General features: G+C 39.5%; 4 protein-coding genes across 4 annotated transcripts in view; 2 read left to right on the top strand and 2 right to left on the bottom strand.

Annotated features, from left to right (window-relative positions):
* slc1a6 (solute carrier family 1 member 6) overlaps positions 1 to 11689 on the top strand; it is a gene marked incomplete at both ends in the record, with an annotated part of 24271 nt that extends 12582 nt beyond the window's left edge. The window contains 4 exons of the mRNA XM_079844083.1: positions 990 to 1223; positions 2935 to 3129; positions 4849 to 4983; positions 11491 to 11689. Coding sequence (XP_079700209.1) covers positions 990 to 1223; positions 2935 to 3129; positions 4849 to 4983; positions 11491 to 11689 — 763 coding nt within the window. The remainder of the gene's footprint in view (positions 1 to 989; positions 1224 to 2934; positions 3130 to 4848; positions 4984 to 11490) is intronic.
* Positions 11690 to 21708: 10019 nt separating this feature from the next.
* ccl44 (chemokine (C-C motif) ligand 44) lies at positions 21709 to 25686 on the bottom strand (the record flags this gene model as incomplete). The annotated part of the gene is made up of 5 exons (XM_079845382.1): positions 21709 to 21720; positions 23648 to 23680; positions 23753 to 23897; positions 25266 to 25395; positions 25626 to 25686. The coding sequence occupies 5 exons, from the start codon at positions 25684 to 25686 to the stop codon at positions 21709 to 21711; spliced, it is 381 nt and encodes a 126-aa protein (XP_079701508.1).
* Positions 25687 to 29808: 4122 nt separating this feature from the next.
* On the bottom strand, positions 29809 to 41887 carry pole4 (polymerase (DNA-directed), epsilon 4, accessory subunit). Its single transcript, XM_079844102.1, has 4 exons — positions 41592 to 41887; positions 37972 to 38056; positions 36678 to 36719; positions 29809 to 29990 (listed from the first exon to the last, which is right to left on the bottom strand). The coding sequence occupies exons 1-4, from the start codon at positions 41832 to 41834 to the stop codon at positions 29977 to 29979; spliced, it is 384 nt and encodes a 127-aa protein (XP_079700228.1). The 5' UTR covers positions 41835 to 41887; the 3' UTR covers positions 29809 to 29976.
* Positions 41888 to 45259: 3372 nt separating this feature from the next.
* LOC307142764 (serine/threonine-protein kinase NIM1) lies at positions 45260 to 60932 on the top strand (the record flags this gene model as incomplete). Its single annotated transcript, XM_079843842.1, has 4 exons — positions 45260 to 45293; positions 49490 to 49780; positions 57399 to 57667; positions 60189 to 60932. Exons 1-4 carry the CDS (start codon positions 45272 to 45274, stop codon positions 60930 to 60932), a joined length of 1326 nt encoding a protein of 441 aa, XP_079699968.1. The 5' UTR covers positions 45260 to 45271.
* Positions 60933 to 72089: the final 11157 nt, after the last annotated feature.

Below are 72089 nucleotides of genomic sequence, written 5' to 3'. Positions count from 1 at the left end.
ACTAGTTATAAATACAGTAATCATTACTTTATATAGGCAGAATAAGTTTGTTGTGATTTCCAAGGCGCATTAATGTTAGCGGTCTCCCACTGATAGCCATGGCATTAGCTAGCTTTGTGGTTAGCGTCTATGATAAGTCATAATTTAGAAATATGTATACTTTTTCAAAATAACGGGCAGGGGAGAGATGATACGTCTCATGCTGTCAAACTGTCAGACTATGAAAGAAACATATCTTATTCAGTCACATTGTCCGAGTTAAACTTAGTCAGTCAACTGTAACAACCTCACGTAATTACCAGCTCTCTTGGCTTACATGAAACCGCAAAACTGGACTTGGCAGTTACAAATTTTGACATGTTATTTGAGTTAAGAGAACTGATGGGGATGTTCTTTTAATTGTTATTTAAGCAATGTATGTCTCGTTGCCAACTTACATGCACTTCACGGATGATCTGTGTTGTGAATGCAGCTCAGCTGGATCAGCTGGTGTGTTGCCAACGTTGTAGAGCGCCCTCTGGTGGACAAACTATGAAACGCCAACACTCAGTGAGTTTTTAAATATTCATTTATCGGCCATCATAAATGCCGATACCGATAGTTTGGAAAAAGCCCAATATCGGCTGATAATATCGGCCCGCCGATATATCGGTCGGGCTCTAAAATGTAACAATGCAATTCTATCACATACAGTACGTCATAATGACCAACAACGTCCAATAGGAACATTCAACTGCAGTAGCCACCGTTCAACCTTAAGAGGGCAGCACTCTGGTTTTTACACCATATATTGTAGAATTAAAACACTTTTTTACCTAAATGTCAAAACATTTACTCAAATCAATGAACAGCACTAATAAAGCCCCAGTCTTGCAGATCATTAACAAAAAAAAGTTGTTTTAGGGTTTATTTACCCTTTAAAGGCTCTATTTATGGATGCATGTATGCAGAAGCTACTATTATTGCTGTAAAATGTCTCTGTTGAACAGGTACGCTCCGGTGGGTATCCTCTTCCTGATTGCTGGAAAGATTGTGGAGATGAAAGACCTTGCTCAGGTGGGCGGACAATTGGGGATGTACACGGTATCGGTCATTGTCGGGCTCCTCATCCACGGCCTGTTGGTTCTGCCTCTGCTCTTCTTTGTGGTGACCAAGAAGAACCCGTTCACCTTTATTGCTGGGCTGCTACAGGCTCTGATCACAGCTCTAGGCACCTCGTCCAGGTAAACCACCTGTGCAAATACATATTTGCTATATCTATATCTATTGGTAGTATTTAGGATTTTGAATGGGAACTAAATTTACAATGTTGACTGTGGAAACTAGGGTTGGGTACCGAAACCCACTTATATAACCGGTATGTACCGGACCGAATCAGAACGCAGATTTCGGTTCCTCATTTCGGTGCCAAAATTCAAACGTGCTTTCGCGCTTTGGCTGAGCCAGAGACAGACGCTCAGCGCTCGTCACATCACAACTCATGACAACTATTCAGTGTTTTCAACCACATCTCATGACAACTATTTAGTGTTTTCAACCACATCTCATGACAACTATTCAGTGTTTTCAACCACATCTCATGACAACTATTTAGTGTTTTCAACCACATCTCATGACAACTATTCAGTGTTTTCAACCACATCTCATGACAACTATTCAGTGTTTTCAACCACATCTCATGACAACTATTCAGTGTTTTCAACCACATCTCATGACAACTATTCAGTGTTTTCAACCACATCTCATGACAACTATTCAGTGTTTTCAACCACATCTCATGACAACTATTCAGTGTTTTCAACCACAACTCATGACAGCTATTCAGTGTTTTCAACCACAACTCATGACAACTATTCAGTGTTTTCAACCACATCATGTTTATTTCAAGTTTCAGACATTTAAATGCTCATAAGTAGGCTAACTAGCAAAAAACACACACTGATGTCTATGGAAGCGGCAATGACAATCCTTTCAGACGGTTATAATTTGACTAATGTTACGTGTTTTATTCACATCAGATACATGCACATTATATAGTTTACTCTATAGTTTACTCTATTCTTCCTCCAGTTCACTGGTCACTTACTTTCATGTATTTCGTGAGACGAGAGTGAACTCAAGTGTTGTAAATCCGACTGATCCGATTCTGAGGCGCAAACTAACATGGCGTCGCCCATTGCGCTTTATAGATCAACTAACACACATTCACTCACACAGTTGAACATCAGATAGTTCGTGACACAGTTAAGAAGTTTGTGAATATTTTGAATAAAAAGAAAAAACGAAATAAACCCGATACAGCTGAGCTGTCAGCGCTATTGCGGCTGCTGTGTGTCATGTGAGAAACATGACGCGTCGTCATGGAAACATTAATGCGATGCGTTCTAAAATATTTAGCCAGAGAATATGATCATATTTCAAAATAAAGCTGAAGCTCGAAGCTGGTTTGTAGCAGAGCAAGAATACAGACTCTGCTGTTATTACTGTAACTGTTATTACTGTAACTGTTATTTAGAGTTATATTAGGCCTGTTGTAGTTGGGTTGCTTAGGTTTTACTGTGAATTTGTAAAAAAGTCAATAATAATTTGTAAATAAGTAAATTGTGTTTTGTATTTATTTATATTCATACATTTAAGTATACATTAAACTTTTAATAAATGGTTCAATTTAAATAAAAAATAAATAAAAAGCCATTTAATGTCATCCACCTCGTTTTGTGGCCTTTTTTTTTTTTTTAAAGTATCGGTTTAGGAACCGTTTAGGCACCGGTACCGTTTTAAAAGTATCGGTTTGGCACCGGAATCGAAAAAAAACCAAACGATACCCAACCCTAGTGGAAACGTGTCATAACAGTCTGTGAAAAGGTTACATGGCCACCTTTTGTTTTAACAGCACATGAAACTACAGTTGTGTTATCTTCTTGTCTTCCTCAGCTCTGCCACCCTGCCCATCACTTTCCGTTGTCTTGAAGAAAACAACCATGTGGACAAACGAGTGACACGTTTTGTGCTACCAGTTGGAGCCACCATCAACATGGATGGCACAGCTCTGTATGAGGCAGTGGCGGCCATTTTTATTGCGCAGGTCAATGACATGGACCTGAACTTTGGCCAGATCCTCACCATCAGGTTAGTTTTGGCAAGTACAGAAAGAGTGTTTATCCTTAACCCTCTCGAGTCAGCCGGCGCGATTGGCTCTCTTTTTTTCTTATCAGTGCCAAAGAGACTCAAATAACTCTGTCGTTTTTTTATCATTCAGGCAAGTGTTATACATCATTATAATCTGTTAAGTTTCAATTTTTTTGTGTTCAGTCACAATAAAAACAAAATGTTTTGCTTTTTGCAAAATAAAGGAAACACACATGATGCGCGATCTGCAGCCTCTCTCTCAAAGACGTTCATTCAGATAGTCTTCAGAAAATGACCTCTAGCTTAGTGAATACTTGTCTCACAAACATGTGACATATGTCTAAAGAAACGCTGAAATGTCAGGTTATAAACACTGTAAACCAAATCGAAAACAAATATTCTGTGTTTATGTAATCTGTTCGAAAAGCCTAGTGTCACATTAATAAAGCTTTTATTCACAAATGTCTGCTCAGATGCTATAAATATAGTACCAGTCAAACATATTTTTCTTCATATTGATATTTAAATATTATAGCCTATTATCTTTTAAATTTAATATCAAAGTTTGTTTTATCAAGTTAATATCGAGTTTTGTTTTGTAGAAAGTGAATTGCTTTCTTTAAAGTGAATTTCATTTTGTATAAATTGTATCTTAATTTTAATTATTTATTATAAAAAAATTTAGCATGAGACTACTTTCAAAAACTTGTTAAAAAATGTATTAAAAATGCTCTTGTTTCTAGTCTAAATATTTAAACATTCTTAAATCAAGATGCATTTACTAGATAAGTACTATTTCAACTAAATAAGAAGAGCATTTTTTTAAGTGTAATCAAATCTTTTGATCATTTAAAATACAATAGGCCTTTGTGGACTACATTCTAAATAAATGATTCTGGAGTTTTGTTTTGTAGAAAGTGAATTGCTTTCTTTACAGCAATTTCGTTTTGTGTAAATTGTATCTTCATTTTAAGTATTTATTATTTAATTTTTTATCATGAGACTACTTTCAAAAACAAAAAATTTAGAAAAAATGCTCTCTTGTTTCTAGTCTAAATATTTAAACATTCTTAAATCAAGATGCATTTACTAGAAACGTAAAATATATAATGTCCTTTTGCTCTCAGTCACACACCTGAATTAAGCTCATTCATTATGCAGGACATTATGCAGCTCATTATGCTGGCTATAATGTTCTTTTGTCCTCTCAGATGATATCCATCATTATTCATTATATATAACACCTCCTCGCGTATGGGCTTTGTGAAGAAAAACTGTCTAAATCAGTGTATTGTTTAATGTGAATGAGTAGGCTCAATGATTCTCACATCACTTTGAGGCGAAACTCTAGGTAAATACACCCATTAGTCAAAAGTCTTGTGGATACAAATCTATTGTGTGTTGAGGCCTTAATTTTAAAAAAAAATTTGTTTTCTCAAAAACCATGCATAAACATACATGTTGCTCACATAGTATGGTAGCCCAGTTTGTGCTGAATACAGTGTAATTACACTTTTGTCATTAATATGTTTATAAGCAACTGAAAAAAGCACAAATGTCAGAGCATGTCAAAACTTCTAAAGGGCCCCAAAACAGCTCAGACTCCTAGGGGTTAAGCAAAACATTTGTACTTTTTCTCCCTGCCAACAACATCTCCTGTGGGCTATTTTCATTAAAACTCAGCTTTTTCTAATTAAAAAGCTCTCATGTTTCTTTCAGCATTACAGCGACTGCCGCTAGCATCGGAGCAGCAGGCATCCCTCAGGCTGGGCTGGTTACCATGGTGATAGTATTGACATCGGTGGGACTGCCCACAGAGGACATTACACTGATCATCGCAGTGGACTGGTTCCTGTGAGTCTCTCTCAAATGTCACGTTGAAGCATGCGGCTCCAGTAGAGAGCACTCTCTCAAAGGTTATTGATACATAATGCAGAATGCTAATCTAAAGGAGTGTTAGCAGTGTTGACGCATTCTGCTTTCATATTGTGCCTCCATGAGTGTTTCTCTTCAGGGACGGATTCAAGTATCAAACTTCGTCATATAACTAGTGCATCAGACATGATGTTTGCTATTACTTTTTTTTAAACATTAGATGATTTACAGTTGCCGTTAAAAAAAAATCTATGTACTTACATTGACGAAGGGACCAAAGAGATTCATTTGATTTGAAGCACTCATCTTAATCATCCACCATTACCAACCAGGTAATGTCTTGGCAACACCCTAGCAACTGTATAACTTCATGCTAATAACCACACAGAAAACCATAGCACCTGCATAACAACACCCTAGCATCATGCCAAAAAACACTCCGAAATCGCCCCCTAAACCCTCATTCACTATCCCCTATGTTATCCACTAATACAGTTCACTTGAAGGAGTGAATGAAAACGAGTGTGCGGCTGTACACTCGTTATTGCAGTGCATTGTGGGATTGAATGAGTGCACTCAATAACGTCCACTATGGTTTCGGACACCACTACAAATGGCTGTGCCCTCAAATAGCGCCCTATTTTATTATAGGGGGCGATTTCGGATTCAGAATCAGAACATCTTAGCATCTACACAGCAACTCCCTAGCAACATGCAAAAAAAAAAAACACTCAGAATCCCTTAGCATTTGCATAGCAACACCCTAGCAACTAACCCCAACACCTTATAATCTGCACTGCAACCATCCACAACACCCTAGAAACAACCTAAGCCATTCAGAACACCTTAGCACCCACATAGCAACATCCTGACAACCATCGACAACTCCCTAGCAACATGCCAAAAAAACACTCAGAATCCCTTAGCATTTGCATAGCAACACCCTAGCAACTAACCCCAACACCTTATAATCTGCATTGCAAACATCTACAACACCCTAGAAACAACCCAAGCCATTCAGAACACCTTAGCACCCACATAGCAACATCCTGACAACCATCGACAACTCCCAAGAAACATGCAAAAAAACCACTCAGAATCCCTTAGCATTTGCATAGCAACACCCTAGCAACTGACCCAAACACCTTATAATCTGCTTTGCAGCCATCCACAACACCCTAGAAACGACCTAAGCCATTCAGAACACCTTAGCACCCACATAGCAACATCCTGACAACCATCCCTACATCCTAGCAACATGCTAAAAGCCATTCAGAACACCTTAGCATTTGCATAGCAACACCCTTGCAACTGACCCCAACACCTTATAATCTGCATTGCAACCATCCACAACACACTAGAAACGACCCAAGACATCCAGAACACCTTAGCACCCACATAGCAACATCCTGACAACCATGCACAACTCCCTAGCAACATGCCAAAAAACACTCAGAATCCCTTAGCATTTGCATAGCAACACCCTAGCAACTGACCCAAACACCTTATAATCTGCATTGCAGCCATCCACAACACCCTAGAAACGACCTAAGCCATTCAGAACACCTTAGCACCCACATAGCAACATCCTGACAACCATCCCTACACCCTAGCAACATGCTAAAAGCCATTCAGAACACCTTAGCATTTGCATAGCAACACCCTTGCACCTAACCCCAACACCTGATAATCTGCATTGCAACCATCCACAACACCCTAGAAACGACCCAAGACATTCAGAACACTTTAGCACCCACATAGCAACATCCTGACAACCATGCACAACTCCCTAGCAACATGCCAAAAAACATTCAGAATCACTTAGTATTTGCATAGCAACACCCTAGCAACTGACCCCAACACCTTATAATCTGCATTGCAACCATCCACAGCACCCTAGAAACGACCTAAGACATTCAGAACACCTTAGCACCCACATAGCAACATCCTGACAACCATCCAAAACTCCCTAGCAACATGCCAAAAAAACACTCAGAATCCCTTAGCATTTGCATAGCAACACCCTAGCAACTAACCCCAACACCTTATAATCTGCATTGCAACCATCCACAACACCCTAGAAACGACCTAAGCCATTCAGAACACCTTAGCACCCACATAGCAACATCCTGACAACCATCCACAACTCCCTAGCAACATGCCAAAAAACACTCATAATCCCTTAGCATTTGCTTAGCAACACCCTAGCAACTGACCCAAACACCTTATAATCTGCATTGCAGCCATCCACAACACCCTAGAAACGACCTAAGCCATTCAGAACACCTTAGCACCCACATAGCAACATCCTGACAACCATCCCTACACCCTAGCAACATGCTAAAAGCCATTCAGAACACCTTAGCATTTGCATAGCAACACCCTTGCACCTAACCCCAACACCTGATAATCTGCATTGCAACCATCCACAACACCCTAGAAACGACCCAAGACATTCAGAACACTTTAGCACCCACATAGCAACATCCTGACAACCATGCACAACTCCCTAGCAACATGCCAAAAAACATTCAGAATCACTTAGTATTTGCATAGCAACACCCTAGCAACTGACCCCAACACCTTATAATCTGCATTGCAACCATCCACAGCACCCTAGAAACGACCTAAGACATTCAGAACACCTTAGCACCCACATAGCAACATCCTGACAACCATCCAAAACTCCCTAGCAACATGCCAAAAAAACACTCAGAATCCCTTAGCATTTGCTTAGCAACACCCTAGCAACTAACCCCAACACCTTATAATCTGTATTGCAACCATCCACAACACCCTAGAAACGACCTAAGCCATTCAGAACACCTTAGCACCCACATAGCAACATCCTGACAACCATCCACAACTCCATAGCAACATGCCAAAAAAACACTCAGAATCCCTTAGTATTTGCATAGCAACACCCTAGCAACTAACCCCAACACCTTACAATCTGCATTGCAACCATCCACAGCACCCTAGAAACGACCTAAGACATTCAGAACACCTTAGCACCCACATAGCAACATCCTGACAACCATCCACAACTCCCTAGCAACATGCCAAAAAAACACTCAGAATCCCTTAGTATTTGCATAGCAACACCCTAGCAACTAACCCCAACACCTTATAATCTGCATTGCAACCATCCACAGCACCCTAGAAACGACCTAAGCCGTTCAGAACACCTTAGCGCCCACATAGCAACATCCTGACAACCATCCACAACTCCCTAGCAACATGCCAAAAAAACACTCAGAATCCCTTAGTATTTGGCATAGCAACACCCTAGCAACTAACCCCAACACCTTATAATCTGCATTGCAACCATCCACAGCACCCTAGAAACGACCTAAGCCGTTCAGAACACCTTAGCGCCCACATAGCAACATCCTGACAACCATCCACAACTCCCTAGCAACATGCCAAAAAAACACTCAGAATCCCTTAGTATTTGCATAGCAACACCCTAGCAACTAACCCCAACACCTTATAATCTGCATTGCAACCATCCACAGCACCCTAGAAACGACCTAAGCCATTCAGAACACCTTAGCACCCACATAGCAACATCCTGACAACCATCCCTACACCCTAGCAACATGCTAAAAAAACACTCAGAATCCCTTAGTATTTGCATAGCAACACCCTAGCAACTAACCCCAACACCTTATAATCTGCATTGCAACCATCCACAGCACCCTAGAAACGACCTAAGCCATTCAGAACACCTTAGCACCCACATAGCAACATCCTGACAACCATCCCTACACCCTAGCAACATGCTAAAAGACATTCAGAACACCTTAGCATTTGCATAGCAACACCCTTGCAACTAACCCCAACACCTTATAATCTGCATTGCAACCATCCACAACACCCTAGAAACGACCTAAGCCATTCAGAACACCTTAGCACCCACATAGCAACATCCTGACAACCATCCACAACTCCCTAGCAACATGCCAAAAAAACACTCAGAATCCCTTAGTATTTGCATAGCAACACCCTAGCAACTAACCCCAACACCTTATAATCTGCATTGCAAACATCTACAACACCCTAGAAACAACCTAAGCCATTCAGAACACCTTAGCACCCACATAGCAACATCCTGACAACCATCCCTACACCCTAGCAACATGCTAAAAGCCATTCAGAACACCTTAGCATAACACCGTGTCCTAACTACACGCAACGCGATAAGATTCCAGCAACAAGGAAGATGTCTGTCCACACCAGACGCGACTACGAGATGCGACAAATCCATCAAAAACCACAGCCAATCAGAACAGAGTGTGGGCGGGGCTTTAGGCACCAGAGATGAATCCTGACGGCATAATCAAATTCATGAATATTACATGACTAACATACAGACTGAGTCACTAAAACAATCACTGTCAGAGAATACACTTGTTTGTTCACCGTTTGAACGATCTTGTTTCTATTTGTTTCAAGATCTGAGGTGAATTATCCATTGTTGCTTTTAGTGCGACTGCGTTATAAAGCTAAGCACTAAATTATATTCAGAGTCACATGACACGCTTTAACGTTAAATAAATCTCATAAACACTGCCTGAGATTATCAGTGCCATGTTTTGTGTTGTTGTTCCAGCCGCAACGTCGCAGAAATAGAAACCATTTCTAAAATAGAATCATCGCGTGTTCGGAATAAAAACTCTCATTAACATGGAAGAGACGCCTTTATCGTGTGTCGCGCCGGCGCATCGCATGTATAAATTCCACCTTTAATAGTAGAAAATATTTACAGTAAAAAAACTTATCAGGAACTTACTCAAAAACTTTATGAGGGCAAAAAATGGAAAGCAAAAAAAAAGCAAAATAATCGTTCATTAATCGTAATCGAGGTAAAATGTTCAAAATTAATACATTTTATTTGTGGTCAAATCGTTACAGCCCTAGCATAGCAACACCTGAGCAACACCTTGGCAACCACCCACAATACCTTAGCAGTAACAGTAAGGACAGCAAGTAACCACCTAGCAATGCCTTGGCAATCACCCACTACACCTTAGTAACTGCATAAGAACATTAGGAAAATCCCTCAGAACACCACCCTAGCAACACTGTGACAGCCACCCTAGCAACACTCCAGCATTGTGTTGGCGAGTTTCGCACAGCAAGCACCACTCACAATGTAAAAAAGGGTTTAAAGGTAGCCTAGAAATCTAGACGCACACTAGCGTCCACATGTAATTTGCGGTCAGGGTCGTCTAGCAACTCGCCGTCAGCTTGCGAGCTGGAAAAAACAAACTCTAGTCAGGCCAATCACGTCGTGTGTAGAGTCAGTGGGCGGGCTTAACATAATGACGGCAGAGTTGTGTTCTCTCTATGACACTTGTTCACACTGCAGTGAGAGGAAAGCGCTTCTGCAGAATGAAACCGCAAACTAACGCGGATATGATGTCATCGACAGGCCACGCCCTCACACCTAAAATAGCATCTCACCATTTACAAATAGCTGGAAACATTTGGGATATTGTAAGTGCTCTGAACAAAATATATAACACTGGCCTAGAGGTGGACAGTAACGAAGTACATTTACTAGAGTACTGTACTTAAGTACACTTTTTGAGTATCTCTACTTTACTGAAGTATTATTTTGTAGGGAAACTTTTACTTTAACTTCACTACATTTGAAAGACAAATATCGTACTTTTTACTCCACTACATTTCTATCAAGGTCCTCAAAAGTCAAAAGTCATTTCTGTAGCAGCTTTGCAAGTCAGTGGATGATTTTTTTTTCTTCTTTAAAAGTGTTTTTTTTTTTTTTTGGCAAAATGTAAATGTCTGGGAGAAAGAGAAGCGCAGACATATGGATGAATCTGAGAAAGCCTGATGAAAGAGCTCAGTTCAGTCTGGTTTTTGTGCCTCTGAGATGAGCACGAGTACTGAATAGAGCTTTCTTTTGGGGTTTTTCCACACTTAAACAGACCAATACACACAAAATGTCAATTTTCATTTTGGAAAGTATTCACGTAAACAAAGTTGATTATGTCTTAAGTGAACGTAAACAGTTGGGGGAATATCGGATGTGTATCAGTGTGTAGGATTTGTGCATTCTGCCTTAAAGTGACAGCAGCTTTGTAAAAAGCTTTGTAACTTTTAAGTATTTAAATTAATAAAATACTTAAACCACTTTAACCACCATGGCATAGCGTGCATTTATACAACAATGCAACAATAATAAAATAGTTAATTGACATAAAAAAGGAAATTTACTTTGATACTTAAGTACTTTTAAAAGCAAGTACTTCTGTACTTTTACTTAAGTAAAAATAGTTTCTAACAACTTTCACTTGTAACAGAGTAATATTTGACCAGTAGCACTTTTACTTTCACTCGAGTAATGAAGTTGTGTACTTTGTCCACCTCTGAACACTGGCCTAAAGGTGTTTGGATATTTGACTGAAAAAATCTTACATAGGGCAGCTTTAAGTGTAAATATTTTGTGTGGTTCTTCAGGGATCGACTCAGGACCACCACCAACGTGCTGGGAGATTCATTTGGTGCTGGGATTGTTGAGCATCTGTCACGACACGAACTTCAGAACCAAGATGTAGAAATCATCAACTCTGTGATTGAGGAGAACGAAAAGCCATATCAGCTGATCTGTCAAGAGAACGACTCTCTCCAGCACCGCAACAGTGAAACCACCATGTAATAATTCCCATATGGTTATAGTTCACACCTAAGCACTGTTATAGACAAGCCAGTCGAGTCCAGTCAGTATTTACATTTACTTTTAAATAGATTCCATCCGAGGCAAAGTAGCACCCAATTAAAAGAACATACTATGCTAGTTTTATAATACTGATTTGAGACTGTTAAAAACATCAAGGTCTTTGTCATTTGTATTGTTTTAGAGTCGGTTGATGTCATTAAACCAGCATTATGTCTTTTAGACGAGCTATATTACCTCACACACACTGCCAAACTCATAGATGTAGAGACAAAGGGAAGCCTTTTGAGTTACTGTGATGTTCTTACTGTGCTTTTGTTATCTAACTTATCGATGATGCCATTTTTCTAGATGTTGAAATGATATTGCAATCAATTATTTATATAATGTAATGTTTCTTTGATGGATTTTAGCTTTTGCTTTACTCACTGTTATGTGATAGACTGTGAAGTATATAATCCCACCCCCTTAAAGGAACATCTCCCCTAGAGTTTGACTGTTGTTGAATCCATTCAGCCGATCTCCGGGTCTGCACTGTTAGCATAGCTTAGCATAGATCATTGAATCTGATTAGACCGTTAGCATCTCTCTCAAAAATGGCCAAAGAGCAATGATATTACACAGGCTAACTTCCGTCAACATAACCAACGGGACAACCGGCTAAAATATGGAAACTCTTTGGTCATTTGAGCGAGATGCTAACGGTCTAATCAGATTCAATGATCTATGCTAAGCTATGCTAAAAGTGCTACCGCCAGACCCGAAGATCGGCTCAAAACGGTCAAACTCAACTGTTTAACTCTAGGGGAGTCGGAGAATGAGCCTAAAAATAGTGGCGTGTTCCTTTAAGAATATTTTAAGTAACATTATTTCTGTGTATAGCTCATATCATCAGGTGAATCAGAGCTATATGAATGATGGTTTATGAGTTTGTGAATATGGTTATTATGTGTTCTGATCTCCAGTTTGTGTTGTTCTGCGGTGGTTGTTTTATTTATATTTGAAGTCTATTTGCCCGCTTTATAAATATGCCCAGATTGTGTCTGTGTGAAATACTTGAATCTTTACCACAGGTTTCAGATCAGTTTACTCTCAGAGCTCAGTATTACGGATTCACTTCACAATCCTCACTGGTTTTTGATATACAGTATATACTTTCAGTAGAAATTATCTTTAAATGCAAACTACAGTATGTGAAAATGGTGTTTAATATTTCTTAAGTATTTATGGTACACTCTAAAAAATGCTGGGTTAAAAATAACCCAAGTTGGGTTGAAAATGGACTAACCCAGCAATCGGGTTGTTTTAACCCAGCGGTTGGGTTAAATGTTTGCTTAAAACAACCCAATCGCTGGGTTAGTCAATTTTCAACCCAACTTGGGTTATTTTTAACCCAGCATTTTTTAGAGAGTACAATTTTGTTTGTTGTATTTACTTGTTTTGAGGTAATTGTATAGTGTGGGAATATTTTTGCTTGATTTTTTTTTAAATTCTGGAAGGTGTTAACATAAATAAATGTCTCAGGAATAAAAATTCTCATTTACAGTGTTTGTCTTCACAGATGCCAGTACACGACACTCACAAAACAGCATCCTCTAGTGGTCCTCTAGTAAAAACTACTGACACACACACACACACATATATATATATGGTGCTAATAGAAATGAATAGTCACTTTGAGAACAGGGGTCTTATAAAGTCTGAGAATGAGGACGTGTGACGTCCACCCCCTGACCTTCCATGATCTTTGTGACCATTTTCCCCCTCTCTTAAATGCACAATATGTAAGATTTTTGGATTAAAATATCCAAAAACCACTAGAACAATGTTATATATTTTGTTGACTTTTGACCTTACATTATCCCAAATGGGGGGTGTCAATCACACTCAGTTTCAGTCAGTCTTGAGTGCCTTAGAGTAGTACTGCATCCTTCATATCTCTGAAAAGTCTTTAGTTTTATTCTATTTATGATATATAATACAGATACGCTGTACCGAGTCTTTCCGATTCAAACCAAACGGCTGGAGGCGTGTCATGTGGGCGGAGCTAAAGAGACACGAATGTCTGAAATCTGTGGGAAACGTGGAAAAAAAATCCTAAATCAGGGGTCTCCGAACTGGGCCACTTCCCTGCACAGTTCAGCTCTTACTTACCTCAACACACTCCTGTCTGGAGGTTTCCAGCATGCCTAATTAGACCTTGATTAGCTGGTTCAGGTGTGTTTAATTAGATTTGGAGCTAAACTCTGCAGGACAGTGGCATAGATCTACATAATAAAGGCTAGATGTCTTACAGTGGAGTCTCTAACGTCTTCACCGGCGGCCATCTTGTCACAGGCAAGCTTTCTGGCGAGTGATCTGAACACAAATACTCTTATCTCGCTGACATCTGGACGGATTTACAAATGATTTGCCTTTTTACACACGTAATTAACATGGCTATAATTCTGGATGCTTGAACAAATTATTTATAAGTATGCAGTGTCATTACTACATCTCTGACGTTTATAACAAACCAAACATCGGTAGAAAATTGAGCAAGTTATGGTTATTTAAAAAGTACACGCACCATTAAAACACAATGTTAGGAGTGAGCGAGCTGACTGTGACAAGATGGCCGCCAGAAGCGGACGGCGACCTCCATTGGCCAGCAGCGGACGAGACATCTAGCCTTTATTATGGATATCTATGGACAGTGGCCCTCCAGGAGCAGAATGGACCTATCGGTAAGCCCCGCCCCTCGAACGCAGATGAGCCAATAGCAGTTGAGTATCAGTTGCGCTGGGACCGGAACTCGGACATCTTTAGCTTTCAGCGCCGTAGAGAAACATTGGAAAATCCGAAGCTCTCATCGGTTTGATGGTGTTTATGCTACACAAATGCTCAAATGTCGTGCCTGAGGAACTGTAACACTGACTCCAGCGATCCTGAGAGGATTTTCTGTTTGTCAAACTCTTACCATTAAAGTCCCTGCTAACATACAAACCGAAATAACCAACTGATCTCACGTCATGTGACGGTGTAGGTCAAAAACACTACATTTCAGTGCCTCTCCATATTAAACTGCTTATATGTAAATTAATTTAATTTAGATGTTTAAGGTCTACATTATCTCCTATTTTGATGTATATTATAGTCTACGGGTGGTGAAAGGAAGAGCTTGCACGCAGTTTATCGTTGTTTTGCAGATACAAAGTTTACCAGTTATTAACTGCACCCCTGAAAAAGGCTTACGGTCTATGTGAATGTTTGTTTACTGTTAGTTGTATGAGTGTTTTTTGTGTAATTTGCTGTGTGTGTTAATGTTAATGTATTGGAGAGAGAGAGAGTTTGTGAATAAGACGTTAATGCGCACTTCTTATGCTTTGTTTGTTCAGCTCTTACGATGATTTTTTGAGTGAAAAACGATGTAATAAACCATCAGTAAAGTTTGGCCATCATTCAAACGAGGAATGCAATTTCCAAAAACATCTCGGGATAAGGTTTTCACACTGACAGCTTCATTGTAAGATATAGCAACTCAGTTTGTTTGTCCGAGTTAGCAACAGTAACTAAGGGGGCGGGGCTTACTGATAGGTCAATTGGACACCCCTGTCCTAAATAAACAATGCTATCAATCAGATTCAGCCATACATATATGATCCAGAGGCTGGATCGAACAATCGGAGTCATCGCGCCGGAGACGGGTTTATTGAGGATGCCGTGTCGATGAGGCAATTTCAGGGAGAGGCTAATCATGGTTCAGAGTTCAGCTCCAACCTTGATCAAACTCACCTGCCTGTAGCTTTCTAGCAATCCTGTTTCAGGTGTGTTTGATTAGGGTTGGAGCTAAACTCTGCAGGACAGCAGCCCTCGAGGACCAGGGTTGAGAACTCCTGCCATAGACTGTACAAAAATATGGCCGTAGTGTCCATGACTCATAGGATCTGAAGAGCAGTTCTGAAGCGTAAAGTCGGGTCGAGCTGGCGGCCATCTTGTGTCACTCCCAGATAACAGAAAATGGGCAAAGAGGCGGGACGTGGGCGGAGCTGAGGTGACGACTAACAGACAGCAGACAAACGGCACCTGTCACTCAAAGTGGCCACGCCCTTCATTATGCAGAACTTTAAGGCTTTATATAATGTAAAGGAATGAGTTATAAAAACATTCCCCCCTCACAGTCGTCATGAAGGGCAACATTAGCCTTACTGACCAAAAGCACAGTTTGTCCCAGACTGTAAACATGTGTTCTTCTGCTGTAAAGTTGGCCATTTTAACATGAGCTCAATGAGATTCTGCTCCTCTAGTGGCCAGTCCATGAACTGCAGTTTAAGGCCCTTCAGTATCAGCTTCAGGAGAAACTGCGGGAGGAGCCGCTTGACCCATACGCGGAAAAAACTTTTTTGAAACTTGTGAGTAGACATGTGCCGGTAAACGGTAATACGATATACCGCAATAATGAACATGCACAATATTGTTATCGTGGGCACTTCAAAATACCGTGAATAATTATTTATTACAAATTATTCAGATTTTTAGAATTAATTTTAAGAATACTTTACCCATCAACCGTTTAAAATGAAAAACACGTCAAAGAGGAACGCACTGATGTAAATAGACCGTGCATGAGCCGAGCACATGGCGGAACGAGGAGACGCTGAAGTGCACATTCACTCTTCGACAGCAGAGGGCGCTGACGCAACAGCAGAAATGCAGCCGTTTCTCCAGTAATCACATAACCTAATACATAATACATAATACTTAAAGACTTAAGGCTATTCATTTTCAAACTTGCATTTTATATTTTAATCTGGACTAAATTATGCCCTTGAATATGTTCTGTCTGTTGTTCAATCACACACTTTACAAGGCTCCATTATTTAACATTAGTTCCTTCATTAACAAACTGACAATGAAAAATACTTCTAAAGAATGAATTAATCTTAGTTAAATGTACATTTCAGCATACCTATTGTTCTTTATAATTCTTTTGCACTTTAATCTGTTTTAAATATTTGTTTACTTTATACATTTTTGTGTATTGCTTTATTGTATTTAAATGTTTGGTTCTTTTGTTATAAGAAAGTGATTTAACCTGTTATAGTATGACAAACTTTTTTTGCAACTTATTTCAATATCGTGATAATACCGTATACCGTGATAAAAGCTTCAGCAATTAATCGCAACATGAAAATTTGATACCGGCACATGCCTACTTGTGAGACACCGTCAAACGTCCAACTTATTTTTTGAAACTTTGGCAATGTTTACCATGGGAATCCAAGTCTTTAACAGTGTAAAAAAAACTCAGAAGGCATAACAATAGCATTATCCCCCACTTTAAATCCAGAGAAATCGGCTACTTTAATAAGTGTAATGTCCCATGTCATCGCTAAATTAACATTGTTAAAATAGTCCATGTGACTTAAAGGTGCTGTATGTAAGTTTTTCACTTTACTAAAGCATAAAAATACCATATGTTTGCAGATATTTAGGAAACTTGTTTCTCAGAAAAACAATGCTACAGTTATTCTACTGTTCCATGTGGGAATGTCTATTTTGGTCTGTATGATAACGCCCAATAGTATTTCGACACCCCAGGTTGTGGAAATGCAGTTGGCGGAAAACACAGGAGGTGAAGATGACAACTCCCATGATGCCACGCTCATTAACGCCCTCATCAAGCTATGACTTTGCTATTGTTTGGAATAAGCGACCTCTAGTGGTGAAACTTACATACTGTGCCTTTAAAAGACAAATCATTTCGATTTCTTTTTAAATTTGTTGTAGTTTTTCCAAGCTTCTCGTCACAGGGATGCGGAAGCCTATCCCAGGGTCTAAGGCTATAAGGCAAAGGCATAAGGGTATAAGGCAAAATTAAATGTGAAAATGTATAAAAGTGTATTTTTCCACAAAAAACAAAGACATCCAGGAAGTCTAATTTTACATCTCAAAATTTTAGAGCTGCTTCTGTTACCAAAAGAATTTGACAATGAAGTAATGTAAGATAATCTTATAATAAACTGGGTTCATGTACTCAAACCAAAAATATCCATATACTGTAAACCGTCCACTGGGAGAGACGAGGACGTCTGTTACAATAAAAACAAAAGGATTTTCAATATTTTTCATTTATTTTTATATATAAAAATCAGTTGTGTTTAACATACACAAGAGATTCTGTAATTGCACTATAAATTGTTTGAGAACAGTCATACCAGCTTACCGGACTCTAGAAGAGCTTGTATAAGTTCTAGAGACTATACATAGCTGCAGAGATTATAAACACCCTTTAACAAGTCTCAGAGAAGAATACTTTGGCATATAGATTAACAGTCATTTGAGAGGACATCTAAATATCACAATATATCTGAATAACATACTGTTTGGTAGTGAAAGTTATGAGTCTACATATATTTCTTATACATATATAAGAAAACAGTGGCACACGAGAAGGCTGGGGTTTCATCAATCACGGCTTCCCTCGAATCTCACTTGGTCTGAAAGAAAACAAAACAACTCGGATTACTTTAATCTTCACAGGTCAAAGTGAAGACTGACACAAGAATAAATATTAATGTAAAGCACAAAACCCGAAGCACACGACTGGCATCTAATCATCTTAAACTTTGGCTCAAAGCAAAAAAGTGAAAATCTAAAAAAGGCCAGTGGTACAGATTTCATTTTTGGAATGAGGCTTGAATGATCACTTTATAAACTGCATAATTGAATCATAAACTATGATGGATGGAACGCTATATTGACTAGTCATATATAGTATGTGAAATATAAATAAATGTTGATTGAAAGTGTAGGCAGACTCAGTTAAACTATATTGCGACTTTTTAATCTCACAATTCTGACTTGTTTTTCAGAGTTGCGGGTTTATATCCCACAATTCCGACTTTATAACATGCAATTGCGAGTTTATATTTCACAATTCTGAGAAAATAATAGAGGCGCCGCTAGCAATTTTGAGCCCTGTGAAAGAATATGAGGTTGGACCCGCACCCACTCCACACCAAACATAGCTTTCCAAAATCTTTGTCTGCAATTTAATAATGCGAATATTATGCGAGCCCGCTCATTCATATCACCCAGAATGCCCTTTGTGACATGCTGGTTCGAAAATATGTGAGATAAGTAAGGCTGCCCCCAACTTAAGTTTTTTCTACATGACTTTCAACTACAATTAATTTAATTACATAAATATATACTGGAGAGAATTCTAAACCATAGCCTAATGAGCGTTTAAAGGATTAGTTCACTTTTAAATCAACTTTAGCTTACGAGCGTGGTCATAGATATATCGAGAGTAGATGCCTCATTAGCGCCTGCACGGATCAGTAGAATGAGGCATCTACAGTCGATACATCTATGACCATGCTCGTATTTTGACCTCACTTAGCGGAAGTTATGGCTGAGCTCAGAGACGATCACGTTCGTCTGATAAGAGGTAAAATAATAGCATAAATACTGCTGGGTTTCTCTCAGAAGCTGATGGTTTGGCTAGATCAGACCCTTATTCATCATCTGGTGTCGTTTAAAGCTGCACTGAAACTGTCATTTAAACCGTTTGGAGCCCATTGAAGTCCATTATATGGAGAAAAACCCTGGACTGTTTTCATCCAAAACCTTCATTTCTTTTCGACTGCAGAAAGAAAGACATGGACATCTTGGATGACATGGGGGTGAGGAAATTATCAGCAAAAGTTTATTTAAAAGTGAACTAATCCTTTAAAGCAGCACTAGGCAACTTTTCAACCTTTATAATATATTTTCAAACCTCTTGTGATGATACATCGACTTACAATAGGTTGAATGACACGTCTGCCATAGCCTGACGGGGTCTGTATCGTTTTTAATCGTACTTTTAAACTTCGGGTTTCGGGTAGTAACCCGAGAAAAAAAAGAACTACAAAATTCGACTGCTTTACGGCAAATACGTCACTTCCACCACCACCCCCACTTCCTTAAATTCGGACGTGCGAGCCCAACTATTATTTGTATTATTTGGATTGGGATTTGAGCGGATGAGCGGTTCATGAGTGGATTTTGCCGTCAATGCAGAAATAAGCCAACTCTCTGGTCTACATTTATACATTACTACTAGTGTAGTACTGTTACTACTAATAAAACCGATCTCTGGGGCCCCCGGAAGTGCGTGGGCCCTTAGAACCATCCTAACTTTCCACCCCTTAGCGACGCCCCTGGCCAATGCCACGGTTCAGTTCGGCTCTGTTTGCTGTGGGCACCAGCAATAATAACACTAGATTCACTTTTAACTTAATAATAACAACAGCAATAATTTAACTTATTAACTTTATCTTTATTAACCCTATTCATTGGCTTCACGTTTCCTTTAGAGCAGTTAGCAAACTCAAATTAAATAAACGATCTATAATCTACTAATTTGACCATTTACCATAATGTAAAAAAAACATTTATTTCATAATGTCCCACTTTAGCCTACTTAACAAACACATTAGTTGTATGAATATGACTATACTGATGAATAAATAGGCCAATAAGGTAAAGCTATTAAATAACAGTTTTTGATAATACTATAAAGTAGCCTCAACACTAATTTAAAATAAACAACATAACATAAAGAGAAAATAAAGTGGCATTTTGTGGTTATGGAAACAACAGTTACCATGGCGAATACACAATACTTTATGAACTGTTAATGAATCATATAAACCGCACCGTGGGTGGTGTATCTTATCTTATCTGTGCATTCTTATTCACAACTCTTCGGAGTGCACCAATTTCCATTTCCATGTAGTGTTGTCAAAAGTACCGACCGCGATACCAAGTCAGTACTGGAATTTTAAAAATGTGATGCTTTGAGCGCTTTTGAGCTGGAATCATAAACACCTCATGGCATGTGTCTGTGATTGGCTACACTGATCAACACACGGGAGCGTCTGAAAGCGTCTGTTTTGAAGAACACGTGTGTATCTGTGTAAACCAGGGGTGTCCAAACGCGGCCCGGGGATGAATTTTTTTAAATCTACAAAACCTGCAGTTTCACGATGTCAACACAAGGTATTCGATTTTAGGCCTGTGTTTACCTGCTGAGTGTCTCGATCACATGACCACTAAACAGCCAATGAGAAGCGTTAGAGTTCGGCGGTCTCCGGTACGAGCGGCACATCTCCGTGATTTAATTTAGTCTAAAGCCAGTGAAACAGCACCGACTTAATCAACAACACTAACATACAAATCAGGAGAAACACTGAGCCGAGTTAGAATACTTTTAACCAGCAGTTCATTAGCATTATCATGCGTTTACTGTGGTAACACCAACTGTAACCGAGGTCATTTATCAGAAATGTAGGTTAATATCTCATTTTATTTGATGTTTAATGTAGCCAAATTACAGACTATTTTTGTCATAAACTTGCTGTTTTGTGCAATTTAATCGATATGTTTATAGACTAAATACCATAAAGCCATAACTCTAGAAATAGAAATACATTTTTTTACTTTTTGCCATGTGTGCCCTTGCACATGCTCTTATTTAGTATTTGTATTGTTTCTAGTCTAAATATCTAAAAACTCTTAAATGTGAGGCCGGATAGTTCTTTCACAGACACCAAACTTAGCAATGTTTCCAGACCCTTTGAGAGATATGTTTCAAAGGTACTTATCGAGTCAGATGGCACTACGGTGAGACGACCATTGTACTTGCTTCCGATAACTACCTGAAAGAACCATCCGGCCGCCATTTTCTCCTCAATCGCTCTATTGATTCTATGCGTGAGCTCTCAACCAATGCGCTGTAGCTACACAAGCACCGCCCTACTCATTTCCATGTTGCACACAGAAAAGTAAAAATAAATGAATCAATAAATAAATAAATCTAAAAATAAATACTTGTGGGAATAAATAAATCTAAAAATAAATACTTGTGGGAATAAATAAATGAATGGATAAATAAATACATGAAAAAATAAATATAAAATGGTGAAACGCGTCATTGATGTATATTTACAAGCGCTGATTATTGTGGCCAATCACAGACACATCTGATGAGCACAATGGCCAATCACAGGAGTTTATGATTCCAGCGCTCAAAGCGTCACATTATTAAAATATCAGTACTGACCGCGAGGTCGGTACTTTTGACAACACTATGACAACACAGCGACGTCTCTGATTGGTGGATCTCTTTTTAAGATTTTAGTTAGTGTGTTTTACTGATGAAATGCAGTTTTGTTTCAGATAAATCCGTTGCCTTCTACAGTCTCTGTGCCAAGTGTGCGACCGCACAGACTTGATGATGTGAAGCCAATAGTTCAATGTTTTTGTCCTTCAAAACTATAATAGTTTAAAAAAAACATAGCTAAAGGTGTGTATCGTGATGCTTGTTAAAAATTTATTATGCAGTAACTTGCAACAGCTTATTTCTCTGTGCGTGTAACAGGGAATCATGCGCATAGGCTACATGTCCATAAGCGATTTATTCCCAGTCCATTCAAATTCCAGATTTTGGCCGCCTCTGAAATGGGTCAAACCATATTGCCTAAGAAGTTCAAGTAAATGCGCTAGAAATGCGCGCTCATTCAAGCATGTGCATTTATTGAATGGATGGAGAAAGCACGGACGCCTGCATTTCATCTGACTGTACGCACAAACGTTTTTTTATTTAACACTATTAAAGTTAAATAAGCGTAGCCTAACTATCACTCACCTGTCGGAGCTATGGCACCGCAGGACGAGTAAAGCTACTCTATCTCTAGACGTTTTAAATGTTTTTAAATCTGAAAACTGCAAAAAGCAACGAAATTGTCAGACATCCATTTAGTGCATGTTCACAGAGGAAATACTGAAGAACAGCGCTGGAGAAATCTCTTCTGATGATTCAGTGAGAGCCGTCCAAACTCATTCAAGTGCATTCAGGCCGTTTTGCAAACGCGTTTGACCCATTCATAATTTAGAGCATAATTTTTGCGTCAAAATGTGCGCACTGCAGTTCAGACACGGTTTAAAGGATTAGTTCACTTTTAAATAAACTTTTGCTGATAATTTACTCACCCTCATGTCATCCAAGATGTCCATGTCTTTCTTTCTGCAGTTGAAAAGAAATTAAGTTTTTTGATGAAAACAGTCCAGGGTTTTTCTCCATAAAATGGACTTCAATGGGCTCCAAACGGTTCAAGGTCCAAATGACAGTTTCAGTGCAGCTTTAAACGACACCAGATGATGAATAAGGGTCTGATCTAGCCAAACCATCAGTTTCTGAGAGAAACCCAGCAGTATTTATGCTATTATTTTACCTCTTATCAGACGAACGTGATCGTCTCTGAGCTCAGACATAACTTCCGCTAAGTGAGGTCAAAATACGAGCCTGGTCATAGATATATCGACTGTAGATGCCTCATTCTACTGATCCGTGCAGGCGCTAATGAGGCATCTACGTATACATCTATGACCAGGCTCGTATTTTGACCTCACTTAGCGGAAGTTATGTCTGAGCTCAGAGATGATCACGTTCGTCTGATAAGAGGTAAAATAATAGCATAAATACTGCTGGGTTTCTCTCAGAAACTGATGGTTTGTCTAGATCAGACCCTTATTCATCATCTGGTGTCGTTTAAAGCTGCACTGAAATTGTCATTTGGACCTTGACCCATTTGGAGCCCATTGAAGTCCATTATATGGAGAACTATCCTGGAAAGTTTATCAAAAAACGTAACTTCTTTTCGACTGCAGAAAGAAAGACATGGACATCTTGGATGACATGAGGGTGAGTAAACTATCAGCAAAAGTTTACCTAAAAGTGAACTAATCCTTTAACTTCTTGATAATGCTGTTAAACTGAATATCCATTTTTTTTCTCCAAAATATCCAGATAAACAACAAATTGTTCGTCACTATAGCAACAGTAGATGTTAATAGGCTATACTCGCACATCGGCCTGAACGCTTGATATCAGAATGGGATTTTCCTTACCTTGTTCATCTTCTGGGAGTTCACAACAGCGACCTGTCAAAGGAAAAAATGGCACTTTCACTCGATGGAAGTTTTATCAGGAGCTCTTTAATCCAGAGATCTTACCTCCGACATGACGGGCAGATTCATACGATGAGGCCACATGTTCCTGTGGGATTTGGCTGCCATCCTCTGGTTCAGTTTCCGTAGTAACCTCTTCACCTTCCTGTCCCTCGGATCGGCGCACTTCACTGCCTTTTTGGTGTACAATCTGTGGCGATTCAAACAATCGAGAACATGAGCGCCAGGGTTTTTCAAGAGCTCCCTCTCTCTTTACATACAGCAAATCTCTTAATCTGCTACGCTCCAGGTCAAACTGGCCCTGGTGAAGAAACACTGCTCAATGCCTGCGAGCTTTAACCCTCTGGGGTTCTTCATTTATGGGTCACACTCAAAAATGACCCAGAGGGCGGGATTAAGATAAAAAAAAGATTTGAGTAAAATCAATGAAATATATTTTTTTTCAATAATATTTTTTCTTTTCTTTTTTGGTGTTTTGAGATAATTTTATGATTTATAATTAATATTTATGCAATAATTATGACCCATTTTTTCCCATTGAATATAATAAAAAATCTATCTGTCTGTCCGTCCGTCCGTCCGTCCGATCTGATCTATCTATCTATCTATCTATCTATCTATCTATCTATCTATCTATCTATCTATCTATCTATCTATCTATCTATCTATCTATCTATCTATCTATCTATCTATCTATCTATCTATCTATCTATCTATCTATCTATCTATCTATCTATCTATCTATCTATCTATCTATCTATCTATCTATCTATCTATCTATCTATCTATCTATCTATCTATCTATCTATCTATCTATCTATCTATCTATCTATCTATCTATCTATATATGACTTTATTGGTACTTGGGATATGAACACCCCCAAAGAATTGGGGACAGGATTTGAAAAGTCTAAGTGGTCGTAAAAAATTGTCACATTCAGGACCTTCGGGTCAAAAATGACCCCCATAGGAAATTAATGGGAAATTGACAAAAATATGAAAATACAGAGTTTTTTTGTGCATACAATCTACAAATCAGCCAGGATGCAGAAAAAAGGCTCAACAGTGAAGATCTCTAAAACATCAAGAGTGCAAAACACACACTTATACACACAAAACACACACAAATTAACACGTGCCATTCCAAAAGCTAATTGTGTTTTTGTGTGTATAAGTGTGTGTGAGAGTGTATTTGTCTGTTTTGCACTCTTGATGTTTTAGAGATCTTCACTGTTGAGTCTTTTTTTCTGCATCATGTCTGATTTGTAGATTGTACGCACAAAAAAACTCTGTATTTTCATATCTTTGCCAATTTCCCATTAATTTCCAATTGGGGTCATTTTTGACCCGAAGGTCCTGAGTGTGACTATTTTTTTACGACCAAATCCTGTCCCCAATTTTTTTGGGTGTTCATATACCAAGTACCAATAAAGTCACCAAGTTTCGGACCATTCCGACGAAGCTACAATTTTTAAGAATTTGATTGGGGTCAGAAATGAGGGTTAATAGGGCATGTTTTCCATGTCTGTGATTGGTCCAGGATGCCTGGGATACTTGCATGATGGCTCTTATGCTGCAATCCGGGCCCTCCGTCTGTCTCTCATACCTCAGGACGTCTTTGGTCCGGACTTTGCCATGCGAGTACTGCATGCAGCATTGGACATCTCTCTGCATTTGCACACCTTTCCCTGGCATGGAGAGAAGCAGCTCAATTCAACAACGCCTGGAATTAAAGCATGTTCAACAGTTTGCAGGGGAAATCGAGTGTTATGATCAGCCTCCCCATCATGCTTTAACACAGACATGCATCCCAAGCTTCCCGAAACCAGTCTGGCTATGGTAGCATTACTGCCTCTTTCCCTCCCACTGAGATTCCCGCCCCATTTCGACATCCCAATCCCCTTTAGTTTCCCCTTACCTTCCAGGAAGCTGAAGAGGATGGCCGAGAGGAAGAGGATGAAGACGGTCTGCAGGAACATGGTGGAACCTCCTCCGTCTCTCTGCTGTCCTCTTGTGCTGTTTTTATTTCTCTCCTCTCTCCCTCCCTTCCCCTGTTTTTTCTCTCACACACCCACCATCTCCCTCGCTCCCCCCCTCGTGTGTGTGCTGTTTTCATCTCAGTGTTGAGAAACGCACAACTCTCTTCAATTAAAGGGTTAGTTCACCCAAAAATGAAAATTCTGTCATTAATTCCTCAGCCTCATGTGGTTGGACACCCGTCAGACCTCCGTTCATCTTCAGACACAAATGAAGATATTTTAGTGTAAAGCTGATGCTGAGAAAGGCTTCAGATAGGCCTCCATTGGCATTCAGTACATTTACACTCACAAGACCCAGAAAAGGCACTAAAAACGTCGTTACAAAGTCCATCTCACCACAGTGACTCTACAATAATTTTACGATGCAACGACAACAATAGTTTTTGTGCGCAAAAAAAATCAAAATAACGCCTTTATCCAGCTTGTTATTGTCTTCCGTGTGTGTCTCCACGACGCATGCGCGAGAATATGAGCAGATCCGGCGTTCAGGAATCCATGAAATGCCACTTTAGCCCCATTTTGAGAACTACGAGACCTAAAGCACGATCAGTGTAGAATTCAACAGCTGAGATACGCGCGTCTTAAAACTGCCCAACCTCTGGGTTAAAACAGCCCAACCTCTGGGTTAAAACAGCCCAACCTCTGGGTTAAAACAGCCCAACCTCTGGGTTAAAACAGCCCAACCTCTGGGTTAAAACAGCCCAACCTCTGGGTTAAAACAGCCCAACCGTTGGGTTAAAACAGCCCATCTGCCGGGTTAAAACAGCCCAACCTCTGGGTTAAAACTGCCCAACCTCTGGGTTAAAACTGCCCAACCTCTGGGTTAAAACTGCCCAACCGTTGGGTTAAAACAGTAGAATAGTTTTTGTGCGCAAAAAAAAATCAAAATAACACCTTTATCCAGCTTGTTCTTGTCTTCCGTGTGTGTCTCCACGACGCATGCGTGAGAATATGAGCAGATCCGGCGTTCAGGAATCCATGAAATGCTCACTTTAGCCCCATTTTGAGAACTACGAGACCTAAAGCACGATCAGTGTAGAATTCAACAGCTGAGATACGCGTGTCTTCCTCTGCTCGTAAACAAATCTCTTCTGGGTCATGTGTCCGAACGCCGGATCTGCTCATATTCTCACGCATGCGTCGTGGAGACACACACGGAAGACAAGAACAAGCTGGATAAAGGTGTTATTTTGATTTTCTTTGCGCACAAAACCTATTGTCGTCGCATCGTAAGATTATTGTAGAGTCACTGTGGTGAGATGGACTTTGTAGCGGCGTTTTTAGTGCCTTTTATGGGTCTTGTGAGTGTAAATGTACTGAATGCCAATGGAGGCCTATCTGAAGCCTTTCTCAGCATCAGCTTTACACTAAAATATCTTCATTTGTGTCTGAAGATGAACGGAGGTCTGACGGGTGTCCAACCACATGAGGCTCAGTCATTAATGACACAATTTACATTTTTGGGTGAACTAACCCTTTAACGCACAGATCAACCGAAAAGCTCCCGATAATAAATCAATAACAAATTCTGTTAAAAACAGCTGTATGCAATGAAATATGGGCCTGAGGTTGGATGCTGAAGGGAAGGAAACACCTTACAGTAAAATGCCCAACTTTTTTTTGTTCCCTGTAAACTTGTGATTTATTACATTCAGAAATGTTGGAGCTGGATAAAATACAGTCCTGGGGTCTGGAGGGAGGAGTGAGAGAAAACATCCCAACTAAACATCAGGAATCAATATGTGCAGACATTCTGAGCCTGAGCTCTTGTGGAGAAACTGTTTTGGGACTTTATGGTTTTGGCATACCTGGGATCATTTGATCGAAAATATGCCATCTGCGAAAACATACCCTGCCCATGGGCCAATCGTCTTTCCTCAACAGTGGCCAGTGCACAACACAAAGACATCAAGCTGTGATTATGGGCTGTTTCTCTGCACTCAATTGGACAGACCTACAGCCAATCAGAACTCAAGAAGAAGACGAGAGTAGACGATCTGTGCTGGTGTTGAAGAAGAGTTTAACCCTCTGGGGCTCTTCGGTCATTTCTGACCCGAATTAAAATAAAGTTAAAAATCGTAGCTTCATCGGAATGGTCTGACTTTATTGGTACTTGGTATATGAACACCCAACAAAATTGGGGACAGGATTTGAAAAGTCCAAGTGGCCGTAAAAAAAAAAGTCACACTCAGGACCTTCGGGTCAAAAATGACCCCCATAGGAAATGAATGGGAAATTGGCAAAAATTTGAAAATACAGAGTTTTTTTGTGCATACAATCTACAAATCAGCCAGAATGCAGAAAAAAGGCTCAACAGTGAAGATCTCTAAAACATCAAGAGTGTAAAACAGACAAAAACACACACACACAAAAACATAATTACTTTTTGGAATGGCACGCGTTAATTTGTGTGTGCGAGTGTTTTTGTGTGTATAAGTGTGAGGTTTTTTTGTCTGTTTTGCATCGTATAAAGCTGAAAATGCTGAGTAACTTTGGAAAAGCTCTAACCAGTGTCTGCGAAGCAAGAGTTAATCAAGCCCTGATTATAAGCCTCACTTTGAGATTACAGGCCTCATTTTTCCTGTTTTACCGTCCTCTCTCACAAACATATGTATATATATACACTCTAAAAAATTCTGGGTTAAAACAGCCCAACCGCAGGGTTAAAACAGCCCAACCGCCGAGTTAAAACAGCCCAACCGCAGGGTTAAAACAGCCCAACCGCTGGGTTAAAACAGCCCAACCGCCGGGTTAAAACAGCCCAACCGCAGGGTTAAAACAGCCCAACCGCAGGGTTAAAACAGCCCAACCGCAGGGTTAAAACAGCCCAACCGCAGGGTTAAAACAGCCCAACCGCAGGGTTAAAACAGCCCAACCGCCGGGTTAAAACAGCCCAACCGCAGGGTTAAAACAGCCCAACCGCAGGGTTAAAACAGCCCAACCGCCGGGTTAAAACAGCCCAACCGCAGGGTTAAAACAGCCCAACCGCCGGGTTAAAACAGCCCAACCGCCGGGTTAAAACAGCCCAACCACCGGGTTAAAACAGCCCAATTGCTGGGTTAAAACAACCCAACCGCAGGGTTAAAACAGCCCAACCGCAGGGTTAAAACAGCCCAACCGCAGGGTTAAAACAGCCCAACCGCCGGGTTAAAACAGCCCAACCGCAGGGTTAAAACAGCCCAACCGCAGGGTTAAAACAGCCCAACCGCAGGGTTAAAACAGCCCAACCGCCGGGGTAAAACAGCCCAACCGCAGGGTTAAAACAGCCCAACCGCAGGGTTAAAACAGCCCAACCGCAGGGTTAAAACAGCCCAACCGCCGGGTTAAAACAGCCCAACCGCAGGGTTAAAACAACCCAACCGCAGGGTTAAAACAGCCCGACCGCAGGGTTAAAACAGCCCAACCGCAGGGTTAAAACAACCCAACCGCAGGGTTAAAACAGCCCAACCGCAGGGTTAAAACAGCCCAACCGCAGGGTTAAAACAGCCCAACCGCCGGGTTAAAACAGCCCAACCGCAGGGTTAAAACAGCCCAACCGCAGGGTTAAAACAGCCCGACCGCAGGGTTAAAACAGCCCAATCGCCGGGTTTGTCCATTTTCAAACCAATTTGGGTTGTTTGTAACCCAGCATGTTTTAGAGTGTATATTCATTTTGTACTTGATGTGTTTGATAGGAAATGAGCAGCGACACGATCCTCATGTGATCACTCTTCTTATAGAAGGCTGTGGCAGACCCAAATCATCACGGCTTGTGTTTGTGAATGCAGTGATTTCTTCTTCTCTGCGCTGTGGGAGATGTTAGCGTGTCTCGAAGATCGGTCACACATGATCTAATGAGTGGTGTCATGTTAACTCACACTGACATACTTCTTCTCGCTCTTCACGTTTTGTCCATTTTCTCTGCTACAGAAACTCTTAAAAAAGTCCTCGTCTTAACACTTCTGGACCTTAAGATGCTTTCTGAATGACTTTCTTCACTAGGATTTCTCTTTCATTTTAAGAGGAAATTTCCTTGATAATCAAAGTCTAGCAATGCAAGAAACACAACCCTCAGAACAGATAAAAGAACTGCACTTTATTTTTAACACTAAACATATAACAGAGAAAAATACAATTGGCATTTTACAACAGTGACAACTGTACAATATGATCAAACTGCCCAAACATACCAACAGCACAATAATAATAATAATAATAATAATAAATCCCTGTCAGATCTGAGGATGTCAGTCAGTCCAGCGCACCTACACAAGAGAGAAAACACAGTTGAGAAAACACTTTAATATTAAATCACAATTTATCACGATATTCATTTACCATTAATGGGGAAAGAAATGCTTTAAAACTTGAGAATGAATGTACATTAGTTTGTTCACAATTAAACTCCACAGATGAATCCCCTTGAAATACATTTATATTTTCCCCCTAAATTCTGGTTTCAATTTGAATTTGATTTATTTTTGGGGGTTCTGTGTTGTAGGATTTAATACAAATATTAATACAACAATTTAAATCAAGCTTTTCAAATTCAATATAACAATTAATTTACAACAACAACAAAATCAAAACCAAAACTATAAATGTAAAACATGTCTTGCTTGTATGATATTCCTTAGAAATATGAACTGCTTTATTCTTTAATCACACTTTTATTTTGATGTTTTGTCGTGAAGATCTTTCAGTTTTAGTGTGTTTACCAAAATCGTATTTCATGATAGGAGTAATTTTATATAATTTTAAATATTATAGTATTTATGTAAATGTAAATTACAAACAATGACAAAAACAGAGCATAGTCTTCACTCTAGAAACTAACTCTACACTGATTCAAGTTATTATTCTATTTTGTTTTGTTGTTTGATTGACATTAATAGAGGTCGACTGATCGTGGATTTTACCGATAACTAGGTTGGACCGATTAATCGGCCGATACAATGGATACTGGATAAAAAACATAAGTAAACCAGTGCTGAACTTTATAACAAGAAATAAAAAAAACATTACTAATCTATGAAAATGTGCTAAATTAAAAACATGAATATTAAAATGAGAAGTTCTAACAGAACAAAGTCTTCAGACAATAATTTAAACCTTAAAATATTACAGGTCAAATTTGTTTCTTTAGCTATAATCTAGAAACATGCATGTACTTATCATAGATAACACGCAAGTCCATGTGCATCAAGGATGTGTTAGTTTACATGAACTATATGCATTATGCATACATTTTTACAGCATGTATTAATATGAGCAATATTGTACCTTGATCATTCATGTTAGTTCATAGTGCATTAACCAAGCTTACCAGATAAAAACTCAAACTCAATTTAATGTTGAAATGAACATACTAACAATGAACAATACTCACAGCATTGATTAACCTTAGTTACTCAGTCCCTCCAAGATTTCGGGATATTTTTTTGTGATTTTTGTGATCAAAATGGCTGATTTTGTGGTGGTAATTTCCAGAAATTTACGAACAATTTGCAATGTTTTTTTTTTTAAATAATTAGGATAATACATTTAGCATATTATGTATTATGTTAATGCACAATAGTCATAAATGACAATAGAACACACAAAATGCACAAATCTTGTTTATTTTGGGATCTTAAAAGGCTAGTCCAGTGCTGTACTGTCGAGCTTTAATAACATGATAACTTAGGGTGGGAATATGACCAATCTTCAAATAATTAATTTATCAAGTACATTTTCGGCCTCCGCCTTCCGTGTTCAATTTATGGAAGTGTGTAAAGTTCTCCTGCGGATGGAAAGACTAACGCTCAGCTCCGCTCGTCATGACGTCACACACACATCTTGAGTTTCACTTTCAACATTCAACACTTTTCCACAGAAGGCGGAGGCCGAAAGTTTACTTGATAAAGTTTTAAATATGGATATTTTTCTTACACAAACGCGTTGATTCGCTTCAGAAGGCCTTTATTAACACCCCAGAGCCGCTGGAGCAGTTATATGATGGATAGATGCACTTTTTATTCAAAAACAAAGCAACTATGAATCCAATTCTAAAGCTTGGATTAGCCTGGACTTTTGTAATATAACTCAGATTATATCTGAAAGAAGAATGTCACACACACCTCGGATGACTTGAGGGAGAGGAAATCATGGGCTAATGTTCATTTCTGGGTGAACTATCCCATTAAAATAATTTTTTGCGATTTATTTTGCGGTGAAATTATGAACTATACAGGATCGCAAAAAAATGCAACATTTTGTTGACTTGCGTGTGTTTTTATCACATTGTTTTAACTGCTTGAGGTAGCGCTAATGTTAGCGTCCGCTCAGCCTCGACGACAAACACACACACTGCTGTTCTTTACCTGTTCATGCAGCATCTAGTCAACAAATTAATTACTTTAGAATGATTTGCCAACAAGTACTGTAGTGTTCTTTATTCATACCGTTTCGCTGGCGTGTTTTAAACTAGGGGTGGGAGAAAAGGTCGATACATCGCGATTCGTTATCTAACGATTCAGAATTGATTCTGTGTTCAATTCACCAGTGTGTGTGTGTGTGCGTGTGTGTTTGTGTGTGCGTGTTTGTGTGTGTGTGTGTGTGTGCGTGCATGTGTGCGTGTGTTTGAGTGTGTGTGTTTGTGTGCGTGCGTGTGTGCGCGTGCGTGTGTGTTTGTGTGTGCCGGTTTGTGTGTGTGTGCGTGTGTTTGAGTGTGTGTGTGTTTGTGTGCGTGTGTTTGTGTGCGTGCGTGTGTGCGCGTGCGTGTGTTTGTGTGTGTGCGTGTGTTTGTGTGCGTGTGTTTGAGTGCGTGTGCGTGTGTTTGTGTGCGTGTGTTTGTGTGCGTGCGTGTGTTTGAGTGCGTGTGTGTTTGTGTGCGTGTGTTTGTGTGCGTGCGTGTGTGCGCGTGCGTGTGTGTGTGTTTGTGTGCGCGTGTGTGTGTGTGTGTGCGGGTGTGTTTGTGTGCGTGCGTGTGTGTTTGTGTGCGTGCGTGTGTGCGTTTGTGTGCGTGTGTGTGTGTGTGTGTGCGCGTGCGTGTGTGCGCGTGCGTGTTTGTGTGCGTGTGTGCGTGCGTGTTTGTGTGTGTGTGTGCGCGTGCGTGTTTGTGTGCGTGTGTGCGTGCGTGTGTGTTCGTTCACCGGCCAAACAGAACAACCAGTTGATAGACGAACATTAATATGCTTGTGATTTGACCGTTCGCAAAGCCCCGCCCCTTTAGTTACTGTTGCTATGTCTGACCTTTTTTACGGTCTATGTGTCCCACATGCCATGGCACTCTCACGCCACACACACACACACACACACACACACACACACGTAAAGAAAATACATCGCGGAGCAAAGAGGACACTGACAACCAGTGTTGGGGAAAGTTATTTTGAAAAGTAATGCATTACAATATTGCGTTACTCCCTTAAAAAGTAACTAATTGAGTAACTTAGTTACTTTTTAAGAAAAGTAATGCATTATGTTACTTTTTCTCACCTGGGCTGGGCTTGTTTTTGTTTTTATAACAAAAAGTTATTTTTGTCAAGACCTCTTCATACCAAAATGTAAATAATAAGCTAATGCAGATTCTCTCATGAACACTAGAGGGCGCAGCTCTGGATAATGAGAGAATAGATGCAGGAGAAAAAAGTTTGACCAATAAAAACAAAAAATCTAGTCATTTTCATCATCAAAGGTCAGCAGCAAGACATTGGTCAATTAAATATAAAGGTAGATTATGCATAAAAATAGTTGTTTTATTTAACATTTAATTATTGGAGGTTTGCATAGTATTCTGATTTAGCATTTGACTGATTTTATTCATTTTGAGGAGGACAGAATCTTTATTGTGCAAGTGAGATGAATAAATGCTCACATTTAGTCTAGAACTACAATAACCATCATGTTCACACACACACACACACACACACACACACACACACACACACACACACACACACACACACACACACACACACACACACACACACACACACACACACACACACACACACACACACACACACACACACACACACACACACACACACACACACACACACACACACACACACACACACACACACACACACACACACACACACACACACACACACACACACAAACTCAACATGAGGACAGGAGAGCTGTCAGTCAAATTAATGTGAAAAAGTAACTCCGATATTTTGTTGTAAATTTGAAAAGTAATGCGTTACTTTACTAGTTACTTGAAAAAAGTAATATTATTACGCAACTCAAGTTACTTGTAATGCGTTACCCCAACACGCCGACAGACAGGACAGATCAAGTTACTTTGGATATGAAAAAGTCTTAACGTTAAAATTGTCTTTTTTAAAGAAATGTAAACCACAAATAGCGTTTTGTGTCTCTTCAATGTGTGGTGATCACTGTACTGCCTCAGATCGGCTCGAGAACCGATCATCTCTTCCTTCTAGCTCATTGATAAGAATAAACATGAATGAACACTTTCCCCGCTGAAAGACGTCAGCACACAGCGTTTTCCAAGTTCAAGTCCAAAAAATTTGACTTGACAGGAAACTTTTTTTTCGTTAAAATGTTCTAAATAAACTGAAAAAGTCACACTTAGTTGTAAATTGAGAACCGTTTATTCTTAATGATTGTTCTTTGCAATTGTATGGCTTCATTCAGAGCTTGTTAATCCTGAATATAACTTTGTTAATAAAATACAAATATTGAAAACAATCATATTTAATATGGCAATACTGTCAAACAGATATTATAACTATAAACAAAAAGCATAGTAACTCCAATTTTGGTTAAAGTTCATGTATTTGCACAGCAGGATCATTAGTTACCAAAAAAGTATGTTAAGAATCGTTTTGGGAATCGGATCGTTACTCCCAGAATCGGATCGTTAAGTGCCTTATGATTCCCACCCCTAACAAGAGCAATGTTGTGCAGACCTTTAAAGCAGAACATTGAATAATCATCTCGTGCGTCCATTGCATATCGCGCCGTTTTACTTCCTTTTCCGCGTCTGGGGCTGTTTGGCCAGTGTATAGTGTAAATGCAAATATCGGATACGGCTCGCTTTTAAAAGATGATGAAAGCGGGTCGTCAAAAACATCGGATATAGTCCCCAAATCGGAAGACCTGACGTGTAAATGTGGCCTTTATAACTCAAAACCACCATTAACCCTTAATCGTCCCTCAGGGTTTACGTTTGAGTCCCTTGTGCTCAGATAGACCCCAAACTTTTTTTAGAGAGAGAGAGAGAGAGAGAGAGAGAGAGAGAGAGAGAGAGAGAGAGAGAGAGAGAGAGAGAGAGAGAGAGAGAGAGAGAGAGAGAGAGAGAGAGAGAGAGAGAGAGAGAGAGAGAGAGAGAGAGAGAGAGAGAGAGAGAGAGAGAGAGAGAGAGAGAGAGAGAGAGAGAGAGAGAGAGAGAGAGAGAGAGAGAGAGAGAGAGAGAGAGAGAGAGAGAGCGAGAGCGAGAGCGAGAGCGAGAGCGAGAAGCGAGAGCGAGAGCGAGAGCTGAGAGCGAGAGCGAGAGAGAGAGAGAGAGAGAGAGAGAGAGAGAGAGAGAGAGAGAGCAATGACCACATTATCCACTAGAGGTCCAGAGGGAAGTTATGCAGAAGTTAAGCTGCCTTTCATCTTTCTTTTATTTGCCCTTTTCTCTCTCTTTCTCATGATTGTTCCATGTTGCATTTGTGCTCTAGTATTTGTCCTTCATTTATGTATGGAATTTTTTCAGATTTATGCCAGTTTTGTTGATTTTATTTGCCAGTTTCTATAAAAAATGCTCTCTGTTGCAGTCACACACGTGTGTGTGTTTCTGTGTGTGTGTGTGTGTGTGTGTGTGTGTGTGTGTGTGTGTGTGTGTGTGTGTGTGTGTGTGTGTGTGTGTGTGCGTGTGTGTATGAGACAGAAAGTTCGTTCCACTTTGTGTTTATGCTCTAGGACCAGATCTTGATATAAATGTAGACATTTTCAGATTTATACTGGATTTAGTTGATTTATTTTTACAAACAAAGTGAAAAAAAAGCATTTTTTACATTTTCCCATTCATTGCCAAAATAAAAAAAAATGCGTGTGTGTGTGTGAGTGAACATGCTTGTTCCATATTGCATTTGTGCTCTAGTATTTGTCCTTCATTTATGTATGAAAATCTTTTAGATTTATGCCAGTTTTGTTGATTTTATTTGCCAATTTCAATAAAAATGCTCTCTGTTGCAGTTGTTGTGTGTGTACGTGTGTGTGTGTGTATATGAGATAGAAAGTTTGTTCTACTTTGTGTTTATGCTCTAGGACCAGACCTTGATATAAATGTGGAAATTTTCAGATTTATACTGGATTTAGTTAATTTTTTTGGACAAAAAATGTGATTTTTTTTTTTTTTTTTTTACACTTTCCCATTCATTTTCAATGTGGGGTCAATCTGACCCCGAGGGACTTAAACAGTCATTTTTTTTACACACCTTTAGAACAACCAAATCAAGCCCAGATTGTTTGTGCATGTTTAGATTATTTAGGAAAAGTCACAGAGTCTCATGGCCCTGAGATGAAGGGAACACTTTTTAAAAATGGAGGAAAAGTCCAGTGGGGTAAGCTGGACCGCAAGGGCCGATTAAGGGTTAATTATAGGAACTACGGAGACGAAAGCCCCTATTGTGATAAATGATTTAGGACAGACTGCATTCATACTGTCCTGAGGTTCACATGAACTCTACAAACTCTCAACAACAACACAGAATCTCTTTAACGAAACAGTCCCGCCATTACCAACTGCTTCAGTTTTTGATTTCCTAGAATCCCAAGGTCTGCGTAGTCACATATAATCTGACACCAAGGCTTGGTTTTAGCTTTGCCATTCTTGGAAAGTGAGGTTTGAAGGGAGGAAAGAATTATATAGGCAATCAGAATGATCCATAACACTCTCTCTCGCTCCTTTAGACCCATTGCCAGCAGGAAATATCATTCAGTCTTACCTTCCAAAAATGCAAATTCATCTATTGCTTCAATAGCATTATCTGCCAAGAGAAAAAGCATCAGTCATCACTGCATCAACACCACTAGTTAAAAATTATATTTTAGAATATATAAAGGAACACGCCACTATTTTCTCATTCTCCGACTCTTCTAGAGTTAATCAGTTGAGTTTGAGCGTTTTGAGCCGATCTCCGGGTCTACACTGTTAGCATAGCTTAGCATAGATCATTGAATCTGATTAGACCGTTAGCATTTCGCTCAAAAATGTCCAAAGAGCAGTGATATCACACAGGCTAACTTCCGCCAACATAACCAGAGGGTCGAGCGGCTCACACTGGGAGCGCTGGGACTATTTTCAGCCGCTGTGTAATATCACTGCGCCGCTGCACTCATGGGGCGGCTCACAGCTCTTGATTATTATAAAACCTTACTTAAACTTAAAACTTTACTTAAAAAACCCTTGTACACATTCCTAGTGTATTGGAAAATATATAATAAATATATATATAAAGATTTACACTGGCAGCTCAGAGCTGTACAGCAGCATTTAAGTATGAGATTGAATAAATAAATGTAAAAATAAAACACTACATAGACTTCACTATAAAATATACACTAATTCTTAGCTACTGTATTAGTTTTTCAGTCAAGAGCAGTGAGTGATTTTCTCTTTGTCTTTTGTTGTTGTATTAACATTAAAGGGATATTTCACTCAAATGAAAATTCGGTCATCAAGAAATGAATACAGGTTTGGAACAATATTAGAGTGAGTAAATAATGACAATTTTATAGGTGAACTGTCCCTTTAAGGACCGCGTGTTCACTATAGGCTGCGCCGCTGTCAATTTAAGACCTGCGCGCATCTAATATACAGACACACGCGATTTTATTTTCACTTTAGACACTTTAGACTATTTTCAGCCGCTGTGTGATATCATTGCGCCGCTGCACTCATGGGGCGGCTCACAGCTCTTGATTATTACGCAGGAATGAGAGTATAGTTCCTGCCATATCGGCCTAGAACATCACAACTTCTCATTTTCCGTCGGTCTTAGCACACGATGGAACTACAGAAGAGTCGAGTTTTAAACAGAAATATGGAAACTCTTTGGTCATTTTTGAGCGAGATGCTTACGGTCTAATCAGATTCAATGATCTATGCTAAGCTATGCTAACAGTGTAGACCCGGAGATCGGCTCAAAACGGTCAAACTCAACTGTTTAACTCTAGAGGAGTCGGAGAATCAGCCTGTTTTCAATAATAGTGGCGTGTTCCTTTAACGTTTTAACTTACCCAAGTCTTTGCGTTGTAGAGTTTTTCTCTTTCCCTGTTGTGCATAAACAAGAGCGTCCTTTGCGATCATCTCAACAAAAAGCTCCTGCAAGCAGAACAACAATTTTGTTAACTCCGATGTGAGATGTGTCTTTATCCACACAAGAGTAGGTGATCCATAAAAGTTGTGAATTCAAGTCCTGACGGTAGTTAGACACAGACTGGTCTTCAAATATTTTGAACAGATCATCTCTCCTCTTTCATTCATTATAGAAGCTGCTGTATCATATGAACAGTCACACGGTAGGACTGTGACATTTTTTGACACTTCATTTTCAACAATTCTGCCATGCAATTACAATAATTAGTGCCTATTTATTCATATTAAATTATATTACACTTGCTCATGGGATTTAGCTTAAATGTGATCTGAGATTGTCTTACTATATTTTGTCTTACAATCTGCAAACTACAGACAAAAAAAACCCCATAAAGAGTGATAGACAGATATATGAGAGAGAGATTTACATTTACTGATCTTCTACGGCTATTTTAATGCCTTAAACAGTTTGGTTTTCTAGGATCTATTCTATATTTTCACTAAGATTGTGTTATCTGGCCCGGCTAACACACACAAATAGTTTTATTGAAACTACAAAAATGACTTGTGATTGTCATTAATGCATCAATATTTGGTTTGTTTATATATATATATATTTTAGGGATGCAACACTACAGTTAGTCCACGGTTCAATACACTCCTCGGTTTTTACCCACGGTTTTCGGTTCGGTTCGGTTCTGATGGCTTGTCACATACATTTTTTGTTATTCTATTCTTAGGCGACAGGAACAGCAAGAGGTTAAAGAGAAAAAAGACTTTTTTTATTGCAATACTCTTTCTTTATTTTACTTAAAAGAATTGAAAAACCTTACTTAAACTTAAAACTTTACTTTAAAAACCCTTGTACACATTCCTAGTGTATTGTATAATATATAATAAATATATATAAAGATTTACACCGGCAGCTCAGAGCTGTACAGCAGCATTTAAGTATGAGATTGAATGAATAAATGTAAAAATAAAACACTACATAGACTTCACTATAAAATATACATTGATTCTTATTAAAGCTGCTGTATTAGTTTTTCAGTCAAGAGCAGTGAGTGATTTTCTCTTTGTCTTTTGTTGTTGTATTAACATTAAAGGGATATTTCACTCAAATGAAAATTCGGTCATCAAGAAATGAATACAGGTTTGGAACAATATTAGAGTGAGTAAATAATGACATAATTTTATAGGTGAACTGTCCCTTTAAGGACCGAGTGTTCACTATAGGCTGCGCTGCTGTCAATTAAAGACCTGCGCGCATCTAATATACAGACACACGCAATTTTATTTTCACTTTAGACATAACCGACTGTGTTTATGTAACCTTGTGTGTATTTGACAGTATTAGCGCAGTAAGACGACTACTGAGTCCAGTATTCACGTGTTTGACAGGCGTTTAGTGCGCGCGCTCTGAAAAGCGCATGTTAAAACCGCGCACGTGAATGAAGGCTTTAAAACGCATGCAAATAATGAACTTTGGTGATTGTGAATATCTATAGTGTCCCGTGAGTATAACTCTACCACTAACCTGTGATCTGAATGTATGTCGCGTTGTTCAGTATATTGGGATGGAGGCAAATTATAGAATTTGTAGAAAAATAATTAGTAAAATGCGAAACCGAAAAAAAACGTAATTCACAAACGCGTATTGAACCGTGAATGCCGTACCGAACAGTTCAATATTATATTGAGAATTGTGGCATCCCTAATATATATATATATCTATCACACATATATAACACATGCATGTACATGTTGAACAATGAAACTGAAACACTGGCCAATATGAGGTTTTATATATATTATATATATTTATATGGGTGATTCTTAGACTACGGGCACTTTTATGTTCTTTTGTCATATTTTTAAAAATACATATCATTTTGGACAAATTCCTCTTTCTTTGTCAAGCTAACAATAAAACCAACTTAATTTGTTTTTACTACTCTATTATGATTTTTCATACTCTTCAACCTCCTTATAGGTGTCAAAATCACTGTTTTCTTGTCGCACACCCAGACTTTTGAACTTCAACAATGAAAATACAGTTTAAAAATATGAATTATCAGGTAACTATTAATGTGCAACCCCTCCTGTTTACACCGCCCGCTCCAAGCTGGACTCGAACCCGGGTCTGGACGCTTTAACACGGAGGATAAAGGCTGCAACCCCTAGTGTCAGTCACTAGAGCTGGACAACTTTAAAAGATACACTGTGTAACTTTTTTAGTTTACTCATAGCTAAAAACACTTAGTTCTTTCAAAAATATATGTGCTCATTAATGTATATTTACTTCTTTCAAGTAATAAAGTATTCTGGTAAGTTTATAATATGCCATTGTAAACACATACGGGTGAGGGTTTGAATGCGGGTCGCCATGTTGATCCTCCATCTTAAAAGTACATTAGCCAAAGAGGGACATTCCCGTAAATTCAAGCTTCGCCTTTGGCGTTTTAACACTCGATGGCATCAAATGTGGACGAGGTCGAGCTGGAAGCCATGTTAATCTTGGACTAAATCAGCCACCGTAGGAGTTAAAACGAAATTGGAATTGAGAGGAACAGAAACTAATATTCACTGGATGGTCATACACCAGTTCACCACTAGATGGAGGAAAATATCACACAGTGGAGCTTTAAAGGAGATTTTCTCAATATTTAGATTTGTTTGCAGATTTTCAAATAGTTCGGCCAAATATTATAAACCACACATCAATGGAAAGATTAAGCTTTTATATGTATAAATCTCAATTTCAAAAAATGACCCTTATGACTGGTTTTATTGGTACATATCCTCCTGGGACCCAGATAAAAAAAAGTGTTTTGAATTTAGTATTTTTTCATGTCATTAGAACATAAGAAACATGACATTTTTGAAAAATTATATTTTATTCATATGTTATGCTATATCCTCTAGTGACACCAGGACAGGCTGTTTAAAAAATAAAATGACATGAAAATGCATGTATAGGCAAAAACAATGGGATTTATTTTTAATTCACCAATCAATTTTTAGGTTTCAGCATTTTTTTTACACCAAACTTTGTTTAAAGATGATTCTGAACTGTTATGAAAGATATGCATTGATATACCATTTTACTTTATGCAATATGTGGGTAAAATGGCCATACTTGGATTTTCCCATTCAATACAATGCATCTAATTTGCATATTAATGTGTTCTTGGTGCAATAGTGTAATAATGGGAGTAATAATTGGCAACATTTTCATAATAATATCTAATATTTCATAGGAATATTGATATGTAATTTCTTCCCCTATTCTCTTGTTGTGTCTCCAGAATGCCTGATAAACATGATTTAAGTCCTGGCGTCTCTACAGTGGACATTTATGAAATCAATGCCCTGTTCTGTAACAGAAAGTCACATTTTGATTAGAAAACCCATTTCCTGAGATGTTGAAACAATTTGAAAATTAATCTGATTTAAATTGTAATTAAAAAATATGATCATATTTCCATAAGAGTGCACAAATGACCATGATCAGAGAGCTCAGAGAGTGTGTTTTTCTCACCGTGGCTTTAGCGATGATGAACACCGACTCCTGACTCGCCAGACTCACATCCGGGTCCGCTTTCATCAGAGCTTTAATGCGGGACAGCGGTAACTTGGCGAGCCGGTTCTGCTGCGCGGCCGCGGTGGGCCCAGCTGACCCAGTCCCTCCGTCCTCCTCCGGCTCGGTGCCCCGGGGCTCGTCTTCAGCTCCGCCGCGGTCCAAATCCGACTCCGCGGGAGCTGCGCACGCAGTCGCCGCCATTAAACCGAGAGCGGATGGTCGAATCTTCTCCCGCCAAATCTGACTGTAAACACAACCTCGAGGCGGAACAGACGTCACAGCGCGACGTCATTTTAACGGGCCAACTGATTCCACTCAGGAAAGGCCGTCTTTTTGACAACACAAACTTATTTGTTGACCAAAGTCTTTTCAATACCATGTCAAACAAAGACATTCGCTCAGTTATTAATAGATCTCAGATTTATTTGCCTGCTTGTGTGAGTTTTTGGAATAACTTATTTAGTGATATAGAATGGGAAGAGTTTTGGCTTCTTCGACAAAAATTCTTCTTATCAAATAAAGTTGTTGAAGTTTCTATTAAAATGATCCATAACTGTTATCCGATAAATCATAAACTTGCTAAATTTAACAGTAGTATTTCACCCAATTGCTCTTTTTGCCTTCAGTATGAAGAGACTATTAATCACTTGTTTTGGGATTGTACTTTCTGTAAAGTCTTCTGGATTGATTTTTCAAATTTTGTTAAAAAATATTTATATCCAAACTTCTGTATAACCCCCAAAATTGTGTTTTTTGGTTATTCTTTGAAGTTAGACCCTTCTCATTGTAAATTTATTATAAATGTATTGCTTTACTGTGCTAAATTTTACATTCATAAGTGTACATTTTCAAAATAAAACTCCCTACTTTTTTATTTTCAGGAAAGATTTTGATATGTATTTAAACTTGTTAAGAAATTCTGATAATTCTATTGCATGTAAGACTCTTTCATGGTGTAAATCCTTTAAGCTAGCTTAATTTGCTTTATTGTTTGTAACCCTCATTGTTCTTTGTAATTGTAATTGTTGTTCTCTTGCATATTAAAAAAAAATAAAGAAAGAAAAAAAAATTCAGGAAAGGCCAGTAGTAACATTTTCATTGGTAATATTAATGTTTTAAAACAAAAATGTTGCGATACGGATTTAAGAAATGCTCTTTGTTCTGTGTCTTTTCCTGCAGCAAGATTCTTTTGGTCATCTTTATTTGGTGATATCTCGTGGGTCAAAGCATGGAAATTGCCAAATAAGTTTTGTGTTAACAATAAAATTAAGGAAGTGTCTTACAAAATACTTCACAGAATTTATCCCGCTAAGCATGTTTTGGAAAGATTTAAGTTAAAAATTTCATATACCTGTGAATTTTGTGCACTGGAAAAAGAAACTATTTTGCACCTGTTTTTTCACTGCATTTACTCAAGATTATTTTGGAAAGATTTAGAAACCTTTATTAATAGAAAAATGAATTGTATGATAGAAATATGTGTATTTGATGTCCTTTTTTATACTCAGAATGATAACTTAGAATGCAAAGAACAACATATTATAGAGTTATTGATTTTATTAGGAAAATGTCATATACATAAAAAAAAGTGGGCTCAATGTAAACCAAATTTTTCACACTTTGTAAATGACTTTACATTGTATGTAAATCTCTTGGAACAAGCAAAGAACAAAAAAGCAATGAAAACATGTAATGCTTTGAAAGCACTGGACTTTATGTAATTTTTTGTTTGTATGTTTTTTTTCTTTTTTTCTCTCTTTCATTTCCTGACAGCTAAAGTTAATGTGATATTATGAGTATGTAATACCTCATGTTCTTATAGCATTGAATAAAAAAAAATTAAAAAAATTCAGGAAAGGCCAGATAAAGTCCAGAGTTTTGCCTGAAACAGTGGCCCATTTTACCTGAAACAGTGGCCCATTTTACCTGAAACAGTGGCCCATTTTACCTGAAACAGTGGCCCATTTTACCTGAAACAGTGGCCCATTTTACCTGAAACAGTGGCCCATTTTGCCTGAAACAGCGGCCCATTTTACCTGAAACAGTGGCCCATTTTGCCTGAAACAGCGGCCCATTTTGCCTGAAACAGCGGCCCATTTTGCCTGAAACAGCGGCCCAGCAGATAAAGTCAATTTTACCTGAAACAGTGGCCCATTTTGCCTGAAACAGCGGCCCATTTTACCTGAAACAGTGGCCCATTTTGCCTGAAACAGCGGCCCATTTTGCCTGAAACAGCGGCCCATTTTGCCTGAAACAGCGGCCCATTTTGCCTGAAACAGCGGCCCAGCAGATAAAGTCCATTTTACCTGAAACAGTGGCCCATTTTGCCTGAAACAGTGGCCCATTTTACCTGAAACAGTGGCCCATTTTGCCTGAAACAGTGGCCCATTTTGCCTGAAACAGTGGCCCATTTTACCTGAAACAGTGGCCCATTTTACCTGAAACAGTGGCCCATTTTGCCTGAAACAGTGGCCCATTTTGCCTGAAACAGCGGCCCATTTTGCCTGAAACAGCGGCCCATTTTGCCTGAAACAGCGGCCCATTTTGCCTGAAACAGCGGCCCAGCAGATAAAGTCCATTTTGCCTGAAACAGCGGCCCATTTTGCCTGAAACAGTGGCCCATTTTGCCTGAAACAGTGGCCCATTTTGCCTGAAACAGCGGCCCAGCAGATAAAGTCCATTTTGCCTGAAACAGCGGCCCATTTTGCCTGAAACAGCGGCCCAGCAGATAAAGTCCATTTTACCTGAAACAGCGGCCCATTTTGCCTGAAACAGTGGCCCATTTTACCTGAAACAGTGGCCCATTTTACCTGAAACAGTGGCCCATTTTACCTGAAACAGTGGCCCATTTTGCCTGAAACAGTGGCCCATTTTGCCTGAAACAGCGGCCCATTTTGCCTGAAACAGCGGCCCATTTTGCCTGAAACAGCGGCCCATTTTGCCTGAAACAGCGGCCCAGCAGATAAAGTCCATTTTGCCTGAAACAGCGGCCCATTTTGCCTGAAACAGTGGCCCATTTTGCCTGAAACAGTGGCCCATTTTGCCTGAAACAGCGGCCCAGCAGATAAAGTCCATTTTGCCTGAAACAGCGGCCCATTTTGCCTGAAACAGCGGCCCAGCAGATAAAGTCCATTTTACCTGAAACAGCGGCCCATTTTACCTGAAACAGTGGCCCATTTTACCTGAAACAGTGGCCCATTTTACCTGAAACTGCTCATGCAAAAAAAAATTGGCACAGCTGATGTTTTAAGAACTGCAGGGCCTAAATAACATTTTTCAATCAAATAATTTCAACACAAAATTATCAAAAACAGTCATTAATAATCATAAAAACACATGGAAAAGGCATATATGGTATTGTATTACTGTCCCAAGCGATTAACCAAAAAGTGTCCCAATTTAGCAGAAATCCCCCTATGACTTTCCCCAGCCAAACGTTTATATGAAGATGAGGATATGAGATGATGTGCTGGTCTCCCCATAGCAAACACATGTTCTGTCCACTAGCCCTGTATGAGCGGGTCATTAGCTCAGCTTCACTGAGGTGGGCTATTATTATCTCCTCTAATGGGCTTGAGCTGGTCATCGTGAGGGATTAAAGAGGAAGAGTTTCTACAGTCATTCAGACGGACGCCAGCATGAAGGATCCACACACACCAGGTACAGCTGATTTCTTCACAGAGTTTTAGAAGATCTGAAATGTTGTTTTGAAAGGCACCATCTTATAGGGCAGATTCTGTGCCATAGACATGCTTTATGTGCAGTAATGAACATTATGAACAATATAACAATGAAAAACACGACAATATCTGAGATGTTAAGTATAAAATCTTCCATTTCAACACTAAACACAGTTTTGATCTGCAGACATTGGTTTGTTAAGATGATCAACATTCAGATGTGATATATTTGATGGACAAAAGTGAAACTCTTCTTTAGATTTTCTTTAGTTATTGCAATGCGAGTGTATTAAAAACAGCAAATGCCATGAATGAAGTCTTCGTTATTCCCAAGCGTTTGTTTTCTCCTGTAGTTTTGCCGTTACTGGAGTAGTTTAGTGGATATTCTGTGTATTTTTAGGCGTGTGTTGAGTCTGTGATGGTCTTATTAAGGCTCGTAATCCACAGCTTAAAGACTTTCCTCAGGCTGATCTTGATCCAGCGCAGACACGCTGGACATTTGAGCTAGAACAGAAAGGACACGCAGTCGTGGATTAGGATTATTCTAGAACATCCTGAGAGACGAGACTCGAAATATGACAGATTTCAAAAGGTGGAATTTTAATATGCTGGTGTATCATTTTAGGTTTAAGTCTTTAATTAGTAAGTATGTAATCGTTATACTGTACTGTAGTTTAATTGTAGTCATTTTTAATATCGGTCATGTCGCCAAAAGTGGATATTTGTTTTTAATGACCCTATAAGTTATATTAACCCTCTGCTGCTCTTGGTTTAGGGGTTTCATTGGTCGTCTTCCCCGTCATTAGTGACCGACACCTAATAATGAAACTTCCTCCACTCCAGTAAAACCAATGCCATTTATTTTTCCTCAATAATATTTTTTCATTTTAATTTTGTATTTTGAGATGATTTGATGGTATTTTTTAATATTTATGCAATAATTATGGTCTATTTTTGCCATTGAAAATTATATTTTAAAAAAAGTTTCTTTTTTTTTTTTTTTAATTATTGCAGTATTTCAGGTTAAAATAGAGACTAGGCCTTCAAAATATTTTTTTTTCTGAAGGCAGATTAGCCCGTCTTTTGGAATAATTTCAGAAATCCTGCAACCATGTGTGTGACCACTAGAGTCTCTATGGAGAGGCTTGAGCATTCACTAGTTCTCTTTTGAACACATTTAATGATTTATTTGTTGTTGATGGATTTGAATATATATTTAAAAAATCTAAAAACTAAAAAAACTATTTGTTATAAAGTTTATATATATATTTTTTTAGAAATATAGATTTTTTTCTGTGAATTTGTGTTTTTGCAGATTTCCCATTCATTTCCTATGGTGGTCATTTTTGACCGAAGAGCAGAAGTGGGAGTATTTTTTTATGACCAATTAGCATGCTCGAATCATGCCCTCGATTTTTTTTTTGTGTAAACATACCTAATGCAAGAAAAGTCACCAAGTTTCATATTTTTCCGATGAAGCTGTGATTTGAAACAATTCCAAATGTGTTTCATAGGTTCAGTTTTTCATAGCTGTGTGTGCGTGTGTGCATGTGTGTGTGTATAAGTGTGTGTGTGTGTGTGTGTGTGTGTGTGTGTGTGTGTGTGTGTGTGTGTGTGTGTGTGTGTGTGTGTGTGTGTGTGTGTGTGTGTGTGTGTGTGTGTGTGCATGTGTGTGTGTGTGTGTGTGTGTGTGTGTGTGTGTGTGTCAATATCACACTCTTGATGTTTTAGAGTGTCACCCCTTCACTGCTGTGTACTTTTTTTCCAGCATTGTGGCCGATTTGTAGATTGTTCACACAAATATTCTGTGAATTTTTGTGTTTTTTCAGATTTCCATTCATTTCCTATGGTTGGTCACACTACATTTTTTTTTACGACCAATTAGCATGCTCGAATCATGACCCCAATTTTTTTGCATGTTGACATCCCTAATGCTAGAAAAGTCTCCAAGTTTCATATCATTCTGATGAAGCTGTGATTTTAAACATTTCAAAACAGAAGATTTTCCGGTCAGAAATGACGAAAGAGCCCCAGAGGGTTAAACCATCAACAAAATAAATTAAATATTATCACAAATGGAACAATTGACTCCAAGCACACATGCTTACAAAATCTTTAACACATTTGTAATATTGTGAAGAAGTCAATTGTGCATCACTTTAGGTCTCAAAGCTAATAGGATATTTTTAAAGTACATTTAATATATACAGTAACGAGACATTGAATTATTGCAGCTCATGAGAGTTTTTGTATGGCATTGCATTGGCCTGGACGTTCGATTCTCCAGAGTCTATTACGAGCAGATTTCCTTCATCATGATGCCTGTTCTCCCCATGTTTGAAGGTTAAGCCTCTGTAAACCTTTCTTCCGTCATGGAGGATCTTTAAGAGGAAGTGTCCCAGTCTGTGGAGACTGACACCGCCATTGCTTTCACAGTTCAAGACATTTACCAAACTTTTGATTGATTTATATTTCTTATGGCATTACCAAACTTGGTAACACTTTATAATGACGTTCAGTTATAAGTCACTAGCTATGTTTCCATCCACCATTTTGGGATATCGCATCAAAAAATGCTGAATGAAAACGCCAAGATGCGCATTAATGCACATAAATAATACACTGTCAAATATACACTCTTTGAGTCGGATACATTTTCTATCCGCTACGAAAACATGCACATAAATTACGATGGAAATGCATTTACCGAATAAATTCCTCGATGTGTAAATTCATAAAATGTTAGCATATCATTTATGAATGTATAGTCATGTTTTGTAAATTATTAGTTCATCATTAACTAACTTATAAGTGATTTATAACTGAACGTTATTATTAAGTGTTACCAAAAACTTGATTTAAAGGCTCATACTTGACTTATTTTTGTATATAAACAGATCAAAATGATGTATGTTTTAACGTTATAATGTAAAAAGTGATAACCTGTAGTTGTTACCTTTAAGAGCTATTTTACCTGCTGGTTTAACCCATAAACATTAGTTTTGGTGGTGTAAATGAATGTATTTGAGTCCCCATGAAATCAAAACTGAAGTTTTTTTGCAGTATGAATATGTTAGCCTTACTGTTATCTATAAGCTAGCTCCAAAACAATGACAAAATTACAGTCTCTCACTTCCACCAATGAGGATCAATGATATTGATGACATCACTGCTCTCTCACCAGATCTCTTCATATCATAGAGGATCCATGAATTTGTTTTTATCCGCCTCTTTTTATCAGTGTTGGGGAAACGCATTACAAGTAACTTGAGTTACGTAATAATATCACTTTTTCCAAGTAACTAGTAAAGTAACGCATTACTTTTCAAATTTACAACAAAATATCAGAGTTACTTTTTCACATTAGTTTGACTGACAGCTCTCCTGTCCTCATGTTGATTTAGTGCAGGTGTGTGTGTGTGTGTGTGTGTGTGTGTGTGTGTGTGTGTGTGTGTGTGTGTGTGTGTGTGTGTGTGTGTGTGTGTGTGTGTGTGTGTGTGTGTGTGTGTGTGTGTGTGTGTGTGTGTGTGTGTGTGTGTGTGTGTGTGTGTGTGTGTGTGTGTGTGTGAACATGATGGTTATTGTAGTTCTAGACTAAATGTGAGCATTTATTTATCTCACTTGCACAATAAATATTCTGTCCTCCTCAAAATGAATAAAATCAGTCAAATGCTAAATCAGAATACTAAACCTCTAATAATTAAATGTTAAATAAAACAACTATTTTTATGCATAATCTACCTTTATATTTAATTGACCAATGTCTTGCTGCTGACCTTTGATGATGAAAATGACTAGATTTTTTGTTTTTATTGGTCAAACTTTTTTCTCCTTCATCTATTCTCCATTATCCAGAGCTGCGCCCTCTAGTGTTCATGAGGGAATCTGCATTAGCTTATTATTTACATTTTGGTATGAAGAGGTCTTTACCGTTTCACAAAAATATAACTTTTTTGTTATAAAAAAAACTAAAACAAGCCCAGGTGAGAAAAAGTAACGCAAAAGTAACGTAACGCATACTTTTATTAAAAAGGAACTAAGTAACTCAATCAGTTACTTTTTAAGGGAGTAACACAATATTGTAATGCAATACTTTTCTTTCCCCAACACTGCTTTTTATATTCATTTGAGTAATTTTACTTTTTAATCATCCTGAATTTTTCGTCCCCATCCAAGGTACCAAAATACTACATGTCTTGGCGAAGCGACATGGGAAAAAAGGAAAGAATGAGCCAGTGGCCCAACCTGCCCTGAAAGAACCGGAAACCCGGAAGGTTCCAGAACTGAGCCCTGAACAGCGGGCGAATCAGACGGCCTTCGAGAAGGTCCTCTATGACATGTCCCACAATGCCCGGGTCAGCGATGATGTCATGCTGGGCCGCAGGATTGCTTTCTATGAACTCAGAGGAGAAATAGGGACTGGAAATTTCTCCCAGGTCAAACTGGCCGTTCACGCTTTGACTAAAGGTGAGACAATCAGTGTGTTTATTACTTACCCTGCTATTTTAAAGGTTCCTACAACAGATCCAAAGTAAAAAAACAAACACATTGTCTCATAATCAGGGACGCCGCTAAGGGGGGGGGGAGTTAGGACGATTCCCACACACATTTAGGGCCCTTAGAGATTGGTTTTATTAGTAGTAACAGTACTAGAAGTAATGTAATAGAACTTATAAATGTATAATCTACCAAAGAGTTACAAATATAACAAAATGATGGCTTATTTCTGCATTTCCGGCAAAATACACTCACAAACCACTCACGCTCACAGGTAAAACGACATTTGCTCAAATCCCACTCAACTGAAGGTATTTAGTTTTATATTTATGTTTAAATATTATAATGTTATTTTTTATGTCTAACTATGATGTCAATCTATGTTGATTATGAAAAGTGAACAGCATGAGTGAGAAAGGACACATCATAAGATGCGCAATGCCAGGAGACATGGAGAGGGTTAGACATGATTTTGACCACTTCATTAAGTTTTGTTTTGTAGAAAGCCTTTCTTTAAAATGAATTTCGTTTTGTATATATTGTATCTTAATTTTAATCAATGTTTCATCAGCCAATTGGGGCATTCTGGGTTGAACGAGCAGAGCTTAATTGGTCAGTATTATTAAATTGCAGACAAAAATTTTGGATAGCTAGGTTGGTGCGGTAGGGGCCCAACATCATATTCTTTCATAGGGCCTAAAATTGCTAGCGGCGCCCCTGCTCATAATATACATTGCGCATCACCTGTTTCTCACACAGTCTCAAACGATTCAGTCTCTCTTAACCCTTCCCTTCCTAGAGCCTATCGACTTCTCTGATTGGTCAGAAGGTCTGTTGTGATTGGTCTACCGCTAACAGAGCATGTCAGAAATGAGTAGGGTTGGGTATCGTTTTTTTTTTTTTTTCGATACCGGTGCCAAACCGATACTTTTAAAACGATCCGGTGCCTGAACTGATCCTTAAAAAAAAAAAAAAGCCACAAAATGAGGTGGATGAGATTAAAAAATGGCTTTTTATTGAATTTCTTTTATTATTTAAATTGAAAAATGTATTACAAGTTTAAAGTATACTTAAATATATAAAAATAAATAAATACAAAACACAATTTACTTAACAAATTCACAGTAAAACTAAAGCCACCTAACCCAACTAGGCCTAATTTAACTCTAAATACAGTAATAACCGCAGTCGTCTGTATTCTTGGTCTGCTACAAACCAGCTTCAAGCTTCAGCTTTATTCTGCAGAAATATGACCGTATTCTCTGGCTAAATATTTTAGAACGCATCGCCTTATTGTTTCCATGGTGACGCGTCATGCTTCTCACATGACACACGCGGTATGACAGCTCAGCTGTATCGGGTTTATTTAGTTTTTTCTTTTTTATTCAAAATATTAACAAACTTGCTAACTATGTCATGAACTATTTGATATTCTGATTTTCAGTGTTGGGGAAAGTTACTTTGAAAAGTAATGCATTACAATATTGCGTTACTCCCTTAAAAAGTAACTAAATGTAGAAAAGTAATGCGTTGCGTTACTTTTGCGTTACTTTTTCTCACCTGGGTTGGGCTTGTTTTTGTTTTTTTTTATAACAAAAAGTTATATTTTTGTCAAGACCTCTTCATTCCAAAATGTAAATAATGCGCCCCAGGCTGAGGTAAAGATGCAGATTCTCTCATGAACACTAGAGGGCGCAGCTCTGGATAATGGAGAATAGGATGCAGAAGAAAAAAGTTTGACCAATAAAAACAAAAAATCTAGTAATTTTGATCATCAAAGGTCAGCAGCAAGACATTGGTCAATTAAATATAAAGGTAGATTATGCATAAAAATAGTTGTTTTATTTAACATTTAAAGCTCCACTGTGTGATATTTTCCCCCATCTAGTGGTGAACTGGTATATGACCATCCAGTGAATATTAGTTTCTGTTCCTCCCAATTCCGATTTCGTTTCAACTCCTACGGTGGCCGATTTAGTCCAAGATTAACATGGCTTCCAGCTCGACCTCGTCCACATTTGACACGGTGCCTGTGGGATATTTTGTGCGCAGTGGGATGGTTGGAACTCAACTGGCCTAATTATTCGGCTAGAAAGAACTGCAGCTAATCCAGAGTGAACTTTGATGATAGTAATGTTTATTCAGTCATCCAATTGCAAGGCATAAACAGGTTTGCGTGGATATGTACATAAATGTGGTTTCTGTGAGAGAACAAATAAGGATGGTAAATATACATGATAATGACATGACAGAAGATACACAGTTAAGAACTGTATAATTATACTTATAAGTTACATTTGTATAATGTAACTGTAAACCAGAGCTTATTTTACCATATATAGGCGCTAAATGCAGCTGCATTAAAAGGAGCGGAGCTGCTGCTGCTAACAAAAGTATTACAAAAGTGTGTGCGCCGCTTTAGCACTGCAGTGCGCTCTGTATAACAATTGTAAATATGCCGATCAGACCTGATACATATTTCCATCAACATACATTACAAGCAAATATTTTCTATAAACGAATAAACTGATTTGACTGATTTTGTTGATAACAAAATAACTGAATGATTATTCAAATAGGTGAGCATTATGCTATTGTATGTTGACACAAAAATACTTCTGAGGTGACATCAACTGAATTACGCGATGACACACTCTGAAACACATCTACAATGACAATAACTATTATTACTTATGGAGTTATTAACGCACAGAAATACCACACAAGGAAAAACAGACTTTTGAGGAATAAACAAGCCAGGAAAACTCCGTATAACTCTGTTACTGGAGCTGCTGAGATGAAAACTCTCTGCGCATGCACCAGACAAGTCTGAACAAGTTGACACGCACATGCGCGAGGCAGGGAATTTTGTACAGTGCCATCGAGTGTTAAAACCGGTTAAAATGCGAAAGGCGAAGCTTGAATTTACGGGAATGTCCCTCTTTGGCTAATGTACTTTCAAGATGGAGGAGCAACATGGCGACCCGCATTCAAACCCTCACCCGTATGTGTTTACAATGGCATATTATAAACTTACCAGAATACTTTATTACTTGAAAGAAGTAAATATACATTAATGAGAACATATATTTTTGAAAGAACTAAGTGTTTTTAGCTAAGAATAGACTAAAAAAGTTACACAGTGTAGCTTTAATTATTGGAGGTTTGTATAGTATTCTGATTTTGCATTTGACTGATTTTATTCATTTTGAGGAGGACAGAATCTTTATTGTGCAAGTGAGATAAATAAATGCTCACATTTAGTCTAGAACTACAATAACCATCATGTTCACACACACACACACACACACACACACACACACACACACACACACACACACACACACACACACACACACACACACACACACACACACACACACACACACACACACACACACACACACACACACACACCTCTGCACTAACTCAACATGAGGACAGGAGAGCTGTCAGTCAAACTAATGTGAAAAAGTAACTCAGATATTTTGTTGTAAATTTGAAAAGTAATGCGTTACTTTACTAGTTACTTGAAAAAAGTCATATTATTACGTAACTCAAGTTACTTGTAATGCGTTTCCCCAACACTGCTGATTTTCAATATTTCGATAATTTTCGATATGTGTGAGTAAATGTGTGTTAGTTGAGATACTGCGCGATGGGCGGCACCGCGTTAGTTTGCGCCTCATTTTCGGATCTGTTGGATTTACATCACATACATTTATCTTCGTCTCACGAAATACATGAAAGTGAGTGACCGCTGCTGAACTGGGAGAAGAATAGATAGAGTAAACTATATAGTCACTATATATAATGTGTATCTGATGTCAATAAAACACGTAGTCAAATTATCTTAACTGTCTGAAAGGATTGTTTTTGCCGCTATAGACATCAGTGAGTATTTTCTGCTAGTACTTTTTACAGCATTTAAATGTCTGACTCTGAAACCTAAAATAAACATGATGTGGTTGAAAACACTGAATAGTTGTGATATGAGCGCTGAGCGTCTGTCTCTGGCTCGGCGCCGGCCAAAGCGCAAAAGCACGTTTGAATTTCAGTGGCACCGAAATGAGGCACCGAAATCTGCGCTCTGATTCGGTCCGGTACATACCGGTTATAAAGGTACCGGTGCCAATATGGGTTTCGGTACCCAATCCTAGAAATGAAACACTCATTAGCATATCTGAATTTCAGCTCCAGAGGCTTCCTCAGCACTTGATACACAGCGATACGAACAGTAACGATGGTGTCGGTCTAACCCGAACCCATGCAAAGTGGATTTACTTTGCAGCCTAGAAAACAGCGTCTTCTTGATAAGTGTTTGAGGGCGGGTCAAAGTAGATGTTGTTCGTGGACAGCCAATGAGACCAGACTCTAGTCTCTAGTCTCTAGTTTCTGGTCTCTAGTCTCTCTAGTTTTCCAGTCTCTGGTCTCTAGTCTCTAGTCTCTAGTCTCTGGTCTCTGGTCTCTGGTCTCTTGTCTCTAGTCTCTAGTTTCTGGTCTCTGGTCTCTCTAGTTTCCAGTCTCTGGTCTCTAGTCTCTGGTCTCTGGTCTCTGGTCTCTAGTCTCTAGTTTCTTGTCTCTTGTCTCTTGTCTCTAGTCTCTTGTCTCTTGTCTCTAGTCTCTCTAGTTTCCAGTCACTGGTCTCTTGTCTCTAGTCTCTAGTTTCTGGTCTCTGGTGTCTCTAGTTTCCAGTCTCTGGTCTCTAGTCTCTGGTCTCTTGTCTCTAGTCTCTTGTCTCTTGTCTCTTGTCTCTTGTCTCTGGTCTCTAGTATCTAGTCTCTAGTCTCTAGTCTCTAGTTTCTGGTATCTGTTCTCTCTAGTTTCCAGTCTCTGGTCTCTCTAGTTTCCAGTCTCTGGTCTTTGGTCTCTAGTCTCTTGTCTCTAGTCTTTAGTCTCTAGTCTCTAGTCTCTAGTCTCTAGTCTTTAGTCTGTAGTCTCTGGTTTCTTGTCTCTAGTCTTTAGTATCTAGTCTTTAGTCTCTAGTCTTTAGTCTTTAGTCTCTAGTATTTAGTCTTTAGTCTCTAGTCTCTAGTCTTCAATCTTCAGTCTTTAGTCTCTAGTCTTTAGTCGCTAGTCTTCAGTATTCAGTCTCTAGTCTTTAGTCTCTAGTCTTCAGTCTCTAGTCTTCAGTCTCTAGTCTTTAGTCTCTAGTCTTTAGTCTCTAGTCTTTAGTCTCTAGTCTCTAGTCTTTAGTCCCTAGTCTTTAGTCTCTAGTCTTTAGTCCCTAGTCTTTAGTCTCTAGTCTTTAGTCCCTAGTCTTTAGTCCATAGTCTTCAGTCTCTAGTCTTTAGTCTTCAGTCTTTAGTCCCTAGTCTTTAGTCTCTAGTCTTTAGTCTCTAGTCTTTAGTCTCTAGTCTTTAGTCTTCAGTCTCTAGTCTTGAGTCTCTAGTCTTCAGTCTTCAGTCTCTAGTCTTTAGTCTCTAGTCTTTAGTCTGTAGTCTCTGGTTTCTTGTCTCTAGTCTTTAGTATCTAGTCTTTAGTCTCTAGTCTTTAGTCTCTAGTATTTAGTCTTTAGTATCTAGTCTCTAGTCTCTAGTCTCTAGTCTTTAGTCTTCAGTCTTCAGTCTTTAGTCTCTAGTCTCTAGTCTTCAATCTTCAGTCTTTAGTCTCTAGTCTTTAGTCGCTAGTCTTCAGTATTCAGTCTCTAGTCTTTAGTCTCTAGTCTTCAGTCTCTAGTCTCTAGTCTTCAGTCTTTAGTCTCTAGTCTTTAGTCTCTAGTCTTTAGTCTCTAGTCTTTAGTCTCTAGTCTCTAGTCTTTAGTCCCTAGTCTTTAGTCTCTAGTCTTTAGTCCCTAGTCTTTAGTCCATAGTCTTCAGTCTCTAGTCTTTAGTCTTCAGTCTTTAGTCCCTAGTCTTTAGTCTCTAGTCTTTAGTCTCTAGTCTTTAGTCTCTAGTCTTTAGTCTTCAGTCTCTAGTCTTGAGTCTCTAGTCTTCAGTCTTCAGTCTCTAGTCTTTAGTCTCTAGTCTTCAGTCTTCAGTCTTCAGTCTCTAGTCTTTAGTCTTTAGTCTTCAGTCTCTAGTCTTTAGTCTTTAGTCTCTAGTCTCTAGTCTTTAGTCTCTAGTCTCTAGTCTCTAGTCTTTAGTCTCTAGTCTCTAATCTCTAGTCTCTACTCTTTAGTCTCTAGTCTTTAGTCTCTAGTCTCTAGTCTCTAGTCTTTAGTCTCTAATCTCTAGTCTCTAGTCTTTAGTCTCTAGTCTCTAGTCTCTAGTCTTTAGTCTCTAATCTCTAGTCTCTAGTCTTTAGTCTCTAGTCTCTAATCTCTAGTCTCTAGTCTCTAGTCTCTAATCTCTAGTCTCTAGTCTCTAGTCTCTAGTCTCTAATCTCTAGTCTTTAGTCTCTAATCTCTAGTCTCTACTCTTTAGTCTCTAGTCTCTAGTCTTTAGTCTCTAGTCTTTAGTCTCTAGTCTCTAGTCTTTAGTCTCTAATCTCTAGTCTCTAGTCTCTAGTCTTTAGTCTCTAGTCTCTAGTCTCTAGTCTTTAGTCTCTAATCTCTAGTCTCTAGTCTTTAGTCTCTAGTCTCTAGTCTCTAGTCTCTAGTCTTTAGTCTCTAATCTCTAGTCTCTAGTCTCTAGTCTTTAGTCTCTAATCTCTAGTCTCTAGTCTTTAGTCTCTAGTCTCTAGTCTCTAGTCTCTAGTCTTTAGTCTCTAGTCTCTAGTCTTTAGTCTCTAGTCTGTAGTCTGTAGTCTCTAGTCTTTAGTCTCTAGTCTTTAGTCTCTAGTCTCTAGTCTTTAGTCTCTAGTCTGTAGTCTGTAGTCTCTAATCTCTAGTCTCTAGTCTTTAGTCTCTAGTCTCTAGTCTCTAGTCTCTAGTCTCTAGTCTTTAGTCTCTAGTCTCTAGTCTCTAGTCTTTAGTCTCTAGTCTTTAGTCTCTAGTCTCTAGTCTGTAGTCTCTAGTCTGTAGTCTGTAGTCTCTAATCTCTAGTCTCTAGTCTTTAGTCTCTAGTCTTTAGTCTCTAGTCTCTAGTCTCTAGTCTTTAGTCTCTAGTCTTTAGTCTCTAGTCTGTAGTCTGTAGTCTCTAATCTCTAGTCTCTAGTCTTTAGTCTCTAGTCTTTAGTCTCTAGTCTCTAGTCTCTAGTCTTTAGTCTCTAGTCTTTAGTCTCTAGTCTCTAGTCTGTAGTCTCTAGTCTCCCACTTCTAAGAAATCCAATCAACAACCAGTGAATATGATGGAGGTGTTTTAGGAGAATGTGTTGCAGTCAGATGTAGTCACTGCAGAAGAGAATGTGGAGGCCACAGGTGGATCTGCTCTGGGAATCTCTCTAATATCTCTGAGGGGACGACTCTCAAGAAGTTTGCCACATATTGAAACATCAGACAAAATATTAAAAACATTTTTCATAGACTTAAGCTTTTATGGCTCATATATTATGATTTGGTGAAATATCGAGGACGATGTGTATGATACACACAGGTTTTTTACAATTATACTAAGAGGTAATGATGATAGTATAAAGCTATCAATAAGACGAAACATAACTCAGTTTAACGCACATCTCTCTCTCTCTCTCTCTCTCTCTCTCTCTCTCTCTCTCTCTCTCTCTCTCTCTCTCTCTCTCTCTCTCTCTCTCTCTCTCTCTCACACAGAGCGTGTTGCAGTGAAGATCCTCAATAAGGCGCGCCTCGCAAAGAAGTCCCAGAATGTGTTTGCCTCAGAGATCATCTGTATGGAAAAGCTCAGCCATCCGAACATCGTGCGCCTGTATGAGGTGCTGGAAACCAGTAAGCACGTGTACATCGCGATGGAGTACGGCAGTGGAGGAGACCTGTTCTCCCGCATCACCAGCAGAGGGCGACTCTCAGACCTGGAGAGCAAACTCGTGTTCGCACAGATCGTCTCCGCCATCAAATACATGGTGAGAAGATCCTCCTCTGACGCACAACAGCCAGAATCACTGTTTATATTACTCAGTTCAAAACCCTCATCTTAAAGGGACAGCTCACTCAGAAATGCTTCATCATTCACTCACTCTCAAATTACATTTGTTAGATATCCTATAGCCTAAATAGTTTTATATTATAGCCTAATTATATTGAACTAACTATTCATAATAATGTTCACCAATATTATTGGCAGAGGTGTTTTTTCATTACTGTATTTACTGTTTTTAAAATCATAAAAGTGCATCTGTCCATCATAAAAGTGCATCCATACATAATAAAAGTGCATCTGTTCATCATAAATGTGCATCTATCCGTCATAAAAGTGCATCTATCCATCATAAAAGTGCATCTATCCATCATAAAAGTGCATCTATCAATCATAAAAGTGCATCTATCCATCATAAAAGTGCATCTGTCTATCATAAAAGTGCATCTATCCATCATAAAAGTGCATCTATCCATCATAAAAAAGTGCATCTATCCATCATAAAAGTGCATCTATCCATCATAAAAGTGCATCTATCAATCATAAAAGTGCATCTATCCATCATAAAAGTGCATCTGTCTATCATAAAAGTGCATCTATCCATCATAAAAGTGCATCTATCAATCATAAAAGTGCATCCATCCATCATAAAAGTGCATCTATCCATCATAAAAGTGCATCTATCCATCATAAAAGTGCATCTATACATCATAAAAGTGCATCTATCCATCATAAAAGTGCATCTGTCCATCATAAAAGTGCATCTATCCATCATAAAAGTGCATCTGTCCATCATAAAAGTGCATCTGTCTATCATAAAAGTGCATCTGTCCATCATAAAAGTGCATCTGTCCATCATAAAAGTGCATCTGTCCATCATAAAAGTGCATCTGTCTATCATAAAAGTGCATCTATCCATCATAAAAGTGCATCTGTCCATCATAAAAGTGCATCTATACATCATAAAAGTGCATCTATCCATCATAAAAGTGCATCTATACATCATAAAAGTGCAACTATACATCATAAAAGTGCATCTATCCATCATAAAAGTGCATCTGTCCATCATAAAAGTGCATCTATCCATCATAAAAGTGCATCTATCCATCATAAAAGTGCATCTGTCCATCATACAAGTGCATCTGTCCATCATAAAAGTGCATCTATCCATCATAAAAGTGCATCTATCCATCATAAAAGTGCATCTGTCCATCATACAAGTGCATCTGTCCATCATACAAGTGCATCTATCCATCAAAAAAGTGCATCTGTCCATCATACTAGTGCATCCGTCCATCATAAAAGTGCCTCTATACATCATAAAAGTGCATCTATCCATCATAAAAGTGCATCTGTCCATCATAAAAGTGCATCTATCCATCATAAAAGTGCATCTGTCCATCATAAAAGTGCATCTATCCATCATAAAAGTGCATCTATCAATCATAAAAGTGCATCCATCCATCATAAAAGTGCATCCATCCATCATAAAAGTGCATCTATCAATCATAAAAGTGCATCCATCCATCATAAAAGTGCATCTATCCATCATAAAAGTGCATCTATCCATCATAAAAGTGCATCCATCCATCATAAAAGTGCATCCATCCATCATAAAAGTGCATCTATCAATCATAAAAGTGCATCCATCCATCATAAAAGTGCATCTATCCATCATAAAAGTGCATCTATCCATCATAAAAGTGCATCTGTCCATCATAAAAGTGCATCTATCCATCATAAAAGTGCATCTGTCCATCATAAAAGTGCATCTATCCATCATAAAAGTGCATCTGTCCATCATAAAAGTGCATCTGTCCATCATAAAAGTGCATCTATCCATCATAAAAGTGCATCTGTCCATCATAAAAGTGCATCTATCCATCATAAAAGTGCATCTATCCATCATAAAAGTGCATCCATCCATCATAAAAGTGCATCTATCAATCATAAAAGTGCATCCATCCATCATAAAAGTGCATCTATCCATCATAAAAGTGCATCTGTCCATCATAAAAGTGCATCTGTCCATCATAAAAGTGCATCTATCCATCATAAAAGTGCATCTGTCCATCATAAAAGTGCATCTATCAATCATAAAAGTGCATCCATCCATCATAAAAGTGCATCCATCCATCATAAAAGTGCATCTATCAATCATAAAAGTGCATCCATCCATCATAAAAGTGCATCTATCCATCATAAAAGTGCATCTATCCATCATAAAAGTGCATCTGTCCATCATAAAAGTGCATCTATCCATCATAAAAGTGCATCTGTCCATCATAAAAGTGCATCTATCCATCATAAAAGTGCATCTATCCATCATAAAAGTGCATCTGTCCATCATAAAAGTGCATCTGTCCATCATAAAAGCATGTGATGTTATATTTTTTGTCAGTTTGTTAGTTAAAGTTAATATTTACATTTATAATTTGAATCAACATTGTTGTTATTTGTTACGACTCACTACAACGGCTCTATTTATTCCTCTGTTTATTCTCCAGCATGAAAACAACATAATCCACCGCGACCTGAAAGCAGAGAACATCTTCTACACCACATGCTACTGCATCAAAGTGGGCGACTTCGGCTTCAGCGTGGTGAGCGAGGCGACGGAGAGCCTGCTGTCGTTCTGCGGCTCCGCTCCATACGCCGCGCCCGAGCTCTTCCGGGACCGGAGCTATGTGGGCCGGCATGTGGACGTCTGGGCTCTGGGCGTCCTGCTCTACTTCATGGTGACCGCCACAATGCCTTTCCACGCCGAAACCCTGGGCCGCCTGAAGCGCTGCATCCTGCAGGGGGCGTTCAGCATCCCGGCCTTCGTCCCGGAGCCCTGCCAGCTGGCCATCAAGAGCATGCTGAGACCGGTTCCTGTGGACCGCACCGCGCCGGCCCAGCTGATGACGGGCTCCTGGATGAAGGGCATCGAGTTCCCCAAACCCTATCCGGCGTTCAGCATGACGCCCGCGGCCCTGGCGGAGCCCGGCCGGAGTCTGTGTGTGGAGGAGCAGGAGCTGAAGTGTGCCCTGGCGGAGCTGGGCATCAGCGCCACACACCTGCGGAGCAACACCTGCTCGGGCCGCCACTGCCCGATCACCGGAACATACCGGATCCTGCTGCACCGCATCCAGAAGCGGAGATCTGTGGGATACTCCGCCCTCTATCCGGAGGACTTTGGGAGCAGGAAATACTGGGCCAAAAGCGCCAGGGCTCAGCACAACGCCTCCTCTGTGTGTAATGTCCTATAAACACAACCCTGATCATAGTTGACCTATCGATAAGCCCCGCCCCCTTAGCAGAGGTGGACAGTAACTAAGCACATTTACTTGAGTACTGTACTTAAAGGGTTAGTTCACCCAAAAATGAAAATTCTGGCATTAATTCCTCACCCTCATGTGGTTGGACACCCGTCAGACCTCCGTTCATCTTCAGACACAAATGAAGATATTTTAGTGTAAAGCTGATGCTGAGAAAGGCTTCAGATAGGCCTCCATTGGCATTCAGTACATTTACACTCACAAGACCCATAAAAGGCACTAAAAACGCCGCTACAAAGTCCATCTCACCACAGTGACTCTACAATAATTTTACGATGCGACGACAATAGTTTTTGTGCGCAAAAAAAAATCTAAATAACACCTTTATCCAGCTTGTTCTTGTCTTCCGTGTGTGTCTCCACGACGCATGCGCGAGAATATGAGCAGATCCGGCGTTCAGGAATCCATGAAATACACACTTTAGCCCCATTTTGAGAACTACGCCGAGTCCTAAAGCACGATCAGTGTAGAATTCAACAGCTGAGATACGCGCGTCTTCCTCTGCTCGTAAACAAATCTCTTCTGGGTCATGTGTCCGAACGCCGGATCTGCTCATATTCTCACGCATGCGTCGTGGAGACACACACGGAAGACAAGAACAAGCTGGATAAAGGTGTTATTTAGATTTTTTTTTGCGCACAAAAACTATTGTCGTCGCATCATAAAATGATTGTAGAGTCACTGTGGTGAGATGGAGTTTGTAACGACGTTTTTAGTGCCTTTTATGGGTCTTGTGAGTGTAAATGTACTGAATGCCAATGGAGGCCTATCTGAAGCCTTTCTCAGCATCAGCTTTACACTAAAATATCTTCATTTGTGTCTGAAGATGAACGGAGGTCTGACGGGTGTCCAACCACATGAGGCTCAGTCATTAATGACACAATTTACATTTTTGGGTGAACTAACCCTTTAAGTACACTTTTTGAGTATCTCTACTTTCCTTGAGTAGTATTGTTTCTGGAAACTTATGACTTTTACTTCACTACATCTGAAAGACAAATATCGTACTTTTTACTCCATTACATTTCTTTCAAGGCCTTCGAAGTAGAAAGTCGTAGCCGCTTTGAAAGTCAGTGGATGATTTGTTTTCTTCTTTAAAACGTGATTCTTCTTTTTTTTTTTGCAGACAGCCTATCAGTAATCACTCTTGTAGGATCACATGAGGTTCAATGATTTCCAAGTATTTTTTGAACACCAATCAACTGATGGCAAAATAGAAGATGCAGTTCCCAGACTCAGTATGGTCAAACTTAAAAGTTATAAAAACTTAAAAGAGCAGACGTGGATAAGTCTGAAAGTGCACAGAAAGCTGCCTCTCAGACGCCAGACCACAAGTGCTGAAGTTTAGTCTGAATCTATTAAAATCTTATTATAGTCAATTAAAACTAGACTAAAAATAAAACAATTCAGATGCCAAAAATTTTATAGTCAAAAGACTGACTAAAACTAAATCAAAATGAACACTGGTATGAAGTATGATTTAACCTAGCAATTACTTTTACTTTTGATACTTAAGTACTTTTAAAAGCAAGTACTTCTGTACTTTTACTTAAGTAAAAATCTATCTTTACAACTTTTACTTGTAATGGAGTAATATTTAACCAATAGTACTTTTACTTTTACTCAAGTAATGGAGTTGTGTAGTTTGTCCACCTCTGCCCCTTAGTTACTGTTGCTAACTCGGACAAACAAACAGAGTTGCTATATCTTACAATGAAGCTGTCAGTGTGAAGATGTTTTTGGACACAGAATGTAGCGTCTGAATGATGGACAAACTTTACTGATGGTTTATTACATAGTTTTTCACTCCAGAAAATCATCGTAAGAGCTGAACAAACAAAGCATAAGAAGTGCGCATTAACGTCTCATTCACAAACTCTCTCTCTCTCTGTGGCATTACCATTAACACACACAGCAAATTACACACAAACACTCATACAACTAACAGTAAACACACACACACACACACACACACACACACACACCTGATGACTCTTTTCGAGGGTGCCGTTAAAAACTGGTAAACTTTGTATCTGCAGTCGATCCATAAGTGGTCATTTACTTTTGCCAAGTTAAATATGGAAACGTGGCCAATACTGAGTGTTCAGGAAACACTCGAGACATTGTGAAGGGCTTTGGGCTGAGAGTAAACTCAGTAAACTGGTTCTTCACACCTGATGCTGGTCTGATGGACTGGTCTGAGTCTCTCAGGCCGGTTTACACCCACAGGATTACTGGTCCACTGGTCATCTGATTACTGTGGTGCTTTACACACAGAGCTCATGGCTTCAGCAATTACACTCTATTCTATAGAATTAATGTTCCCTTATAGGGGAAACAAGCCTCGGCACATCCATCAGGAATGGAGCAGATCTGCCAAGACGCTGTTCTTACAGGCATAATAGTATTTCATAGTTGCACACATATGCCTTGCAAATAATATTTAGAGATTTCTTTCATGTTGCTGAATCTTATTTTACTCATTGGCATGACGTAGATGTGCAGTTTGTTATCATGCATGATGTGCATCTGTAATTATTAACTATTACAGTCAAGCGTTGCATGTGAATATTAACAGCTTTGAGCTCATATGCATGCCAAAACATGGACTTTCATTTTTATGTAATATACACTCTAAAAAATGCTGGGTTAAAAACAACCCAAGTTGGGTTGAAAATGGACAAACCCAGCAATTGGGTTGTTTTAACATAGCAATTGGGTTCTTTTATGGAAACATTTAACCCAATCGCTGGGTTAAAACAACCCAATCTTTGAGTTAAAACAACCCAATTGCTAGGTTAAAACAACCCAATCTCTAGGTTAAAACAACCCAATCGCTGGGTTAAAACAACCCAATCTCCAGGTTAAAACATCCCAATCGCTGGGTTAAAACAACCCAATCTTTGAGTTAAAACAATCCAATTGCTAGGTTAAAACAACCCAATCTCTAGGTTAAAACAACCCAATCGCTGGGTTAAAACAACCCAATCTCCAGGTTAAAACAACCCAATCGCTGGGTTAAAACAACCCAATCTCCAGGTTAAAACAACCCAATTGCTAGGTTAAAACAACCCAATCTCTAGGTTAAAACAACCCAATCGCTGGGTTAAAACAACCCAATCTTTGAGTTAAAACAACCCAATTGCTAGGTTAAAACAACCCAATCTTTGAGTTAAGACAACCCAATCGCTAGGTTAAAACAACCCAATCGCTGGGTTAAAACAACCCAATTGCTGGGTTAAAACAACCCAATTGCTAGGTTAAAACAACCCAATCTTTGAGTTAAAACAACCCAATTGCTGGGTTAAAACAACCCAATTGCTAGGTTAAAACAACCCAATCTTTGAGTTAAAACAACCCAATTGCTGGGTTAAAACAACCCAATTGCTGGGTTAAAACAACCAAATTGCTAGGTTAAAACAACCCAATCTTTGAGTTAAAACAACCCAATTGCTGGGTTAAAACAACCCAATTGCTAGGTTAAAACAACCCAATCTTTGAGTTAAAACAACCCAATTGCTGGGTTAAAACAACCCAATTGCTGGGTTAAAACAACCCAATCTTTGAGTTAAAACAACCCAATTGCTAGGTTAAAACAACCCAATCGCTGGGTTTGTCCCTTTTCAACCCAACTTGGGTTGTTTTTAACCCAGAGTTTTTTAGAGTGTGTCACACTGACTACAGATTGTATTGTATTTTTGTATATTTTCATGACAATTTCTCATTACTGTAATGCAAAAAAATGACATTTTCATATTAAAAATAACTATATTATTGAGCAATTATATAGCAGTGCATCAAAAATAATCTGTTGCATTATGATCATGAGAATTCAGCGAAATGTGTGCAATTGTCATAAAGATAATGTTGTGTAAATGCAGTACATACCTGTATATTTTTTCATTTTATTTTGATGTGAAATGTGACCTGGAATTTTGAAGGGTATAAGCTTTAATAAAAGAAGGCATTTGTGCATCTTTATAATGTGTGTGAAAACAGGCAAATCATTAAAACCAACAAAAGATTACATAACCTCGTTTCCCTCTCATTGAGCAACATCTGACCAAAAAAGTCGATTTATTTTCTTCTGTAGTCCAGGACATCACGTTCCGATAAATTGTGAAATCAGACGAAATGAAGAGTGAGTAAATACTCTGTGTGCATTACTGATTCCTTTAACAAAGGAGAATAAAGTTAAATAAACCTTCATTTACTGGAGTCTGAGAATTGCCCAATTTGAGTAAGACTGGATTAACTGTCCCAAGATTGTTCAAGCCAACCAATACTTTGCCACAGACCTGCTGTATTTCTGAAAATGGTCCTTCTATCGCTAAGCACATCAGATTTAGATTCGCTTAACATAAACAGCCTGTCTTCCCAAATCTACAGCAACAGAACTCTTGAGAAAACATCCTTTCAGATCCCTCAGACATGGCAGAGGTTCACTGTCCTCGGGACGAACTGTTTCTTTTCTTCCACTTGTGAATTGACTTGACCACAGTTGCACAATCCGTGTGCTCTTCCTCTGCTAGTTTGTGCTTGCAGCGTTTATGGTTTCTTCGAAGTGATTGGCAGTTTACAAAGCGATATGGATTTTGCAATACTCTAATTCCAGACTTGTTCACACACGCACCCAAATGTGCAATCGACGACTGGTGAAGCAAGGTCACACAGGATCACTGATGTACCAAATGCTTTTTGGATATTTCACAGACAAACTGCTTTTCATTTCCCATGTAGAAATACCCAACATTTAAGTGTTTGGGTTTATGTGGTAATAGACTTGATCTTTATGCTATTAATCTGCCTTGTCTTGGTGAAGCATTAAGAGTTCCTTTCACTGGAACTGACCCCCTGAAAAACAACCCCACCCTATAATCCCCCCTCCACCAAACTTTACACTTGGCACAATGCAGTCAGGCGAGTCCCGTTCTCCTGGCAACCGCCAAACCCAGACTCGTCAGACAGAGAAGCGTGATTGGTCACTCAGAGAACACGTCTCCACTGCTCTAGGGTCCAGTGGCGGCACACTTTACCCACACTTTGCATTGCACTTGGTGATGTAAGGCTTGGATGAGCAGCTCGGCCATGGAAACCCATTCCATGAAGCTCTACACACAGTTCTTGAGCTCATCTGAAGGCCACAGAAGTTTGGAGGTCTGGAGCTCTTGACTCTGCAGAAAGTTGGCCACTTCTGTGACCCTCAGCATGCGCTGACCCCGCTCTGTGACCCTCAGCATGCGCTGACCCCGCTCTGTGACCCTCAGCATGCGCTGACCCCGCTCTGTGACCCTCAGCATGCGCTGACCCCGCTCTGTGACCCTCAGCATGAGCTGACCCCGCTCTGTGACCCTCAGCATGCGCTGACCCCGCTCTGTGACCCTCAGCATGCGCTGACCCCGCTCTGTGACACTCAGCACGCGCTGACCCCTCTCTGTGACCCTCAGCATGCGCTGACCCCGCTCTGTGACCCTCAGCATGCGCTGACCCCGCTCTGTGACCCTCAGCATGCGCTGACCCCGCTCTGTGACCCTCAGCATGCGCTGACCCCGCTCTGTGACCCTCAGCATGAGCTGACCCCGCTCTGTGACCCTCAGCATGCGCTGACCCCGCTCTGTGACCCTCAGCATGCGCTGACCCCGCTCTGTGACCCTCAGCATGAGCTGACCCCGCTCTGTGACCCTCAGCATGCGCTGACCCCGCTCTGTGACCCTCAGCATGCGCTGACCCCGCTCTGTGACCCTCAGCATGAGCTGACCCCGCTCTGTGACCCTCAGCATGCGCTGACTCCGCTCTGTGACCCTCAGCATGCGCTGACCCCGCTCTGTGACCCTCAGCATGAGCTGACCCCGCTCTGTGACCCTCAGCATGCGCTGACCCCGCTCTGTGACCCTCAGCATGAGCTGACCCCGCTCTGTGACCCTCAGCATGCGCTGACCCCGCTCTGTGACCCTCAGCATGCGCTGACCCCGCTCTGTGACCCTCAGCATGCGCTGACTCCGCTCTGTGACCCTCAGCATGCGCTGACCCCGCTCTGTGACCCTCAGCATGAGCTGACCCCGCTCTGTGACCCTCAGCATGCGCTGACTCCGCTCTGTGACCCTCAGCATGTGCTGACCCCGCTCTGTGACCCTCAGCATGAGCTGACCCCGCTCTGTGACCCTCAGCATGCGCTGACTCCGCTCTGTGACCCTCAGCATGCGCTGACCCCGCTCTGTGACCCTCAGCATGCGCTGACTCCGCTCTGTGACCCTCAGCATGAGCAAACCCCGCTCTGTGGCCCTCACCATGTGCTGACCCCGCTCTGTGACCCTCAGCATGCGCTGACTCCGCTCTGTGACCCTCAGCATGTGCTGACCCCGCTCTGTGACCCTCAGCATGCGCTGACCCCGCTCTGTGACCCTCAGCATGCGCTGACCCCGCTCTGTGACCCTCAGCATGCGCTGACCCCGCTCTGTGACCCTCAGCATGCGCTGACTCCGCTCTGTGACCCTCAGCATGTGCTGACCCCGCTCTGTGACCCTCAGCATGCGCTGACCCCGCTCTGTGACCCTCAGCATGCGCTGACCCCGCTCTGTGACCCTCAGCATGCGCTGACTCCGCTCTGTGACCCTCAGCATGCGCTGACTCCGCTCTGTGACCCTCAGCATGTGCTGACCCCGCTCTGTGACCCTCAGCATGCGCTGACCCCGCTCTGTGACCCTCAGCATGCGCTGACCCCGCTCTGTGACCCTCAGCATGCGCTGACTCCGCTCTGTGACCCTCAGCATGTGCTGACCCCGCTCTGTGACCCTCAGCATGCGCTGACCCCGCTCTGTGACCCTCAGCATGCGCTGACCCCGCTCTGTGACCCTCAGCATGCGCTGACCCCGCTCTGTGACCCTCAGCATGCGCTGACTCCGCTCTGTGACCCTCAGCATGTGCTGACCCCGCTCTGTGACCCTCAGCATGCGCTGACCCCGCTCTGTGACCCTCAGCATGCGCTGACCCCGCTCTGTGACCCTCAGCATGCGCTGACCCCGCTCTGTGACCCTCAGCATGCGCTGACTCCGCTCTGTGACCCTCAGCATGCGCTGACTCCGCTCTGTGACCCTCAGCATGAGCTGACCCCGCTCTGTGACCCTCAGCATGAGCTGACCCCGCTCTGTGACCCTCAGCATGCGCTGATCCCGCTCTGTGACCCTCAGCATGCGCTGACCCCGCTCTGTGAATGTGGTAAATCACGGTAAACTATGGTAAATCAAGTATGGTAAATCACGGTAAACTATGGTAAATCATGCTAGAACATGGTAAATCATGCTAGAACATGGTAAATCGTGAATGTGGTAAATCACGGTAAACTATGGTAAATCAAGTATGGTAAATCACGGTAAACTATGGTAAATCATGCTAGAATGTGGTAAATCACGGTAAACTATGGTAAATCAAGTATGGTAAATCACGGTAAACTATGGTAAATCAAGTATGGTAAATCACGGTAAACTATGGTAAATCATGCTAGAACATGGTAAATCATGCTAGAATATGGTAAATCGTGAATGTGGTAAATCACGGTAAACTATGGTAAATCAAGTATGGTAAATCACGGTAAACTATGGTAAATCAAGTATGGTAAATCACGGTAAACTATGGTAAATCATGCTAGAACATGGTAAATCATGCTAGAACATGGTAAATCGTGAATGTGGTAAATCACGGTAAACTATGGTAAATCAAGTATGGTAAATCACGGTAAACTATGGTAAATCATGCTAGAATGTGGTAAATCACGGTAAACTATGGTAAATCAACTATGGTAAATCACTGTAAACTATGGTAAATCATGCTAGAACATGGTAAATCGTGAATGTGGTAAATCACGGTAAGCTATGGTAAATCATTCTAGAATGTGGTAAATCACGGTAAACTATGGTAAATCAACTATGGTAAATCACGGTAAACTATGGTAAATCATGCTAGAACTATGGTAAATCATGCTAGAACATGGTAAATCGTGAATGTGGTAAATCACGGTAAACTATGGTAAATCAAGTATGGTAAATCACGGTAAACTATGGTAAATCATGCTAGAATGTGGTAAATCACGGTAAACTATGGTAAATCAACTATGGTAAATCACTGTAAACTATGGTAAATCATGCTAGAATGTGGTAAATCGTGAATGTGGTAAATCACGGTAAACTATGGTAAATCAACTATGGTAAATCACGGTAAGCTATGGTAAATCATGCTAGAATGTGGTAAATCACGGTAAACTATGGTAAATCAACTATGGTAAGTCACGGTAAACTATGGTAAATCATGCTAGAACATGGTAAATCGTGAATGTGGTAAATCACGGTAAACTATGGTAAATCAAGTATGGTAAATCACGGTAAACTATAGTAAATCATGCTAGAATGTGGTAAATCACGGTAAACTATGGTAAATCATGCTAGAATGTGGTAAATCGTGAATGTGGTAAATCACGGTAAACTATGGTAAATCAACTATGGTAAATCACGGTAAACTATGGTAAATCATGCTAGAACATGGTAAATCATGCTAGAACATGGTAAATCGTGAATGTGGTAAATCACGGTAAACTATGGTAAATCAAGTATGGTAAATCACGGTAAACTATGGTAAATCATGCTAGAATGTGGTAAATCACGGTAAACTATGGTAAATCAACTATGTTAAATCACGGTAAACTATGGTAAATCATGCTAGAATGTGGTAAATCGTGAATGTGGTAAATCACGGTAAACTATGGTAAATCAACTATGGTAAATCACGGTAAGCTATGGTAAATCATTCTAGAATGTGGTAAATCACGGTAAACTATGGTAAATCAACTATGGTAAATCACGGTAAACTATGGTAAATCAACTATGGTAAATCACGGTAAACTATGGTAAATCATGCTAGAACATGGTAAATCATGCTAGAACATGGTAAATCGTGAATGTGGTAAATCACGGTAAACTATGGTAAATCAAGTATGGTAAATCAGGGTAAACTATGGTAAATCAACTATGGTAAATCACGGTAAACTATGGTAAATCAACTATGGTAAATCACGGTAAACTATGGTAAATCATGCTAGAACATGGTAAATCATGAATGTGGTAAATCACGGTAAACTATGGTAAATCATGCTAGAATGTGGTAAATCACGGTAAACTATGGTAAATCATGCTAGAATGTGGTAAACCACGGTAAACTATGGTAAATCATGCTAGAATGTGGTAAATCGTGAATGTGGTAAATCACGGTAAACTATGGTAAATCATGCTAGAATGTGGTAAATCGTGAATGTGGTAAATCACGGTAAGCTATGGTAAATCATGCTAGAATGTGGTAAATCAGGGTAAACTATGGTAAATCATGCTAGAATGTGGTAAATCATGCTAGAATGTGGTAAATCAGGGTAAACTATGGTAAATCATGCTAGAATGTGGTAAATCATGCTAGAATGTGGTAAATCAGGGTAAACTATGGTAAATCATGCTAGAATGTGGTAAATCACGGTAAACTATGGTAAATCAACTATGGTAAATCACGGTAAGCTATGGTAAATCATGCTAGAATGTGGTAAATCATGCTAGAATGTGGTAAATCACGGTAAACTATGGTAAATCACGGTAAGCTATGGTAAATCATTCTAGAATGTGGTAAATCACGGTAAACTATGGTAAATCAACTATGGTAAATCACGGTAAACTATGGTAAATCAACTATGGTAAATCACGGTAAACTATGGTAAATCATGCTAGAACATGGTAAATCATGCTAGAACATGGTAAATCGTGAATGTGGTAAATCACGGTAAACTATGGTAAATCAAGTATGGTAAATCAGGGTAAACTATGGTAAATCAACTATGGTAAATCACGGTAAACTATGGTAAATCAACTATGGTAAATCACGGTAAACTATGGTAAATCATGCTAGAACATGGTAAATCATGAATGTGGTAAATCACGGTAAACTATGGTAAATCATGCTAGAATGTGGTAAATCACGGTAAACTATGGTAAATCATGCTAGAATGTGGTAAACCACGGTAAACTATGGTAAATCATGCTAGAATGTGGTAAATCGTGAATGTGGTAAATCACGGTAAACTATGGTAAATCATGCTAGAATGTGGTAAATCGTGAATGTGGTAAATCACGGTAAGCTATGGTAAATCATGCTAGAATGTGGTAAATCAGGGTAAACTATGGTAAATCATGCTAGAATGTGGTAAATCATGCTAGAATGTGGTAAATCAGGGTAAACTATGGTAAATCATGCTAGAATGTGGTAAATCATGCTAGAATGTGGTAAATCAGGGTAAACTATGGTAAATCATGCTAGAATGTGGTAAATCACGGTAAACTATGGTAAATCAACTATGGTAAATCACGGTAAGCTATGGTAAATCATGCTAGAATGTGGTAAATCATGCTAGAATGTGGTAAATCACGGTAAACTATGGTAAATCAACTATGGTAAATCACGGTAAGCTATGGTAAATCATGCTAGAATGTGGTAAATCATTCTAGAATGTGGTAAATCAGGGTAAACTATGGTAAATCATGCTAGAATGTGGTAAATCATGCTAGAATGTGGTAAATCAGGGTAAACTATGGTAAATCATGCTAGAATGTGGTAAATCACGGTAAACTATGGTAAATCAACTATGGTAAATCACGGTAAGCTATGGTAAATCATGCTAGAATGTGGTAAATCATGCTAGAATGTGGTAAATCACGGTAAACTATGGTAAATCAACTATGGTAAATCACGGTAAGCTATGGTAAATCATGCTAGAATGTGGTAAATCATTCTAGAATGTGGTAAATCACGGTAAACTATGGTAGTAATTGCACAGGAAGATATTATCACCTGCTGGGCATTGCTGCCTGTCGCACCTCCTCCAGTGCCCATGGGTCAGCTGCAGGGTCATCAGCCAGAAACCACCATTCACCAACGTTTCGCTCCTTTAATTCTGGAACGTCTCCTGGTGGCGGAGCAGTGACAGGGACGTCTCCCTGTCACCCCCTGCAGCTGATAGCTGTTCTCCCTGCAGCTGTTGTCTGGGGTTAGATGTTCTTCCCC

The sequence above is a fragment of the Gobio gobio genome, assembly GCF_949357685.1.
Source record: "Gobio gobio genome assembly, chromosome: 19".
Lineage (NCBI taxonomy): Eukaryota > Metazoa > Chordata > Actinopteri > Cypriniformes > Gobionidae > Gobio > Gobio gobio.
Note: the sequence above shows the minus strand (reverse complement) of the source record. Positions and strands in the feature narration are given on the sequence as shown.

Bases quoted from the DNA above. Each gene is read 5' to 3' on its own strand.
- pole4 (XM_079844102.1), bottom strand. From the start codon at position 41,834: ATGGCGGCGACTGCGTGCGCAGCTCCCGCGGAGTCGGATTTGGACCGC. The intron at 38,057-41,591 runs GTGAGAAAAACA...TTCTGCTTGCAG, and splicing joins TCATCATCGCTAAAGCCACG to GAGCTTTTTGTTGAGATGAT. The intron at 36,720-37,971 runs GTAAGTTAAAAC...TTCTCTTGGCAG, and splicing joins TCTACAACGCAAAGACTTGG to ATAATGCTATTGAAGCAATA.